This window comes from Macrosteles quadrilineatus, unplaced genomic scaffold (assembly GCF_028750875.1).
Source record: "Macrosteles quadrilineatus isolate MER2022 unplaced genomic scaffold, UCM_ALF_1.0 Scaffold_6__1_contigs__length_79288215, whole genome shotgun sequence".
Lineage (NCBI taxonomy): Eukaryota > Metazoa > Arthropoda > Insecta > Hemiptera > Cicadellidae > Macrosteles > Macrosteles quadrilineatus.
The window spans coordinates 37257739-37329827 of record NW_026542599.1 but is presented as its reverse complement, the minus strand read 5'-3'; positions in this window follow the sequence as shown (position 1 = coordinate 37329827).

The window sequence follows — 72089 nt, the reverse complement described above, 5'->3', positions numbered from 1 at the left end:
CCAACCTTGGGTTAACCGGCGGTGCGGGTAGTTGGACTTCTACCTCACCCAATTTCTGACGGGTCACGATTTTTTCCGGTCGTACCTGTTCAGGATGGGCAAAGCCGTGTCACCCGATATACTGCCCAGGCATTCCCGATGACGTGGGACATTCCTTTTTCCACTGTCAGCGTAGGGAAAGGCCCCACCTAGAGGCTCAATAGTTAGTAGGATTTCTGTTGGTAGACACGGTCATTCTGATGATGACGGAGGGTGAGGACAATTGGACCTGTGTGTCACATTACATCCAGGGTATTCTCCTTGCCAAGAAGCTTGACCTTGACCGGGATGCGGTATAGGTAATAAAGAATCTGAATGCCAGAAACGGTGAGAGCCCTGAGGGCTTAGGTCAAATGTTGGCCTGACTTGAAGTAATGTGACAAACAATTCCAGGTCTAAGTCCAACAGAGTAGAGGGGTTTTTTTAGTGAGTAGTCTGATAAATTCAGGAGTGTCACACAACAGGCTGGCTACCTGTGTGCGTAATAGTATATTAAGTTACTAGTCCTGAAAATAAGTGTTTACCGGACGAGTGTGGTCGTTCCCGTGCGAGACGAAGTCGAGTTCGGGATTACCATAGGAGTCCGGTACACACATTTTGGACGAGTTACGTACGATAGCTTACGTCATACTACTAAATCCGTACAAATCATTATATATTTCCACCAACTACAGGACTAAAAATCTTTAGTCATAACCTCTAAGAGAGGTTATGTTTTTGTATATAACCACTCATTGCCACCTAAATACAGTATAATCAGCTGATTAGTGTCCGGCAAAACTCATTGCAGTACAGTAGTAAGCTATGAAACCTCATTTGAATAAGCTGGCGGCAAACAGCTGTTTTCTGGACAAAATCCTTGCGTGGAAAGTTCGTCAAAACAATGTAGTGTGGCGTAAAAGCATTGTCCCTCCTCTCCCTAAAAAAAGTACGGCATTTAGTAAAATTGCAATGAATAATATCACAGACAATAGACCATAGAATTGCGTTTGTTCCAATAGTTGTAAAACTGTATTATTATTAGATATTTATCAGTTATCAAGAATAACTGTTGCTAATGAAAAGAACTATCGCATTTTTACCAAACTAAAGGAAAGCCCAAGAGGTTCCTAACACCAGTTTCAAATCGTGTGATATATGTTCCATCCCCTGTGTACTGGACTCCCTGGGACCTCGTAAATATAGTCCCCTCACGTTCCTAAATGTCTGGCTTTATTTCTTTCAATTGCAATGATTATAACTCAGAGTGGCAACTACTGTTGGAGATCGAATGGAATATAGACACAGCAAATACAGGGATTTTTGATTTCTAATTTTACATCATATTTGTATTTAGTTGAGTTTTCTCTACGTCCATAGAAAAAAATCAACTACACTAAACCACAGATGAGTTCAAGTAAAAGAGAGCAATTATTACACAGGTAAAATAGTAAAATATGTTAATACACATTAAGCATAATACCTCAGTAGGTAGAATACGCGACTGCCAATTAATTAGAAGTTCCTCATTAATCAGTTTGGTCGTGAAATGTGCTTAAACTTGCTGATGATTCGAAACTAGGCTGAGTTGTCCTTAATCATTACTTTTTTCACAAACGGTTCTAAAGAAATGATTTATCAGGAAGTAACTTATTGGATTATATGGGAAATAATTCGTGTAATGGTGAGCAATATATCATCAAGTAAAACCAAAACGCAGTTTCTAGCTTTAAGTTTACTTAATTGGTTGAAGCAAACCTGTCCATACTTGGTATAAAATGCATACTTACACTCCTGTAAAGTGGAATATTTAGTACCAGAGTAAACAAATCCATTTACAACCCTCCACGTGTTATATTTCAACGTGATTGTATGATGCAGTCGTGTTTCCCTTGATTCATGACTCAACTTGATAAACGAGTTGGCAGATAGGTTGTGAGAAACAGTTGTTTTGTCACTGTTTACCATCACCTAACTAAACATAATGAAGGAGATATTAAGCCTAAGGTGGATGGACTATGAAATTTAAGTAAATGGTGTGTAATATTTCGATGAATAAATTAATAGAGATAACTTTAGTTAATTTGTTAGAGGCAGAATTTAATCTCCTAACATTTGACATATTCTTCAATTAATTGCTTTTATCAACATTGTTATCAAAGCAAGGGTATGATTGTAGTCAAAATAGAACAAGGTGAGTAAAGATCTTACTACAGGGTGTTTAAAAACTCTCTCCTGAAACTCTGTGAGCATGTTCATTAGATCAAAACAAACAAACATATTACAATCGTATGCCCTATCTCGCTTGGTATTCCATCTGTCAGTGCGTATGTATTTTTACTTACCTTCCCATAACTTTGGAACCACTTGAGGTACTAACTTCACGTATTTCATGAAGTGAGATGTTTTGTTACTGCCTTAGACCAGCTGTCCCATTGGTGTTTTCAACAGTTCACAGCAGGATAGATAAGCATAATTTAACCACGCTGGCTTTTCTACAACTGTCCGTAAAAATGTTTAAAATTTATACTTTTAAATTAGTAAGCAATAATTATTATACTAGGTATAAGGTATTAAATTATATCTTATATTACGTGTGAGAGAGATATTAATACTAAAAGTATTTGGCAAAACAGTGATGTTTAGCGAGAGGAAAGAGACTTGGAGGAGGTGGCATAAAAAACGGAATTTTATTGAAAGTCTATAGTACGAAAACAGAAAGTCGGTAAATCTAAATAATTGTTCTACCCTAGCAAACGTGTTAGTACAGTTAAATTTGGGGAGAATGTTTGTAGAACAGATGTTATGGGAAGCTATGGTCTTATCACACTGCAAACACAGGCGATACTAAGCAAATGAGTCTAAATGTTCTGTGTCCATCAAAGTTATAACTATATGAGTTACTCGTGATTGACTTCAATCATATTTTTGAAACTTTGAAACTTTTTGACTTCAATCACTTCTAAAATATTGTACAATTAGTAATTATAAAACTGGAAGTTATTGGAAATAATAATGAATTTTTATAAAAGGACATTTTACACTGTAAAAACAAATTATTTGAATCCAATGGCAATTGCCATGACAAAGCTTTTAATAAAAAATAATAATAATTTGGAAATGTATTGAGAAGTGTCAACAATTGATGACAACAATACATGTAGTATTGAATGTTAAAACTACATTTTACAACCACGATTCTAAATTCAGTTGACTTTATAAGCTTGGTACAAGTAGACAACGTTATTGTCTGCTGAGTTTCCTCATATCCTATTGTATTAATTTAATCTATTTATTACCAATTAGTATTGAAATAACCCATACACCAACCTAATGAAGGATGCTTGAAGTTCAATTGTCCACTATATTATTGCGGTTTAATAGGAATTTACCATCGTAAACAAACATTTCAGGCAAGCAATAATGGCAATAAGATCTGGCGATAATAATACTACTGAAATAATAAGTGTACAATTAATCAAAGGATGCAATGCGAATTGTTTAAGTTCAATATTTGTCAACACAATAAACAGAGACAATAAACATCCAATGGATTGTTTACGATTTGTAACCAACAATATTTTACATCTTCCTCGTATTCTTAATTTACCATAATTTTATTAACATTTGAAAGAAACTATCTTTTAAGCAAAAGACTTTGGTTTGAAGCTACCTAGCGTTTCTTTCAGGTTTCTCTTTTGCCACTTTCGTGAATTCAAACTCGTTTTATAGTTAATTGTCACTTTTAAGACAGGTCAGATTAATAAATCAATCTACAATAATATCGTGTTTATAGCTGTAGTTCCACTCAAAAGTTTCATTGTCTAAAACACAATAAAAAGTATACAACTATAAAACTTTTCCTCGTACTCTACAAAGCCTCTCCCTCAATCCCTGAGGAAATTCTGTTGCAGCTTAAGAGATTGGTTGTTCCCTTGATACCAACAACGACAAAAATAGTGATTACATTCTTCCGTTGAAAAACGTAAGATATTTTTAATACAGTAAGTTACCACAGTTTCCAGCTTATTATTAAACTGCATTGCAAAATACAAAGTAGAATCCATAGATTTTATAACTTAATCCCAACTTAACTCATAATATGTATATTTAATTAACATGTGTTATACATTATAACAGGACTTTAAAATTTTCTTTTTTAGCTCTAGTTTAGTTTCTAGGTCCGCTCCAATTTGCGTTGATGCAACAAGGTGTTCCGAAACTTATTTATCTCTCAATTACATAATACGTCTCTTCGGAAAGTGCCAACGCAATTGTTATTGATATTATACTACCTTATTGTAAAATACCAAAGATATTGTACTATATTTAACACTAAGGGTTGATTAAATGCATTTTTTTCATGTCATTGTAATAATGCTTTACCTCGAAGGTGGCGAACTATTAAATATTGCATGCAGCAAGCAAGGAGCAGGTGCACCACAGACTATTTGTAACAATTTCTCATCTCTCGCAAGACATTTTACCAGTGATATTTTATCATGTCAAAATTTAGTTAGGTGTCACAGTATGTATACATTAATTGTGTCCATACAATTAAATTTGAAAAATGGTATGTATAGCATATAAATAGAATTATTGAACATTAATACAGACACATGTTATAAAGTGTATGGTATGTGCTCAGGGTCCTTATATTAGTAAAACGAGTACGATTTTGGTTGATTATAAAATTTTGAAAAACTTAATGTATTGTTTAGCAAGAACAAGAAACAAGCATTTTAACCATCCTCAAATAATTACGTTTGAAATGGCCTACACTATTTTATCTTTTAATTACAATCTGTAAAAGTCAAAAACATTATAATTAATAGAATTTTCCCTTTTAAACTAAATTAAAGATATAAATTAGATAGTTTTTTTCACATTTATAATTATTATTTTAAAGCTGATATAACTGATAATAGATCAAACTATATCCAATCTCTTTTTTTGTTCAAATACACTAAACAACAATTAATTGATTATAAACTGTAGTAGGTAATCCGATTTGTAGTGTTACTAGCTTATAAATTACGATTTGTTTACCGTAAGGTATAGTTGTTACCATTGCAATTATAGTTAACCTATAAAATAACCCACAGCAATGCAAATTGCTCAAGAGCTCTTTCGGTAACACCCAAAACAAAGTTAAATTCCATCAGAGAAATTAATCGCTCGGAGACAATAGTGACGATTACAGTTTGGCGATTCTGCTTCAATGGGAACTATCTAATGTGTCTGTATGTTGGCATTCCACTTGCATTGCTTGGTGTAGAGATATTCTATGACAAATTTGATAAATTGTCAACACCATTGGTCTACAAACACTAAAATAACAGTATGTTTATCAATAAAAAAAAATACTTAAATTGCATCAAATAATACACTGCCCTTCTGCTAACACAGGGTAGGGATTAAACTCCTAAGTTTTTACTAACACTTGTTTCGCTCTCATTATAATATGACCGATGGGCTACTTGCAGTCGATTAATACCTAGCTTACATGCAGTACACACTTACCACGCCGAGTGGGGAAAGTCAGTAAATACCTTACATGAATAGTTGGCTATAATAGTATAGGGTAAGTGGCTAAATAGTTGTTTACCTTAAGCTTCACTACACTTTTGCAATTTTGAAACATTTCAATGGCACTGAAGCTATTTACCTTTTCTTCGATCTTGTCACTCAATTCGGCAAAATGACTTAACTTTAACTATAAAACTAAAACTTCTGTCCTCAAATATCTTTCATTTGAGAACAGCCACTACAAGTTATAAGGTGATAAATGTGGATGAACACAATTGCCATTGTCGAAGTGATTACAAGTTTTAAGGTCAAAACTATTTTATAGTGGCTTGTCCTGGTTTAATAACATCATAAAACTACGTGTTAGTCATGCATACAGGGTCTTTACTTTGAAGTATCACCAAACATTAGCAATCTTGGTTCTTCAAAGATGTAAGCTCTCAAAAGTAATTTTAACTTTTTTTATTCGTAGTTTTCCGGAAGAAATAGCTTATGAATATCATTATTTTGAACCAAATTAAAAGAGTGATAGTTCTTTACAGCAACAAACGGTTTATTACTTTGTGTTTTTTAGAATATTTTCACGATTTTTTTCTAGTTATAAGAATGTTTCATCTTTCAAAAAATATTTAAATTACTATTCACCCTGCTTCAAGTTCGACTATCGTTCGTATGTATTTAATATCGTTCTTATCAAAACTTACTCTCGTACATTTTTTTACTCCTACCATAAAGTAAATCAGTGGATTGTATGTTTAACATTACTGAACAAGTTTGATTTACAATATGTGCCATTTTTAGTTACCAATAACCATCAAACTACTATAAATCAATAATCAATAATATGTATTTTTAACATAAACTTACAATACAATTTGAAATCACTTAAAATCAGTACAAATAAACTGTAAATTTCTTAGCGAAGATATTAAAATTTTTAGAAAGTTTTCAAAATGAATGTTATAACTAAGGCCGACCCTGCCAGTGACAGCTGATTATATTGGCCAATAAATTATCACCCGGCATTGCTCTTCGTTAGTGGATAAAGAGGAACTTTATCCTGATTAATCATTTATAATTGTTTCGTTATCCGTAACTTGAAACTTAGGTTTTTACCGACATGATGTTCCGTGAGGGAATTTTTTTCTGTTTTTTTTTTTTACCTAATTGCGAGAAATTTTACCTGGAGAAGAAGAGGGGAGAGTAAGGTTTCTTATTTTACTTATAGGTCTTTGAATGTATTTGTTAGCCCCTCACATGCATCATGGATTAAGTATGCATTTCTCTATTGTTTATTCATTACTGTATAGTACTTACTGATATCACTGAGTTCAACCTTCCGCGAAAAAACTTTCCGTACAACTATTAATAATAGTGTTTGTTTTTATTGTTCGAGATCATAAAGTATTTTAGTAACTGGATAAGATATAAGTAGCATTAATTTATGTTATATTACTAATATTAATCCAGTAAAATTCAATGGGTTTACGACTTAGCTTTTAAGGCCAATAATGGATGTGCTTCCGGCCAAAAGAACCTTTGACGTTGATGGATTCAATCCCCGATGTATCCGCAATAATTTGAGGGGCTTGGACTGCTTTCCCTTTAAACCTGTTTTTAATGTCTTCATACAAAATAACGCTGGCGATGTGGCAAAAATACTACTTTGGGCGGATTGGAGTAAGAATATACAGTGTGTAAATTAAGTCTTGAAAGAAATCTGTATTTTTAAAACCGCAATAGATAGGAATATTCTGTTTGTAACATTGATTCTAAACAAATGATCCGCAATTTTATACACAAAAAGTGGTTAACCCCCCTAACAGGGTAGGGGGTAGTGGGTGACTTATTTTTCTCAAACAGCAATACTTATTAGGTGACCCCTCATTTTGAAGGGCTTGTCAAAAGAAACACAATGACGCAAACCCGAGGTCAATATCTCACCACTAGCCGAAATGGCTGGTATTCCAAAATAGGTGCTCTTTCACATAAATAAAATTTTAGAATACCCGAAATTTAGGCTAGGGATGCAATATCTACCCCTGGTTTGCGTCATTGTATTTCTTTTGACAATCTCTTCAAAATGAGGGGTCACTCAATAGGGGTTGATATTTGAAAAAAATAAGTCACCCCATACCCCGTACCCTGTTAAAGGCGTAAAAAGTATTGTTGATGTAAAAAATTACGGAACATATGTTAGCAATCAATTTCACAAACAGAATATTTCTTCAGTTTTAAAAATCAGATTTGTTTTCATATTTGTAAAATTGGTGCTTTTTTACATTCAGTAAATCAAATTTTAAATTACCTGCCATTTTGGCCAGGGGTGAGGTATCCACCACGGGTTTGCGTCAATGTGTTTCTTTTGAAAACCCCTTTAAAAATGAGGGGGTCAGTGAATATGTGTTGCTATTTGAAAAAATAATTAGTCACCCCCTACCCTGTTTGGGGGGTTAAAAAACATTTGTGATTTAAAAAATTGTGGAACCTTTGTTAACAATCAACGCCACAAACAGAATATTTCTATCTATTTCGGTTAAAAAAATACGGATTTGTTTCAAGACTTAATTAACACTGTATAAAATACCTATTAAAACGTAAATTATAGTTGGATATTCAATCTTATTAGTTGTATTACATCCTTTTTAATCAGTTTCAATCTATAAATGTTAATAGTTGTATAGTTTTCATAGTTTAGTCGAATTAGTAATATTTGTGTCCAGTCCCTATTTAAAGTTTTTGATCTTTATTACACTTAGCTGGCACAATCATAATTGAATTGTTAAGGGCACTAATTAACTTTTAAAAGGTTCACGGGATCATAAAATGCAATCGTCATCCAATATAAGCAAAGTTAAATTTAACCTCTAAACACTCAAACCTTTCTCGAATGCAGTTGCTAGTAAAGTATTCACAAAGGTAGAGATGTTTTTAAGTTCGGTTTTACGGTTGTGAGCGCGCTGATTCCAACTCTCATAAATATTACAGTTTGTAACAAGGTTTTGCTTACCTGTTGCTGAGCTTAGGGAAAGAATTACGTTTGAAGGGACGATAAGGGAGTGTTATTGTGGTTTGTCCTTTTCAAATATGTATTTCCGCTTACATACATAAATTGCTTATACATAAATTACGGATCAGAAAAAGACCAGTTTTGGTAAAAACATCGGCAATAACATAATTAATGGGTAAATATGAGAATAGTTCTAACAAATCCTAACAAACTTAAAACTATAATTGTGTACCTTCCTTACGAAGAATAAAACGTTTCCGTGGTGAAAAGAAAAAAATATGTAATGGTATAGTGTAAAAGCAATAAATACATTATTAAATTGATTGGGAAAACCCTACTGAATATTGATTTATGAGCTCATTATTAAACTTTTGACTAAGATTAAATTAGCTATGCGCATGGTTGCATACTAACATTCACCTTATTTCAATTATCAACCCTGACTGCTATAGAAACACTATTGTTTCATTTTGTTCTTTTTATCTCAAATGCCAACTAAACGGCTAAATCTACGCAATAAACAATATTTGTATATTATTGAACTAGTAACAGCAATACAAAAATTAATTTATACCTTAAAAGATTACACTGGTAGTCATAATTCTGCATTAAAAAATTGACCTACCTTTAAATGTTACTTTGAAAATGTAACAACTCTTTCTGCAACATTAAAATCAGTACGTGAAGCAAAACATGTCTCGTAATTTTAATGTATTCACTTTATACCACGTGACGATATGATTACAAAGTTCAGTCATGTTTCATGTCGTCATGTATTTCAACTATAAATCTGACTGTGCATGTTTGATAAAAGTTATTTGCAGCGTAAAATATTTATGAAGTTTTTTTTACATATTGACAAATCACTTACATTGTATTTGCAGTATTATCTGAAAATAAATCCAGTAGAGTCTCTAAGGGTATGGATTCCAATTGATTGGAAATCTCAGTAAATATTTTAACGCAAATATGAGTAATGGACGGCATTATGTAGCTTTGTACTGACTACGACCAGATTTTTCCTTCAGCTAGGGAACATTCATTGAAAGAAAATTGACCAAGAACAGCTTCATAATTTTAACATAGAAGCTTCAAGCACACTAGAGAATTTTTTTCGCCACACAACTCTGTTTTAGTGAACTTTCCATGCATGGAATCCGTCCGGAAAACAGACGTTTTCCAACTGCTTCATCAAATGAAATGTTATTAGCTACTTTTGTACGGTAGTAAAATGTTCACCGACTGATTATAATTAGAAATTTTAAATATCAAAAGCATCAGGTGTTAAATATACATAACTTGATTTAAATGCACTTTATATTTTTACATAAATGTTTGTATCATAAAGTCTTGGTCTGTAGATGAGCCATCAAAAGAGAAAACGGGTAATCCCTCGGGGCTCTGCCCCAGCGGCCCTTAAAATTACCTTCCCGTGTTATTCTTATGGTAGAAAAAAAGGGCTTTTTGTCTCCACTTACTTGAGAGAACGACTGGGTGAAGAAACACGGTAGGGATGTCCAAGGAAAGATCTTGGTCTGTAGATGAGCCATTAAAAGAGAAAAAAAGTAAATTCCCTTGAGACTAAAATATCACTGTATACCAATGTTAATATTTAAATTTAATTTAAAAGGTCTAAAATGCTGTTGTAAGCATTTACAGAAATCGTCAAAATGCTGACTATATTTTGTGATTTTAAATTTTTTACAGTGTAAGGTAAGTGTTTTTTCTAGTTTCAACAAAATGATGAATTTATGATACGATTTACATTTGTTCAAAGATCTATGTTTAATACACTTTGTGCGTTTTGTATTATGAAATCAGTGGAATATATCAATATCAAAGGAACATATAATTATTCCTTATCGGGCTAGCTTGAACTGTGGGGCCACTTTCATACGGTCGTGCAGCTTCATTGGCAACAGACAATGCAAATTATAAATCAATGCAATTTTCAAAGGGTAATTTCACTTTTAACTATATTAAAAAGTGTCAACAATTTACAAAAAAATAAACAAGACCCTATTTATGATTCTTAAACTAATCTTAAAACACAAATTAAAGATTTGATTAATTACAAAATAAATAACACTTCTTAAGTTTTAATTACATATGTCACCATACATCTGAACTAAATGAGTGTACAAAACACTAAAATAATGTCATCTCCCAAGTTCCCGCCAGTTTCAAATCGTGTGATATATGTTCCATCCCCAGTGTACTGGACTCGCAGGGATCTCGTAAATATAAGTCCCTCACCTTCCTAACTATCTGGCTTTATTTCTTTCAAACCTGCAAACTTGTTACAAAAAGGCCACAAAAACTACGTTCCCAAACTTTCAACGGATTGTATTGGGGATCAAAATATAAATTTGGTCTTTTAAATCTAGTTGGTTTTGCAATGTGATATACTTATAAATCTTACCAAGTTCAGTTATTTTTCTTTGTAAATTTTTATCGGTGTTTTGTAACAGTAGTTATTTGTAACTAATTATGATAATTTGAGTCTTGTAGATCTAAGGTAATATAAAACATTAAATATTGAAGAGACAGTCAAATAGTGGTGGGTTTTCACCATATTCAACGAATTTTCATAAATTAAGTAAAAATTATACTATAGCTTACAAGTTATGTCAACACAATTGTGTATTGCACTATACTTTTTTTGCCATATTTTGCATGATGATATTTTTAGAGAATAGCTTTAGAAACTGTATTTTTTTCATCAAGAAAACTAGTTAATTTAACAAGGAGTAAATCTTTGCTTATAATAGGGTTAAAAAAACTCACTACAGGTAATTTAAAAACCACTCATTATTTGTATGGTTCTCTTCCGTTGTTATTTTGTTCAAATTTAATAATAAACAGCGAATAAGACTGTTGTAATTATTCATTATACATAAAAAATTTGGAACGTATAGTCAGGAAATTGATGTTTCACGCAATATGCTTTAACCAAATATTCTTCAAATCAAGCAAAGGTGTGTAAAATATGTTATGCGATTTTCTTCTCACTATAAACACTGAAAATAAAAAAATCCATTCAAAAGATTTTAGGTTTTCTTCATACACTATACAGCCGCAATGCTGTAAACTTTCCTTTAATTTCACGGTCTGCGAGAAACTCGCATTCTCCAATCGTAATCTCTTTTATAGCTTTTAATCCAAAACTGCGTTTTTACATTTCTGGGGAAATAAATATTTATTTCAGCATATTTTCATAATATTTCTTTTAATGTTTCCACAACACATCATTCTGCGCATTTTATACCCTGTAGTTGTTTATATGCGTGTTCGGTTGAATTCAATTAATTTTACATTGGTTTACAGGTCAGTAACTTTATGTGATATTACTCAATAATTGTAGCTTGTGAAACTTTCTCTTGACAAACATGAAGCTATTTAAGAATTTAAAAACATTGAGTTGTAAACAACTGTTTTTGTCCACGTTTTTATTGCTCATTACATCCAACAGCACCTCAATAATATATAGCCCAATTAACTTTTATAGTGGATAATTACATTCCTAGTTAAATCTAAACTTACATTAACAAATTAATGCAAGTTTAACAACTTGCAGGGCTATTTCACTTAAATACCACTCAGTGTGCAAATTAAGCTGGATTATTCATGGACAGAGGTTCAACTGTAAATATTCATAGTGCTTAAATATGATAAATTAATTTAAATTGACATTAACTGGGCCTGGAAACTAGGTTCACAGACCAATATGTTGTAAATATCAGGTTCTTTCAAACGGTGATACCTCTTATGCAATCACAATCTTTAGTCTTATAATTTTATCCACAAGCTAAAACGTTTGAGTTTATCTAATTTCTTTTTCTCACAAGTTAATTTATTTTATTTGAGATAGGTGGAGGCCTAATTATTTCTTGTATATTACCAGATGAACCTTGGATATATGTGTGGAATGTATCAAGGGGTTACTCGAGAGTACAAGAATGGATTGTAGTGATAAAAATGTAATGTTAAGTGGCAGAAACGTGTAAGCTAAACACGGCATTGCTACTTAGGACTTTAAGTCTTGGCAAATGATTGAGCTACCGAATCATCAGTGTAATCGTCGATGATAAAAAATTGTTTTTTGTGATTTGATTAAAATAATAATCTTAAGCAAAGCATCTAAACGAAAAAATATTATTGCCTATACTGAAAATCAAAGATTCCTATCTGAGCACCAATAATATCTTATCATCTCTATAACTGCATTGAGAATTTTAAAACAACCTAACAAAATGTATTCTATACTTAGTTGAAGCTACAAAAAACTAAAAGAATATTCTTCCACATTAGATTTTAGAAAATGTAATGCTTATCAGATTAGGCCCAGCAATAAAAGGTAGTAAATTTAAAGAAGATCAGTTAAAAGGTTAAAGGTTACTAGACATACAAATAAAACATATAATGGAGATTCTTTTTCGCACAAAGAGTAAACTAATAAATCCACCATGTTGTTCTACCTTAACAAACGTGTTTGTGCAGTGAAATGTGGAGGGAATGTTTGTAGACCAGATGTTGTATCACACGGTAAATACAGCTGATACTGAGCAAATGAGTAGAATTCGCTGGCTTGCGTTGGATTTTAACCCATACCAAGTCTCATGATCTTTGATTGTTTGACCAAAATTATTGCAGTTTAAACAATATAATATTAAGTTTAAGTCTCTTGCCTAGCCTAATTGTTCCAAAAACAATTTTTTTTGCAAATATAGTATTGCTTGTAGTTGTAGATAATCTTCAATAAAGTAACCGGTTTAGGTTAGTTTTCATTTATTGTACTGGAAACCTCTAAATGTTTTTAGTGAAACCCACGAAATATTTGGCCTTTGTATCACTACCAGACTTTGGCATGGCGACCACATTATTATGACCATGATTCATACTAATTCATCTAATTAATGATGATTAAGATCAAATTTAGATACTAGCTGTTATTGGGGGTTAATTTGATTGATCTAGCATAACCAATCACTTAAGGGCTAGCCTAATATAGCATGATAACACCAATATAGATAAACACGGATTCAAACCATTAGATATTTTAATGTGTGTTTAAGTTATTGAGCTACTTTCTCTTTTGTGTTTTTACCTTATTCCACGTTTCCTGTAATTTTAAACACTTGTTTGAGAGTTATTATTTTTCCCGGTGCAACCGGGATCGATTTCCAGAAATGGTTACAAATCTTTCCCATCTGTAAACAAAATCAGTTTCCAGTTTCCGGATACCAAAAAATTTCGTCAAAACTTCTGTTTTATTAATTGTCCATCAAAAATTTTAGAAATAGTCTCTTACACGACCTTAATTTGACAACAAAACCTAACAGTTATTAAATTGAAACTGAATTAAAGTTTTGGAAAAATCCGATGACGACTGTTTTATTTATTTATCCAGCCAGCCTACAAGTGAGATTTTATTTCTGTGTTTGCAGTAAAAACTACAATGCAAAGCTCTAATATTACATTATTCATTCGAACATGCTAGAATCCAAGCTGTTGCGAAGGTCCGTTTCTGTATTTATTCAGCCCAACTGTTATATTAGTGTTGACATCGTTGACCATTGCAATATATTACTACAAAGTTTAACTCATCTTTATATTTCCTACTTTCGTATCATAGTATTTTGGTAAGTCTTTCTTTTTTATGGTTCCAAGGAATAATATGGTCGTGTTTATGTCTTGAAACAATAATATTTGTTCCAAAAAATTATTAGTAATTTTAATGATTGTCCTATAATTTCATTGTTTTGTCTATTGTCGGTTAATGCTGGTAAACAAATTAATAAATTGCATTACAATTACTAAATACTTAGTACTAAATAGTTACAATTCCACCATATTATAATGACACATTTCTTTAATGTTCATGCATAAAATTAGGTGTTATAGTTAAACACATTTAACTGTAATCTCAGGCCACTGTATATTCATTAGGGCTTATTTGATCAAATCAACACATTGTGAAACAAGAATTATAATATTATTTCAAATTTGTAAACAACTATGTTAAACCTTTTTTAAGTTGAATCCAACACATCCTCATTTAATATTATTAGTATTAAAATATTCAATTACTGCTAATTTGTTTGGTAAATAAGGTGTTTCCAAAGTTCCAATCAAATGAGCCACTTTCTCCTTTACAGCTAATTAACTTTTTTCCTACCACTGCCTAGATATGAACACATTGCAATACCTGTAAACCGTACGCAAAATGCTCATTGCTGCTTTAGAGCGCGAATGGTTCATTTTCGCTCGCTAAATCAGCTGATTTCCCAGTTGTCGTCTTTAGACCAAACACAGCCGCAGATTCGGTACGTCAGTTAACAATTGGTAAAAATATCAAATAACCTTTAAAATAGCAAACATAACCTAAATGGCATATTATATGCATCTAAAAAGTGAATCTGTGTGCCTATATAAGTTAATTATGGTGTGGTAGAAAAAAGCACAACACAGTCATTGCCGCTCTCAAAATGTATGGCCACACTCAGCAAAGCTTTTCTTCGGCCATCTAGTTTTCCAGTGGCAATGACGTAGTTTGCGCCCTTAATACACAAATAGATTTTTATATTTTTCTGGTAACCTCTTAAAAAGATATCAGACCACTTGAGTAACTTGAACTTTCAACTGTTCGAGGCTTGTCTATCATCTATATTCATGCCTTAAGTTAAACAATGTATTTTTGACTTTACTAAATCATCAGACTTGTGTATATTAGTTGACCATTAAAAGGAAGCTATGCACTCAAGAGTGTATAAACAACGTTGTCGCCAATGATAAACATTCCTTAACTTTGATCTAATATTTTTCTTCAAAATTTAAAATTTAGAATCTGATAGTTTGATAATAATTTCGGAAGTACCTTCCTCCAAGGTGACAGCGTATTAAATAATGCAAGCCCCAACAAGCAAGGAGCAGGTGCACTCAAAACTGTCAGTAACCATTTCTCATTTCAAGCTTGAAAATTTCCATTGAAATTTTATATAAAGAGGTAATTTTTGAAGACAAAATACCTTATGCCTGCAAAATGTAAGATTTCCTACATACAATTTAAAAATACTACACTTCATGATTAAATCAATACATTCTTTTCTAGTCAAAATATTTCATTTCATAATTAATTGATTCTGACTTTCTCGACAACAATTATTCAATTAGAACTCGTTCCGATACTACCTTCACATAAAATTCTTGAGAAAAGCAATTTCTTAGTGGTCACTTTTAATTGAAAATAGGTTACAACTTTACATAAAACTATTTTCCCCGTGTAAATATTACTAGAACTAATATTGACATACGTTTTCTGCTTGAAAGAACACAAATAATATTTATATTATTTTATCATTCCTACTGTAAAAAAGTACTTATACTTTTACCATTGATCTTGATCCATAATGGTTTGAGATCTCTTCAATTGCACTCGGAACAAAGATAAATTCCATCAGAGAAATTAATCGCCCGGAGACAATAGTGACGATAACAGTTTGGCGATTCTGCCTCAATGGGAACTATATAATGTGTCTGTATGTTGGCGTTCCACTTGCATTGCTTGTTCGTTCCACGACGTAAATGGTATTTTTCATAGAAGCATGATTAATTGACAAATGCTATGTTAGGCGGTTAGGGCTGAAATTACTCAAAGTTATACGCATTGCTATTATTCTATTTTTATAACCTCTTAAAAAAATATCAGACCACTTAAAACTGTTCTAGGGCTGTTTAATTCAAATTCATGCCTTAGTTTAATGTATTTTCGATTTTAATGAATATCAGTTTTATAATAGTGGACCATAAGAAAGAGTTAAGTACTCTAGAATTTATTGAGGTTTTCAAAAAGCTGCTTGGTCTTCAGAGCCTCCAACAACATTTCACAAAAAATGGTATGATATACACGGGCCTATGCACAGCTAGGCAACTTATCTCGACTCCCATCTTGTGTATAGGGAGAGTTCTGGCAACTTTCATGCTAGGATTAAAAAATCCTCTCTTCAAAATTTTGTTTGAAGCTAGCCTTAAAGGTTGAGAAATTCCTCCTATCACCCGTTTCAACCGAGTTTTGGACATTACGTACAAGTCAGTGCTGTGTGAGTTCCTGACACCAGCAACAATTTTCTTTATTTTGGTTGAAGTTGCAGGAGGCTACCACGACAAAATTTGGGTATTCACTTCAGCGTCCAACAAAACCCTAATGGGACCTGAAGATTTTAGAACGGTTAGAATGCTATCCATAGAGTTGATAAGAAATCCATTAGATTTGTCAGGGCTGCGTGGTGGTTTTTAAGTCACACAAATGCTTCTTGTGGCCGTATCGTTCCCGATCAGCCTGACACAGATCTTTTGAAAAACAGTCATATTTACTTTTCCTCTTTCTTGAAATAAACTTTTTTTTTTGTAGACTTTTAAGAGGCTATGTAGGCTGCTTCGTCCTAGGTTGATATCACTAAATCTGTTCTTTAGTTCAAGCATATCCGCCTAGGGCTAAACAATTCAGGAGTATACCAGTCGAGGCAAGATTTTGACTTCGGCTCACGATTTTTTTTCTTACTTGGTGTTAAAAATTCCTTATCAAAAGACACCAAATACAAAAATATCGAATAAAAATAGCTGAAATATCACGATTTTTAGCTGTAAAATGAGGCAAACCTAGGACTAGCTTAGGCTTTTTCAACATTATTTTACAAAAAATCGTGATATTTTAGTTATTTTTATTCGATCGTTTTGGATTTGGTTTCGTTTTATAGGCAATTTTAAATGATAAATAAAAATGTTATAGACATTTTTTTGATAAGATTAGCCTTACACAACAACAACAAAATTTCACGACATACGATTGTTTTTAATCTTGAGAACTATTAACACTGAATGTTTTAATATCCAAGAAATGCCTTTCAAGATAGAACAAACTAGACAAACTGTTTGGGTTTAAGCTATTCATGAACACTCATTATCATTGTCGAAGTGATTACAAGTTTTAAAGACATAACTATTTTATGTTATCTGGTGCTAGTTTGATGAAAATATAAAACTTAGTTGTAGTCATGTATACAAATACACCGGTTCTTTACTTTAGAGCTTTGGTATATTCTTGTACTACTTAGTCCTGTAAAATATAGTGCTTAAAAAACTTGTACGATCAATTGTTTTGGAAAATTTATTTAATGGTCCTCTGGTTGGATGCTGCGAGCAGATTTTAATTTTTCCGCTTTAAAACAATAAGGCAATTTTATTACAAGATAACATGTTTTTTAAGCTGGATTTTGTTTTTGTAACATTATTAAAACCATAATAATTTTAATGTATTCCCTGGAGGGGAGGTTACATCTTTACACTAACAGGTGACATAGTAGACATTATGAGTCACACTATGAATCTATTAGAAAATTATCTAATATGAGTTATCAAATGTAACTTTATCCCTGTGCGACAAACCAAGATAGATGGCGCCCTTCTAATGAAGACTCGTATAAGACAAGTCATTGATTTTATCAGCATGAGTTTACAATGAATATTCTAATATGGAATTATTTTTTGGCACATCTTAAAATTGTTCTAAGTATTTTTTTCCATTTTGTACCAGGTTTTTCTTTCATGACAGACTTTAGTCTTTTTAGAATACCCTTGGTTTTACTAATGTCTAATTGAATAAATGCAAGGCCGATACACGATATTATTATCTGGCCATAAGCTACACCAGAAGTTGAAGAAGTGGCTAATCGCAAGACCCTTCTACACAATAAAGGAATTTTACGAAAATTATGGAAATTAACACATACAATTCACTATTGTATTGACACTATTGTAATTCTTAACGAATGAGATAAAGAATATTGTATTGTAATGTATTGTATTATTTAACACCTTTACTGTTAATTGTATTAATCTACGATTTTTGGGGGTTCATAAATTATTTTTTTTTTATTATGTCCTTCACATGTCTAAGCTAATATGTCCAAACTATAGAGCAAAGGAAAGGCACCAATTAAAATAAAATCTTAGGTGAATAGCAAGTATTAACATTTTAGGACAGTATTCCATTAAATATCATTGCAAAAGAATTTTTATTTGTCGTAAATTATTAGAATTACTTAAGTGATCTAGTTAGTAGCATGTCTCATCTTCTTCACCCAAATGAAGTTACCCCTCCTACAACTTCTAGTCAGGTCTGCTTTCTTGCAATCAGGGCAATTCAACTGAAACGTGGGTTCGTACGTGTTTACGAATACCTGTTCTTGGAAAAAATAAATCTTTTCCATAAATTTCTGGTTGTCAATTTAAATCGAATAGATACATGATTAAAATATAATTCTATACTGAATGATTTGGAAAATTTCTAACCAACTACAGTTGTACATCTTTTAAAATTACACTTTTATTTGTTATTACTGGTGTACAACTGAACAAATACATAAATTGGTTTTCATTTTCTTATATTCAAGCTTTGCACTGCTTAAAGAAGTTCTTTTTTACGAGTACTAATTTTTATTGGGGTTTTCCAGTACAAAAATAAAATAAAATGACGTTCAAGTACGTACCTAAACCATAACATTCATAACCTAACTGAAATTCTCTTGAAGTTTTTAGGAACAAAAAATATATTTTTGGTACAGTATACAAGGGTGAACCTTATTGGTAAAAGTACCATGATCTGAACCAACAACATTGCTGCTTTGGTTTCGAACCATTGCACTACTGACTGAACCATCACATCACCAAACTTTGGTAAATATTTCATGTCTTAAAGTAGCAGGTTTAAAATTTAACGAATAAACGTTCTCAACGTACTCATAACAGTTTTGTTACCAACCATAAAGCTCTTAAATTGTTGTGGTTTTACAACCATAACAATGCCTCACTGTACAGATTTATTTCAAAATTTGTATTTAAGTTGTTTTAAGGCTTTTATAAAAGTTGCAATCCAAGAGAAACGAGACTTTTTAATTTTAATAATAATCTGATCCGAAAGGAATGCAGTTACTGATCAAGTATTCACAAAGATGTTGGTGTTTTAAAGTTCGCTTTTATGGTTGTGAGTACACTGATATCAACCTCCATAAATATTACAGTTTGAAACAAGGTTTTGCTTACCTGTTGCTGAGCTTAGGGAAAGAGTTATGTTGAAAGAAATGCAAACTGAGTTTTATGTCATCGTCTCTTTTCGAATATTTAACCTTTAAATATTTAACTTCGCGCCAGCATCCAATGAATATTCCTGTTTTATACATTACACTAATACTTATCTTTAAATATTATACTTAAAATATCTGGTGAGCAGACAAATTAAATTCCATTTCTTTGCACATAACTCCTAATTCAGGTATTCAAAAAAATGACGCTAAAAGTATGTAGGAATTTAAATAAGATGAAAATAATAGACATGAAGTCGTTTCTTTACTTTAACACATAAAATAAAGTTGTTCAAAATTACGAAAGAAATATAGCATAGTACGACGAAACTGCTCAACTCTGATTAAGTCTGAGTTAGTAAAGCTGATAAATACTTCTTGCATTTATAAATTTAATAATGTAAAACACCCTTCAGCGAGCTACGAGTTTATTTGGATCAGAATAAAATTAACAGATTTGTTAGTCAAATTTAATTCGAAAAGAAATTAAAACTGGGTCTCATTACATATTTCGTCTTGTATTACAAACTTCCATTACGTTATTTTATAAGTTTGGAATCCACCATTTCTTTGGTTGGAAATCGTATATTTGAATGTATTCCTCAAATGGTGATGAAATTATAGAATAAACGAGTGTTAAATAATATTACGCAATTACGTGTTGCTATCTTGGGTCACGTGTATTCCCAGAATGTTACACTAAGTTAAACTAAAAATTAACTATAATATGTTTCAAACAGGAATCACATTATAATAAACCAGATATTTATTTTAATTTATGATACCAACTAATGTCTGAGAAAATCCCATGTGTACCAAGTATCTTACTTACATTCAATCCAAATACAGGGTGTTCATAAAGGGGGGTCACAAACTTCAGGGGGGGGAATAATTAATAGTATTTTCAATCCATACAAACAAGTTCCATAAACATAGTGGAAACAAAAATTCGTTTAGCAGCTAACAGCCATTTGTTTTTTTGCAAAACAATTTATATCTCAAGAATTGTTCAAGTTATGGTTACCAAACTTTGCACATGGATTTATCGTGTCAATAGGCAACTAATTGAAAATATTTAGGTAATTTTTTTTCTAAATTAACAAAATGGTGACCATTTAAAATTTTAAAACTTAAATTTAAAAAAAATTATGGTTTTAAAAATATAGCTAAAATAGCATGATTTAAGTTATAAAATTAGGCAAACCTAATAGCCTTATTTTACCCCATTATACAACCAAACATTGCGATAATAAACTACTTTGACTTCGATATTTTTGAACTTGGTATCGTTTGATAGATAATGAAGAATGCTAAATAGAAGTGGTCTTGTCATGCTTACATAAAACCAGCCATACTTTAGGAATTTAAGTTATTATTAGTATTCTGTACAGTGTACATACTGGACATATAGCCTATAAAATTAGCCACTAAAACATCCAACGTTTCTTTATGACTAGGCATACAAAGGAATGTTTTGGGCCTACTTTGTTACATAATATAGTTTGTAATAACGAACCTAAACATTTCCAATATTTCAGCCCTCTAGGGCAATATTCAGTTCAGGTATTCTTGTAATTCCAGCAAACAATTTGTCTTACCTTCTAAACATGACATTCCTTGGACCAAACTGAACAGTTTATTAACTTAAAGCTATGTAGGAACCATATATTGTTCCTTTTGTTTCAGTAGAAAATGTGAGTTTACACAAATAGAGGTAGATGAAACAAAATTGGTAAAAACCCCTTGAATATACGGGAATGGACTGTTTGAGGAATCGAGCATTTACAGTTCGCACCTTCACGTTGAATGTAGCTGGTTCGATCCCAAGATACCACCGGGGTCAGTTCTTGACCTTGCTACAATTGGTCTTTGGTTATTTCATAAAAGGTCGACGTTACATAGAAGAAGCTACATTATGTGAATCATTTCAGTACAAATTTGCTAAACGTTTTCAAATACAGACTCAAAATTAAAAAACGTCGATTAAAAAATTATATTTACCACCTCAACCTATATCAGGCTCTATCACCATGTGATGATGATGGTATTGTGCTGCTTTGTGATAGGCAGAAGCAGTAAACAGCAAAGGCTGGAGGATGAGAGGAATAAGATATCAGGGAGAGTCGTGACAGGACTGAGTAATGCCCCGACGTCATGTTTGTGGCATTCTGATGCTTATATGGCAGAGGATCCATTCATTATCAATATATAGCCAATATCCCTTAGTATCAATATACATACCTATTTTCCACAGTTATTTTCAAATCACACTCATTATATTCATATATAAAAGGTATATTAATGTAGGCCTATAATGTTGAAAATGGAATTCATTGATCGATTATTACTAAGCTCAATAAGTCATAAGGTACAAGTAACCAACACCATGTAATAAAAATATTTCAGCTAAGTAATACATTTCTCACATCTACATCTCCCTAAACATTATAAAAGCATATTGCTTCTATTATGTATTCTGGAGTTGAGCTCACCAACCAGACATGTTAAGAGCAGTCGCTCAGGGAATTATTTGTGGCCAAGTTTCTACCCCAAATTTGGTGGTTTCCGGGATCTGTCTTCACTGGAGTTTTAGGGGCTGCACTTTAGGTCCTACACTCTTCGAATGAAAATATCGATTATTCGATTGTTTTATTCGATATATCATTTGGTTAGTTAGGTTAGGTTAACCTTACCTAACTAACCAAAATATATATCGAATGAAACAATCGATTAATCGATATATCTATCGATATTTTCATTCGAATGAGTGTATGACCTAAAGTAAATTGCAGCCGTTTTAGGGAGTTGCACGAATATTGGCGACATTGGCGAAGTGAATATATCGGCTGTATGACAGAACTCACTCATAATTGGGAGCCCCATTCCTCCTACTTTTAACTTTTATTGAGGCCTCATTTCTGAAATATGTATGATAAGTCTTTCCCCCGGTATGAGGAGGAATCGTGTCTCTCTCAGCTGACAGTTATCACAGTTTTCTACGATGAGTGCCAGGAGTTGAACGATTGATACCAAGTGAGTGCAGGTAGCCTGATTTCTGGATAGGTAAGTTGTGGCAGACATGTTTTATTTGGTCACAAATAAAATTTACGGTGGATAATTTTAACCTTTAGAAAATATATGACATAGCCCTGTGAGCATAAAAAGATAAGTATGCATTGAAGTGCTGCTCTTATCATCACTCTAATATTATTATGCCTACAACTCATCTCAGACAGGAGTGCAGTATTTAGATATTTAAAAATGTGTGATTGTATAGAAATTATTATCTAGTGATATAATTATACATTGAAATGGGATATTTGAAATAGTATAGGTTCACAATTGTTTACCTTACCACTGGCTTAAACATCGTATTTAATAATAAACTAATAAGAGCAAATAGCTTCAAACACAGAGCAGGTTGTTTCTCTAGAAGAAGTTGAACGGTTTCATTGTGTTTCCTTGTGAAGCCTTTATTTCCAGGGGGATTGTTGTAAGAAGGTAAGAAATACAATAATACGTCTTTGGACATTTCGTGCTCAGTAAAATATATGCTATTTTCTCAAAACGAAGTATTTTCAAAACCAGATCTACTCATGGCTGAATATAAAACATATGATCAATATGAATATGTCCATAGTCAATATAATATAATTGACTATGGGAATGTGGGGTCCTTGGGCTTAGTGTAAGATTCAGTAGTGTAAAATTTCGGTTCAAAGTTGTAGTATATTATGTGACGTTCCAATAAAAATCCCATATTACAATTGAGAAATCAATACTGTATTTTGAAAAATAACTGCTCGACTTTGATTAAAATTACTATGTTACGATCAAATCAATTTTAAACATAATGGTATTGTTATATGTTATAAATAATGGAAAGAAATCTTTTTTTTTATAATTCTAAATCCATTCAAGGAAAATAAGTTATTGTAACAATAGTATATTTCATAATAAGAGTAAAAAGTGAGTCATTACATATTTGAGACCATGTTTGAAGTGCAAGATTTATCGAGCACTTATGGTCGAGAATATGTATAGACCCACTTACACTCGTGTTTTGAACGTTATTTTTCAATACACTACAAAGAATAACTGATTTCTTAATTAAAACTTACATTGTATATTTCTTCATTACAATTAGGAACATGAAAAACTCATAGCATTTTTAGGATATGCCTTCAATTTAAAGTTAATACAGTATTTACTTTGGTAGTATAATTTCGGTTTGTCGAAAATTTTAAACAGTTTACAAAACAATAGCAAATCTTTGTTTACACCGGCAAAATCCAGAAAAGATAGTAAACATTACTTTCGCATAGTAAACATTCTTTTGCCTTAGTAAACAATGTAATGATGCATTTTCGCAGGTGATAAACATGTAACAAAAACAGGTTATTTCACAGTAGTGTAGCGAAAAGGAAATTTACATGCTTTAAACATGTAAGTATGCCTCTGCAATATATGTAATTGTAATCTTACTAACCTTAATACTATTTTAAAACTGTTTCATATCGTAAAAGAGTCTAAATCTAAAAAACTTATCATGTTTTGATAATTTGGATGGATCTTAATATTTTTATTATTTCAAACATTGCTTAGGCCTTTTTATATTACGTTTTAACTACTCACATTTTATCATAGAGGTAACAGACATTTTGAGGCTAAAGTAAGTATTTTATCACACCAGTTAAAAAGTTTAAGGTCACAATAAACACTCAGTTATTGTTTAGGAAAGCAATCTTGTTCTTTCTCAGACGGATGTCATGACAATCCCCTTACAAATCCCGTGTGGTCTATTGTTTTTTCAACTGACACTTTTAATTTCAAAGACTTAGTAGGAAAACCTTCACTTAGGCAGTTAATGTTGTAAATCAATGACATGGAATCTTAAAAATTAATTATTTAACCCTAATGTCACCTGACAATGTGGCATTCCTTGCACTGATTTTAGCACAGAAAGTTGCAAATTGCTGCATCTACTTACTTTTGCCAAACATTTTTACTTTTTTTATCGCACGCCAGTATACCAACCAACCAACACAAAACAGCGTGCTTTTATTAGACACGTAATACGTGTACGCTTGAAAACAAGTTAGCAACATTTAAAGATATTACGACTACGGCTGGTGCAGGGTTTCCCATTTCGTTCAAGGTTAGGACAAAACCTAACCTAAAAACGTGTTGTACAGTGTTTAGAAATAATAATTTTTTATGTGCTTTATAGTAACCGAAGGAAAAATGTAATGTGTAACGCGAGTGCAAACTGCCATTGCAGCACTCGAGAAACTTTCCACACTCGCCTATGGTATTTCTCTCGTGTGCAGCAAAGTGACACTTTTCCCACTAGTTACACAAATAACTATTGTAAGATGAGTTGGTCAGTAAATATACTAAAAGTGTTTTAATCTAAGTATGTTTTTAATACTAAACCCACAATAGAACACGATTATAACTTCGGTGCATAAAACGTAATAAGTAGCCTACAATAATGGCATAGTGTTTTTGGCCTCTGGGGACATCAAAACGAAAAGTTAATCGTTCCCGGGCCCAGGTGTTACCATGAGATCTACGGTAACAAAAAATGGGAAATTCGATAAAAAATATTTAAATATACTATGGCTCAAGTAAAGAGACGAACCATTTACTATTAGTAAATTTTTTACGTAATGGCTTAAAATTGACATCGCTTCTAAGCTTTCAACTAATTCTTGTCTTTGTTTTATTTAAACTCCCGAACCAAAATAATTTATTTAAATCTTCAAGCGATTCTACAAAGAATTCAACCACACAATCACACAAAAGTCGTTATATATAATTATGTTTAAAAATAATTTGTAAAACCAAATAGGATAACTCAGTCGATGCTTTGTAGGCCAGTAAGCGATATAGCAAGAATCCGGCAAAATCACTGAATGGTAGTTAGGGTTTTTAAACAAACAAAAAAAATTAAAACAATAAAATAAATATTTTTTTTCACATAAAGTATTCTTAATTTTATTTCTTCCCTCTGTAAATATATGCTTACGTTTTTATCCAAGCTTCATAAAAAACAGTTATCAAGAAAAGGCTGGTTGACGTGTTGAATCCCAAATGAATGTAATTACAACGTTCTCCTTTTATTTCAAATTGCACTTCTTAGCTCTTTGAAGCTTTCCTTCTTTTGTTTGAAATGACTCCAATTATTCTAGACCTGTTAGTAGCTCTGTCACAATAAATTGTGTTTTACAAAACGGTTATTACTATTTTCAATATTAAAATGTGTTCTGGATGCTTGTTGTAATAGATAAAATACTAAATATATAATATATAGATAAAGAGGACCCTACTTACAAGTGAGTTATATATACAATGGGTTTCAACTAACTCAATAAAAAACTAACAAATCGACTAATTTAATATATTTACAAATATATATTAATTATACACTATATATTGCTTGTTCTTGCTAGAACACATCCAAGCAACGACGAAATTTACTATATTATTCATAAGACAATGATGTACTAAAAATACCCCCGCCGCAGCAAACCTGACGCCTAAGCGAATTTCCATTTGGCTGAATTGATTTTCAATTGATCTATTTAAATAACATTAGGTTTAACGAGTACCTAGGTTTGCTGCTACAAGGAAACTAATAAAGTGTGTGTTTTAAGTAAAATAATTATTGCTTAGTATAAAATGAATATATTTGCCAAGTTTGATCAAAAGATATCCATAAACAAGCAAACTACAACATTTTACAATATTCTCCATAAGAATAACATGGGAATTTTAAATTTACCATTTTTTAGTTTTCTCCGTAACCAATAACCGTACAAAAACACTTTGATATACTGAATTGTTTGTTTTTTTAAGCTCTTTAAGAAGGGCAAAATTGGGAAATTTTGTGTTTTGAGGATCAAAAGTGAGAAAAACCAATTTTTACCCCATAAAACCCCCCATAAAACCCTGTTCCCATGGTCCGATCATGCTGGATCGCGAACTCATTCAAGTGTATCCCGCCTTACACCTTCAAACCAAATTTCATCAAAATCGGATAAAAATTACTCAAGTTATCGTGTTCACGGACACACACATATATATATATATATATACATATATAAAAATTTGAACGAGTGGTGTTTTTGGCCTCTGGGGACATCAAAATGAAAAAGTAAATCGGTCCCGGGCCTAAGTCTTACCATGAGACCTACGGTAATAGCTACTTCCCTATAGGGAAATTCGCTAATTACTATATGCTATACTAAGAGGCGAATTTAAAATGGTCTGCTTATAGTGTTTATTTTATATAATTTGGTATCGTAGAATTTATTCGATACGCTGGTTATCCATGGAGCTCGATTAACGTTAATATGTTAGGACCTAAGACAACAATACCAGGAAACTACTCTTCAATAAATAGACGATGCAAAATCTGAGGGTGAACCTGAACCTAAACTTGGAGGGACCGATGAAACGCTAGTTACCGCAGCAAGTTTCTAGCTTCTATACGTGCGGAGAATTCTATCTTGCGTCTTTTGCTTCGTAATTGTTTCATTTTCCAAAGTACATTTTCATATTAGATATTGTAAGATAGTTTTTTTGGTTTAATTAATTCTATGAGTGATCAGTTCTGAATGCCTTATTTTAAAATATTTGCGTTGTTTTATTTTTCTTGATTTCACTCTTTTATGGTTAAAACTTAAAACCATATGTTTTAAAATGCATGATTTTCCGTGTATTGCAGATATAATTGTTACGATGAAGGAATAAGAAAAAAAAAACTTTAACTAATTTTGTATGTACATACTTAATTTACCTGTATGTTTAAACTCACATATCGACGTTAAACATTATATGTTAAAAAGACCACTAATTGAAACGGTTAATATTTTATACTTGTATAACTACAGTAAAGTACTTTTGTAAAAATAGGTTTAAAGTTGATTAAATAATTTCAATTTCTGAAGATTTAACTAAAAGTAGCTTTACGAAATAACTTACCGCATATAAACTTAATGCACTAAACTTAAACTTGATGCGGACTTAAATCTCTTTGATGATGAATATTTAAACTACTTTATGTTGAAAACAACTTTCTGATTAGTAATTCCGCGAATTATGTAGTTCTTGTTGAAGAGATTCTAAAAACTTAATACTTTTGAAGTCTAAATTATATATACTTAAGTAAATTAACTCTAATCCAAGGTAAATTAACTCCTAAAATTCATTGTAACTTTACAATGAATCTTAAGAGTTAACTGTTTAAGGTAATCACTAATCTAAAATCGTTTTTCGATTTAGCTCATTATCATCAAGTGGAAAATCCAGTTTAGAATTTATCGCCATCTTATTACTTAATCAAAATCAAATATGTTAAATCTACGCCTTAACCATTCTTGCAAGTATAATACTCATAAGCTAGAGATATTCATGTACCATCGCGTTCAGAAGAACGTGATTACAAAACTTTTGTGTTGATAAAACCAACAGTTACCATTATTTCAAAAGACTAGGCTTATGCTCACGGGAGCACCATTACTACTTGGACAACTAGCAGTACAGTGTGTTCTACAGCAATAAGAAAGTGAGGAATTTCGATAATGTAGATGACAAAGAGAACAGTTACTTTCCGAGAATTATTATAAACTTATAAGAGAGACTTATTATAAAACGTTTAGTATCATAAAAACTATTGATAATCTACAAATTGAGCTTTATTCATTTGTAGGTTTGTATTTTCAGGGCAATTTCATTGACTATTGGATACTGAACTAGCATCCCATCTATATAGACCAGCTGTCACCAATAAAAATATATAGTCGTGTGAGCCAATCACAGAATGTGCTAGTGTCAACTTTTTATTTGTGTTTGTATGTGTGTAACTTTATATACAAAGGTAAAACATAATTTTCTTATAAATTTAATAATGATATATTTCATAAAATTGGTTCATTTATACGACGGTGTTTAAAATTAAAAAGAATCTTTTGACGTCCATGATATGCGTGAATCCAATTCAAATATGTTACAATTAAGTACACGTTTTAAGTATGTTATTTATTAACTCAATACAGGAATACTTTTGTGTAGAGTTTTAAACAAATAGTGCACAACAGTATTAGTACTATGAACAAATATGACTTGTTCTCAAACTTTTTATCCGGCTTACATTTTACCATTTTGACTTTGAACTGAATACGTCCAATATAAACACACAACAATTTTGAATTATAAAGTACGTTGCACTCTACTTGCAATCTACCTTTTATAAATTTGTCAAAATTCTTGGATACTTACCTCATTACAATTTTGAGTGGGTGGGGCAGGTTTACCTCTTGACCCCAAAAAAGAGACTCTTTTTTAACTGTCTTAATGATGAGCACTAATTTTTATATTTATGCCATTCGATAGCACTAATTGAGCGATATTTCTCCTGGTAAGAGTATAAATGTTATTTTTATTTTTTTGTGGGTGGGGCAAAACGTGAAGTTTTACCCATTTACCTGATGAGCACAATTTTTTTTATTTGTACCGTTAGGTAGCATTAATTGAGCACTATCTTTTTTAATAGGTTTTGTAATTATTAGTGTTGTTTTGGGAGGGGCCAGCTTCACGCCGGTTGATGAAGAACTAGGGAAGAAGGGAAGAAGGGTTCCTTTAATTATGGCAAAAGTATGGCCCATCCTTCTAAGGTGGTTTGGCTTAGTTCTCTGTTCTTTCAAGATTCATCAATGTTCGCTTGTATATGATTCATTGTAAACCACTTTAATTACGTAAATAGTAGTTTACGTAACAATCGACTTAAATTAGTTTTTACGACACGAGTAGAAAATTTAAGGTACGATCCTTGGCGAGTGCCTTAAAAACGTATACGAGTGCCGTAAAGACTATTAGCACGAGTTGCGTGCACTACTATACCTACGACAGTTTTTTAATTATCAACAATTACTACTCATAACTTCGAAGAAAAATATGTTTTCGTTTATAACATCTAAGCGACTGGTAGTGATGATACGAATCATTGTTCCAAACACGAATTGCACCACTTAACAATTAAACAAATTGTTATTGTAATTGTGTTGTGTGTTTGTGTAATTGTTGTTGTTGTTGTTGTGTGTCGTGTTGTTGAATTGCAACAATTAAATTGGTCTAAACAGCTGATTAGCTGACGTTCGAAGCATACAATTTTACTTCTTCTATCTCAAACCTTGAGCCTCATTGGCCCGTTACCCGTGTTAATAAGTGAAACTATGTATGACAACAGTGCTGTAATGGGTTACCATTGACTATATACTTTTCAATTCTACGAACTGAACTGAAACGGCTACTTTAAAAAACGGTCGTAAGCAAACTTGGTTTGTAGACTTAAACATCTGACTTTTTACACATGGTTGTTCGTTCTATTGTTACTTTTAAACAGGGTTATACCTCTAAAAATGTTTAGAATTGTTTGTAAACGGTAATAATATTTACTAAATTACACGCACAAAACAATGTATTATTCTTTGTGTCATGGAATGTAAGCTATACACCTGACGCTACTTTAATTTTACGGTTTGTGACCAGGAGTTGGAACATAAATATCTTCCAAGTCATAAAAACCGGTTGGAAACATCTAGACCTGCAGTTGAAAATATCACAGTTATTACTTCATCTTTATTGATAAAATAATAAGATTACCTATATTGTTCTTGAATGTAATTCAATGTAAAATTGTACTTCACTGTTAAAACAGAAGAATCGAACAAGTATATCCATTATGATTAACAATAACATAATTCTTGTAAAACATGTATGTAATGTGTAGCTGAGCAATCTAGTACCTGATAATAAGGAGGTCTTCGGTTCAACCCGAAACAAGATGGGAGCGTTTCATAAACTCCAAATTTCACAAACTCTAAAGGCTTAAAATATTAAATGAACAGCGCGTTTCATAATGTCCAAATTTCATAAGCTCCAAAACTATAACATTCAAATAATCACTGTTTCACAATGTCCAAGTTTCACAAACTCCAACGTTTAAATATTAAATAAACAGAGCGGTTCATAACCTCCAAATTTCATAAGCTCCAAATCTATAACATTCAAATAATCACTGTTTCACAATGTCCAAATTTCACAAACTCCAACGTTAAGATACCAAATAAACACTACGGTTCATAATGTCCAAATTTCATAACCTCCAACGGTACAGTCTGGGCCAGAAGTCTCTACAGTGGTTGCCACAGTCAGATAGCAGGCACCGTTCGCCAGCGCTCGGTGATAACCAGCTAATAACTTCATTGATAGTGTAAATCAAATAAGGAAAATGGAAATTCGATTAGTCTGCAGGTTTGCTGCGGAAGGGGTATTAATACCAATACTTGACACTCTTAAGAAAGCAATTACGGAGCAACAATGATACGTGTTGCGCCGCTACAACAGTAGAACGTGTAGCGCCTACATACCGAACCACGGCAACCTCTGCAGCGACTTCTGGCAGAGACTGTACCGTTGGAGCTTATGAAACTTGGAGGTTATGAAACGCACTGTTTATTTAATATATTAACGTTGGAGTTTGTGAACTTTGGACATTGTGAAACTGTGCTTATTTGAAAGTTATAGTTTTGGAGTTTATGAAGTTTGGAGGTTATGAAACGCACTGATTATTTAATATTTTAGACGTTGGAGTTTGTGAAATTTGGACATTATGAACCTCGCCCAACAAGAGCACACGCTTTTTTATGGTTTCGCTATGGACCCAGCTATCTCTAGTAATCGTGCTCTTAATAAAAGCCCTGGCCAAAAAAACAGCTGATCTAACCCAGAAAAAAATCTATTTTTCACTCATACATTGTTCACATTTGGTTAATTTTATAGGTGTTCTATCTTTGATTTTAATATGGTAATGTAAATATTAACGTAGTTTATGCTATGACTTTTTGCATTGGTAAACTGTCAAAGCTATAACGTAAAATAGTGTGATACAAGCTGGCAATACACGTAGACGCAATGTTGGGTCACCACAGACTGGGTCGTAAAAATGAAACGACAGAACCAGGTTTACGGTGCAACCTTAATACATAGTGAGCAGTTACATGGGTAGAGATTTCTTAAGTCTATTCTACAAAAGTTTTGTACTTAAAATATCATTATTATGGTAAAACGTATCTGGGAATCACAAAACAGTTTTCAATTTTTAATCTTATATTAATTTTTTTCTGCCCACCCAAAAAACTAGCAAAATTAAATAAAATTTCAAAAATGCCTTTTATTTTTATTTATTATTCTTATGAAGTTGAGTAATCAAATAATGTTAACATAAACTTTGTTTCAAAATGTACAGTTAGTACGTGTATTGCTTTAAAATCTGTCCATGGATAATCAATATTTGTAATTGAACGCAAGTGCCCTTTTGCAAATTTGATCATATATAATTCGAAAAATGCACATGCTGCGTTCATAAGGACATTATTAGGTGTTCAATATAAAATTAGATTAAAGTCGGGACCACGAAAGTCTGCAGTTGAGGGAGGAGCCTATTTACCACGTGACTTCGAAGGAGCCAATGAGGACAGTGCGGTGTTGCCAAATCTAATAATACCAGCCTATTTGAAAATATTGTTTAGTATTTTAATTAGTGTCGTCAACAGGCGATATGGCAACGTCGCACTTGCCTTGTCTTGTGGTTGGCTACCGTCAACTGCAGATTCTCGTGGTCCCGGCTTTAGATGAGAGCCAAACAATACACAGAATGTGCATTGTAAGGTGAATAGGGGGAGAGGGTGTATGGTAGTTGAATGATCGAAATTATACCATTATTATTAGAATAGGACCAGCAGGCTATTTCGCCACGGACATTCACTTAACGCCTCATTATAACTGACTAGCAGAGTCCTGTTTCGAACTTCCTAAAAACTACTGACGTTTCTGTGCATCGATTGCGGTATAATTTCAAAAATCTACCCGGCGTCATAGCATATAAGGAATTTTATTAATAATTTTACCATAAAAATAAATGAATTGACCTTATTCAGCAACAAATGTCTTGTCTTACATTTTACACGAGGTATTAAAACATTACATATATAATGTATGTACGTATTGTATTATAAGACAATAATAATCATCCCGTTTGTGACTTTGCCTACATACAAAATCATTATAATTTAGGCCTATTCTGCAATAGTAACAACTAAGCACTGTTAATTTGTTGTCTATACACTATTATTTGAAAACAATAAAGGTTTTCTACAAGCAGTCGACACTGTTAGTACCAAGAGAGCAACGACCAATTTCTCAAGCAACTGTTCGTCCTCAGGGACGTTGAAACACTTTATGTGATGAAGGACTAAACTTGGTTTTATCCTTTTGAGTTATATTTGATTACTAGGACGCCAACACGGTCCTATGAGTATAAGGTGAAGATGAGAGCAATGACAGCTTCGTTACTATGAATAGTTACTTCTTTAGACAGAACGGCCAAAAATTAGGGACAAACTTTTCCGATTTGGAACCATTTTGACACATTTTACGGCACAATTACATACCATGGCACATATTATGGGCAAAACTAGGGTGGTAAGTCATATCTGGATATTCTGCATACAATACATGTAGGCACATCACTATTATTGATGGAACACTGGAGGTAATTTTACCCATAGCTCATTCACACAAAGCCTACATATCTCGTAACAGCCATTGATACACTGTGTTTATGTTCCATGGTTATTGTTTACCACTAACGATGCTACATTCTGATGCCATTGCGGATATTTGGTCTGATATTGTTGAATGTGGATTTGGAACCAACGTTTGCCTTTTACAAATACGATGTTACGGGCTCCCCTCGATGAACCCCTTTACGAAGAATGTTGTGCCCTATCTGGATAAGCTGAACATGAAAACGGCGGATATCTATGCATTTCCGGATGTACCTTCATCTGTACCTATTTTTTTATTTCCTTTTGTATAGAAAATCATATAAAAGTATTGAAAACGTTTTTATGGACAAAATAAAATATTGATAACTAGTGGTTGATTTTTTTTATAATGAACTATGGGTCAAACGATATGTGAATCTCACTTTCAGAAAATTTTTTTTTCGTTTTTAATTACACAAGTATGTTTTGGCTTTTTATTTTCTGGTTAAAGTTTTGCAAAGTGACTTATATTTTAGTTCAAATAAAAACAATTCATAATTAGTAGAACAAAATTTGCGACATATGATGACAAACCTGAGGATGTCGCACCGCGTAGCTATTTAGGTCCTAAACTACACGTACAGAACTGTTATACGGCAAAAGTAAGGTAAAGAAGTAATCAAACTTATCAAAGATTATATTCAGAATAACATTACTAAAAGAAGGCCTCCTAAATCTATATGGTTTGTAGGACAAGTGGTTAGCGTCTCAGACGAATGGAGGGGAGTTAGTTTCAATCCTCGGAATGTATAAGAACTTTTTAGGAGTTATACCATCGCTTGTACTTGAAAGCGTTTAGTACTCTCTCTGCCAAATTAGCGTTGAAACCAACAAAACATTACTCAAATAGTCTATTTCTATTTACTAATAATTTTCCTGCTAACCAGCCAAACTGTAGAGATGAAATTGAAATAATAATAAGCTCGGAAGTTAGAGATATTTCAGTGTTCAATTTGTTTTGATGGTAATATTGGTGGTTAGTATATTAAAATTGTTTGTTAACTTAAATTAAGTTAAACACATCCGACCCAGCCCGGAGGCATCAGAGTTTGAGTTTGAGAGCTATTCAGTATTTTTCCACATGTTATAAATCAGAAGGTGATGCGAAAAATATCTACGTTTGTAAAATGGAAGCTTTATAAAGGTATTTAGCTATTTATTGTTTGAAGATCATCTTAGCTTTCTTACTTTAAATCGTACAATGTTCAATATATTAGCATTTTTTTATGTTTACTACTAGCATACATCTTTCAATCATTTATTAATTCTCTAAAACGTTCAAAAGACTATATACACCAGACTTCAAAAACTATTCTGGGTTTGAATGATAAGTCATAATGTTTTACACAAAAATCAGAAGAAAATTATATCTGCTAATTAAAACAACATAAATTGAGAAAGCTGCTATACCCTGTATATCCCTTATAATTTTATCACCTTCAAGGCTGGAAATTGTAACGAACTATAGTTCGGCCGCTTAGAAAACGACCTGCGCGCTAATGCTAAACCAATGGTGGAGGAGGTCGCTTTCTAAGCGGCCGAACTATAGTTCGAATACTTCTAATGTTGAACACCAGCTGAAATAAATAAAAATTATATGTTGTTTACGTGTAACTTTATTTCAATTTGAAACCGTAAATTAGTAGGAAAATTATTTACCAAGCTAGTTTTACTTTCAATATCATATAGTCTGCCTAATCTCATATTTTTATTTTAGATACAGTTTTTTCATATATATATTTTATTTACAAAGGAATTTCAATTTATGCTTTTTTGTTCTCTGTGTTCAAAAAGTATGAAAATAAAAGATTCGGGCTTAACATATATTTAAATATATTAGATATATGTAACTAATTACTATAAACCATTTAAGTATTGATTTTAATGTTTCAACAATGTTAATGTTCTCACACGTGTTATAAGGGAGAAGAAGATATATTTACGAGGTCCGGTGAGTCCAGTACACTGGGAATGGAACATATATCGATTTGAAACTCACGTAACGAAACTTATAAGTTAACATTAAACTTACAAACTTTTATATTTTTTATGTTTTTTTGTTTTGTTTATTGGGTTTGTTTTAATATCATTTGCATTTCTTTGCAAAGAGAACTTGGGCCCTGGATAGTGTTAATATCTAACGTAAACTCCTTGTTATAAAGCAGCACTAACCAATTAGAATGAATCAGCAACCTTCAAATTCAAACGTGAGTGTCTCCCTGCTATCCTAACGGATAATCAAGTAAACTCTTTATATTTCATTACTAGGAGCTAAAAGGCACTCTAACAAAGCTAAAAGCAGTATAACAAAAAAGGGAAATCAGCTGTTTTCAATACAAGAGTTTCTTGGCTAGAAGTGACCCCAGGACACCCCAGGGCGAAAGATAATTAGCTGAAATCAAGAACATCAGATACCTACAACCGACTTCCAGAGAGTATACTACTTCTAGACTTAAAACCCTTAAGCTTATTTTGTGGGAAAAAGTTCCGATTTATAGAAATATTATTTCATCATTATCGAAGTGTTTTATGTTTATCATATTTTTGTTACATTGTCCTTTCACTACAACAAGATCAATCTCATCTCCTTTATTGATCTTTATAATTTAAAGAAGTTAAACTTATTGTTCTCGTGGAGAAGAGTGTTAGATTTTACACCTTAATAACCGTAACAGTTGTACGTATTATACAATATCAGAACATAACAGAAAGAATTTTAAGGAATAACAGATGGGATAATTGATGTAATAATTTGTCTTGTTGGGATTAAGTCAGCTCAAATGACAGTGCAGTTCAGCGCATTATGTGTTTCATTACATGGCAAAAAGTTTTTTTTTTTACAAGATCTCAAGTCACCGAAGCATAGCCGAGGTTTAAAATAAGCAAGTGAGCCACAACAGTTGCCAAAGATGATATACGCTATTTTTTTTTCAATTGATTTAAAAAGTTTAACCAAGCGAATGGTGCATTGACCAATAAACCAATAAAATTCCAAACTAATAAGGAAGAATAATAGAAACCAGGAAATCATCGGATTACTCAAAACAGTGGCCAATAAAATTTAAACTGTCCATGTAAACGATGTTGAATGTACAATTACATTCATGACATTATAGCAAAATGTATTGTTCTACGTAACAAAAACATGGTCTTGCATTGTTTTTAGGGCCTATAATTTTGTAATATAACTTTAAGTCCAGACATGTAAAAGTACACTAGAACATAACATGGCCTGCATATTCTTGTGGGCAGTTACAGGTGGATTACTAAACAAACCGCTGGTCATCTCTTGATGATGAATATGTGGAGGTTAGTACATGCTTCGACACATTGGCGTGATCAGCAATTATGTCAATACGAAGTTCATTCGAGCCATTTACTACCCAAAACACACTTGCGAATAAATAAATATACATAAAAATACCACCGACGCAGCAAACATGCAGACTAGGCAAATTTTCATTTGCCTGATTGGATTTACACTAAAATGCCATTTATTTCCTTTTTAAATGGAATTAGTTTAACGAGTACTTAAGGTTGCTGCAACAGGGAGGGTAAAAAAGCGTTTTTGTTGTAAAATGTTAATAGTGTAGTAAGAAATTAATGAATTTTCCAGGTCCAGGTCTTACCATGATTACTACGGCAATAGCTCATTTCCTATATGGGAAATTCGCTAAAAAACTGTTCCAAGTCACTATCATTATTTTTACAGGTCAGCAATAAAGTACAACAACTAGAATAAACTATAAACTAAGGTAGGATATAATAATACAGTGAAAAACATTCAATACACTTATAAGTCCATAACTTCGCATTGATGTAACACATGCTGGGTGGATTCATCACAAGAATTTCAATACGGCTTGGATTCTACATTATTTTGTATCTAGAATGCATTTTACTTTATAATGCAATTCTCAGCAGAAATTCTCTTGAATAATAAAGTACAATATGTTTTGTAGAGCCTGTTCTAGTTTTCAAAGAAAAATAATCCCATATCTTGCATTTGTTCTTTATTTAATATGTTTTAAAGTTGCATTACATTAAAACCTTTGTTCTTTACAATGTTATTTTTCAGTTTGTTTCGATACTCTTATTCTTCACCAACCGATCCGGCATCTGATTATTAGCAGATTATGATTTAAAGATTATTTTGAACTGGTCTATATCAATAGACTGATTTATTATAAACCTGTAATACTTATATTTGATTACATTACAGTTAATTAAGATTTATTGATTTGTTTTAACTTATTTTTCATTTTTTATTTTATTTTCATTATTATAATTTTACATTTTAAGATGAAATCACAAACCTAAATAACAAAAGGATATAATTAATTATCAACCAATTTCATACATTTCAAGTAAAAAGGTGAATTTATGACCAATTAACTCAAAATTAAAATTCGAATGAACCAAAATATAAGTTAATCATTAATAACACATTATATATATATTTTTTTTGAAGGAGTAGGTACAGACAGTTAGGAAAGGAAGGTACTTATTTACCAGGTCCCGGCAAGTCCAGTACATTGGGGATGGAGCATATATCACAGGATTTGAAACACACGTTACTAACTTATTACCGACCTTTAGGCACTTATCTTTTTACTTGCTACAGAATTATTACTCTTGAATTGTAAAAAAAAATTTTAAAACATTTCTTTAAGCTATTGTAAAACAAATACATTTTCTAAATAAGACTATCAACCTTTTGAATGACAAAAATTGTGTTACCCTACATTTACTGTAGGCGGTTGCTATAAAATAACTGTAAACCCCTGAACCTCATACTTACTTATAACTTACTTATAACTGTAATGCCATGTTACCAAGAGATGCCCTGAAATTGGTCATCTCCAACGAATTGTGTGTACACCATGTGATATGGTACAGCGCCCCACTGACGACCATTATAATGTTCATGAGTGTGTCCTTGAAAAACTCCATTCTAAAATATTAGATTGATGGATGGTATTTTATTTACGTATTTTTAATAAGATGTCTGGGAAGCCAAGTGGTAAAAGTACACAGTACCCGCCTCAAAATTCGAGGGTAACTGGTACGTCTCAATCAAAAAAACTCTACACAAAAATTCTTTAATTAGTATTTTTTTTTTTTTTATTAGAAGGGAACGTTAATCATCTGGATGGCATAGATTCAACACGGGTTATCAGCAATAACTGATGTTGTAATTAACTTAAGTACTATCGAGCCTCGACCCTACACTGATAACAGAGGCACTTCCTGTGGAAACTCAGGTTATGGAAACGACATTTCATTCATCATTAATGTAATCATTGATGTTCGATCTACATCACCTCATAAATGTATCGAGCATTGTAGAAATAGAGTGGCAAAATGCCACAAAAGTTGTTTAAGTGTTTTCATAACAACATTTAAAATTGAAAAGTAATGTGTTTAAAAAATAATATCCAATAAACTGAAGTGATATGTTGTTATATAACTCCAGTAAAATTATCATAAAACTTAATGGTTTAATAACAGACTATATGAAATATAATGTAGTTGCACTATATTTTATGTGATTCAATTCCTTCTTATCATTCATATTATGAGTGTGTATTGTGAAATTACTTTAGTAACTTAACAATTAGGAAATGTTTATTTCATATCTTTATTTAGGCCTGAAAAAAAAACTAGAACACTTATATTAGACTGTCTAGACGCTAAATCCATCCAGTCGTAACGCATCATCCCTAAGTCACCATTTTTATTTGTCTCCTAACCGTCGTAAATGTACCTTTTTTCTGTTGGGTAGTGTAAGTACAGTTGGATTTTTTTTGCTAGAAGCGGTCAAGGTGTGGTGGAATATCTTTGAAGATGAACCTTTTTAACAGTAGTGTGATCATGTGTTCATATCTGTCAAATTTTGAGGCTAAATAAAGAAAAAAAACTAGCATATATTCTTGGAATAGTTAAATATACTTTAGCCTGTAAGCCTACTTTTATAACATTATTTTGAAATTTAGAGAATATTTAAATAGAGATGTAATTCCTAATCCCAAATCAACTAATGAATAAGTTGTTATTTAATCATTGTCTCCTAATTATAAGTTATGGTTGCTTTGAAAATAGCTAATTACAGTATATGAGCAAATATCAAAATATTGAATCTTCTTGAATAACTAATTTCGATCATTATATTAATAGAATTATTTGGTTGTGACTGGATTACACATTAAGTAACTGTTGGGACATACAGTAATGATGATTTAAGTTTAGTTTTGATTTTTGAAATCTCTTAACATCTAAATATAGACTCGCCTTTTGGGTTTCAAGTAAGGGGCCAAAAATAAATACTCTTGAGATAACGAGATAAACCTTTAAAGACTAACGTTATTTTAACTTATAATTAAATTATAATTACAGCTCATTGTATTGCTGATAATTTATTAATGCAATCATGGTTTCATTGATGACTCCTTTGTCCAAGTTCCTTGTCCACAACAGAAAAACGACTTTGAGTGCGGCTTAAATGTCCTGATAAATTAAAAAATGATTCAGACTTTTTATTGTCGCATTGATATTAAGCGACTAAATAAGCGATCGTGAAAATAAGACGATTATGCTCAATGGTTATACAAATGTGGCTGCTTTCTGCCGATCATCAATGCAGAGAGGTGGAGTCGGTATTTTTGTAAGTAATTTTTTAAGGAGCACAAAAGTAGATGTGTCTGAGTTTTGTGTGGAAGGTGAGTGCGAATTAGCTGCTTCAAAACTGTATTTAGAAAATGAAATCATACTCGTCATTGCTGTATATAGACCCCCGACTAATAAACACGATTTATTTTTTGAGAACATGACTGGATGCCTTGATAAGCTTGTAAATTTCAACCAAAAAATCTTTGTTGTTGGTGATTTAAATATTGATCTGTCTAAAACTTCCTTCGTAACAGATAAACTGACACCAATTATGAGATCTTTTGGACTCAGAAACACGATAAGTTCATATACAAGGGAGTTCAAATGTTCTAGATCCTTGATAGATCATATATTTACTGACATAGATAATAAAAGAATTAAAAGTGAAGTTCTTGTGACAGCCCTCTCAGACCACCACGCCCAGTTAGCTTCCATAAACTGTTCACTGAATGACAGAGATAATCTAATAAAATATAAATTTTCCAGAGAATTTAATAATAATACAAAGCTATACTTTAAGCTATTACTTAAGCAACAGAACTGGATATCAGTGTACAACGCAACAACAATGAATGACAAATTTTCCAATTTTGAAAGCCAGTTACGCCACATATTTGAAATAGCATTTCCATTGAAAAGAAAGAAAGTAAAAGAAAGGAAAAACACAGGTCGTGTAGTTTTAGACAAAGAAATGGGCCAAAAAAGGACAGAAATGATTGACCTATACAACAGAACATAAGATCTTCCCTCCGAACATTACATGAGACAATATTATTTAAGAATAAAATCCAATTTTAGAAAACTTGTGAGGCAAAAGAAATCTGAACTGTATTTATGTAAAATAAACCAGGCAGAAAATAAAAGCAAGGCTATATGGGATACAATTAATGAAAATAAAAAATGGAACAAACAAACAATTTAAGGAACCCCACCTCCTCGATGAGAAAGGTTATTTAATCACAGATCCACAATTAGTAGCTGATCGATTTAATAATTTCTTTGTTGAGATTGGCAGCCAGTCAAATAAAAAGGGTACTAACAGCTGTACAAGGCATGTGTCAAATTCCCTCTTCCTTTGCCCAACAACTGAAAAAGAAGTTGCAACTGAGATAAGGTTGATGAAAAATAAGAGTTCAGCCGGCACAGATGAAATATCCCCAAGGCTATTAAAAGAAATAGGTGATGTAATCTTGACACCTCTAACTCATTTAATTAATTCGTCCTTTATTTCTGGTCAGTTTCCTGATACTCTAAAGCTCTCTGTTGTTAAGCCTATATATAAAAAGGGGGATGATCGTCTGTGCGATAACTACAGGCCAATATCAATTGTGTCAACGTTTTCCAAACTTTTTGAAAGATTATTCCTAAAAAGATTGCTGGAATTTCTACATAAAAATAACATACTCACCAGTAAACAGTTTGGGTTCGTAAAAAACAGGTCGACAACAGACGCAATTTATCACCTTGTATCGACTGTGGTCAGCGCACTGGATAGAGGTGAGAAAGCTTTGGGATTCTTCTTCGACCTGACCAAAGCATTCGACACAGTGGATCATGACCTTCTCAAGCAGAAGTTACACTCTTATGGAATTAGAGGGCTGTCACTACAATGGATCTCGTCTTACCTTGCCAACCGAAGTCAATATGTGGAGGTGAAAGCAGTGGATAGCACTGGGTGTCTACGCCCTCACATATCCTCTACTGGCACGATCGTCAGTGGAGTGCCTCAGGGGTCGGTTCTTGGTCCGGTACTGTTCCTCCTCTTTATTAACGACCTCCCATCAGTTGTTCAAAAGGGTGAAATATGCATTTTTGCTGACGACACCTCTCTCGCTGTCTCCATCCCAAACCGACTCGAACTAGACATGTGTGCCTTTATACAAGCCAGTTGCTTGTTGCAGTGGTTCGACGAAAATCTCCTCAAAATCAATTCAACAAAAACTCAGCTCGTTGAATTCTCAATTAGGAAAACCAAAAACAAACAAAATTTTATTTTGGACGACACTGAAACTGAAACCACTGCTCAAGTAAAATTCCTGGGTTTGTTGTTGGACGAGAACTTGTGTTTCAAACCCCACATTGATTCTGTCTGTAGAAAGATCAGAATTTTTCTTCTGCGCCAACTAGCAAAATTTGCAAACAAAGATGTACTTCTTACTGCTTACTACGGTGTACTTTATCCACACATGATATATGCAGTTGCACTATGGGGAGGTGAAAGCACAAGAACCCATTTCCTTTTTCGCCTTCAGAGGAGAGCTATCAGAATAATTCACGGCCTTCCCTACAAACAAACTTGTAGAGCTGTATTTAAATCATCCGCAATTCTAACTTTTCCCTGTATTTACATTCTAGAAGTCCTCACTTTTCTGAAGTCAAATTATTCTCATTTCCACACCACAACCACCCACTCATATCTGCTTCGCAATACTTTCAATCTGAGAATTCCAGCCCATTCAACCACATTCTTTGAAAGACATCTAAACTATAATACCATCAAACTGTTCAATGCCCTCCCACTTCAAATCAAGTCCACATCAGATCCGGGATGCTACAAAAGGCACTTGAGGTCATTTCTCGTGGGTAAAGGCTACTACAGTGTCCGCGCCTTTCTCGCTGACGGACAGTCCTAATGAATTTTAATCATTTTAAAAGTTAGTTAATAGTTATTTTTAGTAAATTTGACTTGGCTAATGCATTTGTAATGTTAATCTAGCTAAATAAATGAGTTATTGAGTTATTAATCATATAAGTTCACCACGTACAAAACAAACAGGATAACATTATACGATAGGCCAAGGAAGTAAGGTTCGAATTTGTTTTATAAACTGCAGTAACCAAAATACTGAATGTTTTCTTATAAATTAGACAATGAAATAAACTAAATTAATTCATTTTATCTTAAATGGACATTCTTTTGGAAGTAATACATCATGGCCCCTATGCCTAATTGACAACATGCCAGATTTAACCTCAAAATTTCACACATATGAACACATTATCGCACTTCAGCCAAATAGGTTCATCTTCAAAGATATTTCAACACACCTCAATCGCTTCTAGCTTAAAAAATCCAACTTTATGTTCGTGTTCATGAGCGTGTTTGTGTGTAAATGTATAGTATCTGTATCAACGACCTTCTGATGAAGTGATTTTGACATCCACTGGACGCCTGAAGATGACTTCTTTATGTAGTTGAAACTAGTTGCGAGCCCTTATTGGATTATATTGAAGCAGATATTTAAACCAATTAAAAAAGTTCATGCCAAATTCCATCAAAATTGGACCAAAATGATTTTGGTTGAGATTGATCACGTACATACTGCATATATTTATACAAACATAAATAAAGATTTGGAAGAGCAGTGTTTTGGCCTCTGGTGACGATAAGTCTATTATCTATGAAGAAAGCCGTTAAAATAAAACAATAAGTCTTAAGTTCTCGATAAAAAATAGTTCAATAATAATGCTTATGACTTAACATGGCTAGATTAATCAAACTATTTATTTCAAAATAAAATTAAACACAAACGTTGAGAACATTCGCGATGCATTGTGTGTTTTTTACTCATCATCACACCCGATCAATTGTTCTATGCCAAACCCAGCTGTTCGAGATAATGACAAACACGATATTATTACATAAATTAATCATATCGGACTGCCATTGCGATATTTTCTCATTTAATAATTGGACATGGACATCATAGGAGGAGCAGGATGCAGAATCTACAATCAGATTTATTCGCTTTCCTCCCTCAAAATATTGGATATGGTGTTTGGTGAACTACTCAACTATTAAAAAGTGATCGTAAACTATATTTATGTAGTAAAAATCTAACTTGTGATACCCGTTGAAAAGAGATTTATAATCTGCTAGAAAATATTTAATATAAATTATTTTTATGATTTCGTTTATGTTTATAGAGAACGGTATATTATTTTTTTTTGTTTTTAATGTAATATAAGCTATTTACAGCCTACATAAAATATTTTCTCTTTACTTATTAGCGAATTTCCCCTATAGGGAATAAGCTATTACCGTAGTACTCATGATAAGACCTGGACCCGGGACCGATTTACTTTTACATTTTGAGGTCCCTAGAGACCAAAAACACCATCCGTTCAAATTCATATATATATATATATATATATTTATATTATATTATATATTTATATTAAATATATATATTTATTTATATATATGTCCGTTAGCGCGATAACTCGAGCAAAAATCATCTGATTTTGATGAAATTTTGAAAAACCTACGTTTATTTTAACGACTTCGCAAACCAGCATGATCGGACTATGGGAACAGGGGTTTATGGGGGGTTTTATGGGGTAAAAATTGGGTTTTCCCATTTTTTACCCTAAAAACTTTAAATTTAGCAATTTCTTTCCAAACCATTTTGTAGAGCTTAAAAAACAACAGTTTAGTATATTAAAGCGTTAATTTACGCCTAATGGTTACGGAGAAAATTCCAAAAATCTGTAAATTTAAAATTCTATTTAAAATTCTCATGGAGAATAAGTAAGCTGTTGTAGTTTGCTTGTTTATGAACTTATTTTGATCAAATTTGGAAAATGCATTAATTTCATACTAAACTATTACATTTTACAAAAAAAAAACAACTTTTTACCCTCCCTGTTGCAGCAAACCTAAGCACTCGTCAAACTAATGTTATTTAAATAGGGAATAAATGTGATATTTTTAAGGAGACATTTTAGTGTAAATCCAATCAGGTAAATGGAAATTTGCTTAGTCTGCAGGTTTGCTGCGGCGGGGGTATTACCAAATGCTAATGGCCATTGCTATGTTGTTACTATGTGTATTTGTTAACTATCAACTTACAAATAAAGCAAATATAATTTGAACGATCTGTTTTCTATCGACTACAATTGTGCACAGTTTGGTTGATTGGTCGATGGAAACCCGTTTGTTTATATTTTTTTATGAAAGGGGTTTTATTTTAATTGATTGCTGTATTGTACAAAGATGGAGTTGTGCGTAAGATCAAAGACTAAGTTGGCCCAAAGTCTCTACGTAACGGTGGTTACCGCATAAAGTTTCTCGAGACAAAACTTTAACCGAACCTACAAGTTTGGTGATGAAGCTAAAATACTAAAGCAAAAGTAAAAGTATCATTTTATTTAGTTTACAACAATAACACTAGAAAACGATTGAAATGTCACGAAAGGGTTTTACTCGAATCTATTTCAGTTGAGTTATATTAGTTACTGACTTCAGTAACTGAAATAGGTTATTAGATACCTGAATGAATTAACTGATGTTTTTATGAGATCGATATTATAAACATATTGTTTTCTTTTTATTTTAAATTTTTTCTGACTAATGTCAAATGGATATAAATTAAAAGAGCAATAATTTGTTATAGTTGCTAATCTTGTTTAAAGTGTCTCGAACATTATGTAGATGGTCAAAGTATTTGAGCGATAGTTGGGTATGGTTGCTAACCTAGTTTAAAGAGTCTCAGACTTTAGTGAAAAAGGAACAATATCAATTCCTGGCATATCCAAAACATTGGTTTGGATAGTATTACCTTAAAATCGTCTATAATGACTTTAAAAAAGGATTTCACTAGCGTAGACAATAGAAAGAAAATTAATCATGTAAGGTTTTTCATCTTTTAATGGGAGATCAGTGAAGTTCATGAAGCTATTGACGAAGTTACTTTTTGCCTCCTACTAAGTGTTTCAATTAAGAACAATTCACAAAGAATTAATTCCTTTTTAGGCGCTTCCGCATTTTAACTGTGAGTTTGTGTGCTTGCGGGTAAGCCGTAATTAAATTAATTAAAATCCTCCCTGCAAAATTACAGCTTCCACCTGTTGGTTCAGGATACTCGACACGTTAATTAGGCTTGGTTATTTTTTTATTAGTATTTTTCATCCATAAGCCTTCCACGCAATCATACTCTTTTGTTGCAATAAAATGGTTGTTTGTTAAATGGGTTAAATGAGAAAACTTTTTGTCTATATAGAAAAAACATACCCTCGCCACAGTAAACATGTAGGCTTAGCGGATTTCCATTTACCTGCTTAGATTTCAACTAAAATATTCTCAAAAAATTTAAGATTTATTTCCTATTTTAGTGACATTATTTTAGTGGCTACATAGGTTTGCTGCCACAGGGAAGATATTGAGGTGTGTTTTATTATTGAAATGTTGATAGCTTGGTATGAAATAAACAAATTTCCAAATTTGTACAGATTCAGTGGAACAGATTGAGTTTATATATGTTATTGAATAGTTCATATTCATGTTTCCATAAACATCCAAGCCAGAACATAACTGAACAAACTATTTGTTATAGACAAATCTTCAAAAGCTCTGCTGGAAATGTAAACTCTATTGATTGAATAATATTTAGTGTCACTCCTTAATTATTAGCATAAAAAACACAAAACTAAAAAAAATGTACAACCAACCTAATTAACACGTATCGTTAAAGAAAGTCATTAACTGGACCATAATATTGTCTACATAAATCAAGTGACAACAGTAATTACATTTGTCTAGGGGTAATTGATTCCCAATTAAATGTATACCTTCTGCGAATTTAATGAGTATGTCTAAGAAACATAACTAACCTCTGATTACTTCTTTATCATATATCAGTGAATAATCAGGTAAATACTATGATTACGTAGTATTTAGATTTTCAGTACATCATATACTCAAAGATTTGATTTAATGAGATTCGCAAAGAAGCTGATATGAATCGAGGGTCTAAAACCTACATGAAACAAACAATGAAATTCATACACCCAGCCGTAACTCGTAAAAGGCCTAGAATATCGATAAACAATTTAATATCTTCTAGAATAAATACTTCACTTACCTGAAAATCTGTAATTTACAATTTATTTATAACTAATAGTCTAATCAATTAAACAGATGGAACATGTTTCTTTAGGTTGTTTAAATTGATACACAACAACACCGATCCCTATGTTGTTTAGTTATACCTTAAACAGTCAATGGTTATACTGAGTATGGTACCCTAACATATTTTTCAAAACTTTATACATCTTGTAGTATAAATAGTATGCTAGTACCTAGTTTGTTGAGGAAATTGTAAAGCCTATTTTGATTTAATTTGAATTTCCCGCCCTTAGCGCCACCTGTGGTGGCCGAGGTCCACAATACTTATCTGTCCGTTGGGTTTTAAAATCGTAAATCATTGTACTAGTGGGGGTGCTGGCTACAAGTTTGCATGGCTCCTGTGATTATTTAAGTTTTACAATTATTTAGTTAAGGATTATTATATTCATGTGTGAAATGCTTTTTCAGGTGCGATCATTTAATTGAGATACTTAATTAACCAATTTGTACAAGTCATTGTTTACTGTAAAATTTTGTTCGCCACGTGTGGTCAGTTAGCCTGTTTGAGTTCGTAATTTCTTGTAACTTGAATAGTAAAACATCAGAAGTGTTTTGAAAGCTATGTAAATTTAAAAATGAGAATTATATAACTTTAATATTAGGTTCTGGACAAATGCAATTTTTTATTCAATTTATAGTTACTCAACTCAATGAACGATTTTTTTTTTTACTGAACACTTTATAAGTTCTCCAAATCAATGTTTTATACCTTTTATACTTCTTCCAACAGGTCTCTTGTAATATTAATTTATTTTAATTTAAGCTTGTGTAATGGTTTTGCAGACGGGAGTCAAATTGTACAGCTAAATCTAGGCTAAACATGGGCCAGCCAACCCCAGCTGTATTGAGTAATGTACCAGTCAATATTATTGGGCTCTAATAACGGTTACTTCTAGCATATGTGTAAAGGCGATAGTGGTTTGTATTCATTGGTAAAGGGTTATTTGGTTTAAGAAAAGTAATAAATTGCTGAATCATAATTCGCCGAGTCATTATTAATTGGATCTCCTCGTTCACTGGTCAACTTGGCGACCCTCTTGGCTCTGATCCGCAAGCTAAAGGAAGTGGATCTAAATTCACATCATAATTATATTCAATTGGCCACCCTGGAATAATAGTTAGGTTATGAATTTGAAACTGACTCTGCAATTAAATTGGGCTATAACCAACCTAGTTAATACTACTTGACGAAACTATTACTATGACATAATATTTCTTGCAGAATTCAAGTGGAAATAATCAATTTGGTGTAAACTTGACAAGTGATATTGTCTCAAGTAACCAATTTAATTTATTCTACAGACAATGGAATCATTCCAATTGTAAACGCATAACTAAACTATCACTGATTATCTTCACACCCATTTAATTAGTAATCAGATCACTACGATTGGTAATCGTTAGACTGTCTGTGTATCACGTTTTCAATCATTTTAATGTAGCGGGATTCACAGAAACGTAGTGCGAATTTATGGTCTCATTCATTACACACGTAAAATTTACTAATATCTGTGTGGTGGTGTTTCAATCGAAAGGAAAAATATGTTATTTTCAGACAGGAGATTAATGAGAATAATTCAAATTTTAAAGAAAATAAACGCCTAGTTTTGCTATGGTTTAGTATTTACTATTAGAATGTAAAAACTGAATTTTAACAGCCACAAAACGACAAAGTTGTGTAAAAGTTGGTGGATAGCCAGTGGTGTGTCTGGAACAGGAGTTAACTTAAATTAGTAGTTACGTGGTATAAGTGTTTTCTATTGATGGGAAAATTAGGGGTTCTTTTATAAGGAGAGATAATATTGGCAGACCTGTGGTTTTGTAAGTAGGATAGCAGGTGCATTCCAGTTGCAGTTTGTAATGTTTCAATATGTACGGTTATTGGGAAAACTTCATGACCTCTATTCTGCCGGTAAATAAACTAAAGTGTAACTAATGACTATTAATAACTATTCATTACATAGCATTGGCAAGAGTTCAACGTTTCACTGTTTGCCCTAGACACGCTGTCATACACGAAGGGTAAAGTTTTATTTGTTGAGAGTTATAAAAGTGCTCTTTACTTAAAAATTTCATAACTTGTTTACTGCCTCAAGGGAACAGGGTTAGTTGTATAATAATGAGTAAGTTGTTGTGTTCGTCAATTGTATGGGTATGTGGATAGGTTTTATTGGAAGGTGTAGGTAGGTTGTATAGGTAAGTGTGAATAGGTTGTATAGGAACTAGGAAGGTGTTGGTAGGTTATATAGGAAGGTGTAGGTAGGTTGTATAGGTAAGTGTGAATAGGTTGTATAGGAAGGTGTAGTTTGGTAGTATAGGAAGGTGTAGGTAGGTTGTATAGGTAAGTGTGAATAGGTAGTATAGGAAGGTGTAGGTAGGTTATATAGGAAGGTGTAGGTTGGTAGTATAGGAAGGTGTTGGTAGGTTGTATAGGTAAGTGTGAATAGGTAGTATAGGAAGGTGTAGGTAGGTTATATAGGAAGGTGTAGGTAGGTTGTTTAGGTAAGTGTAAGTAGTTTGTATGGTTAGGCAAAAGTAGGTTGTATAGGTAAGTGTTAATAGGTTGAATAGTTAGGTGTAAGTAGGTTGTATAATAAGGTGTAAGTAGGTTGTATGGGTAAGTGTAAGTATGTTGTATAGTTAGGTGTTTGTTGTAAGTAGTATAGGAAGGTGTAAGTTGGCTGTATAGGTAGGTGTAGGTAGGTTGTATAGGTTAGTGCAAATATGTTGTATAGTTAGGTGTTAGTAGGTAGTATAGGAAGGTGTAAGTAGGTTGCATAGGTAGGTGTAGGTAGGATGTATAGGTTAGTGTGAGTATGTTGTATAGTTAAGTGTTAGTAGGTAGTATAGGAAGGTGTAAGTAGGTTGCATAGGTAGGTGTAAGCTGGTTGTATGGTTATCTGTAATTAGATTGTATAGGTAGGTGTATGTAGGTTGTATTGGCAGCTGTAAGAAGGTTGTATAGTTAGCTGTAAGTAGGTTGTATAGTTAGGTGTAGTTAGGTAGTATAGGAAGGTGTGAGTAGATGGTATATGTTGGCGTAAGTAAGTGCGGTGGGTAGGTGTTTTTTTCTTACTTTTAGTCGAATTTTAGGAAGTTCACATTAACACTCACAACATAAGTCTTTATTACCTTTTGGACCTTAATTAAAATAAAACGTGTTTTTAGTTTTTGTTAACTCTTTATCGAGGTCTTATTGAGCTAATATTTCACCAATTTAACGACGAGATCATACTTTGACTCTAGACACACATAATAAAAATGTAAATTATTGTTTGCAAAAGGCCCAGTAAAATATATTTTAGGAAAAAATTGTGTACTAAGGTATGAACAAAATGTTAGTTTAACAGTAAACACATTTTTGTTTCAGAAGCCAAAATGGACCAAACATCTTCTACAAACAGTACAGGAATAATCTTAAGAATATTCAAGTTCGTCATTCAGAGTTCAAATCTGCCAATCGTCATCATGCCTTTGACTCTCACAATAACGTTCTTTTTATACTCCACGGTAGCCTGTATGTACGATGATGGCCTGGCAAATGACAGAGAAAATAAGTTGGCAAATATCTCTTATTTACGTGATTTAGTGGTAATGTTCACGATCCTTTCGACATTTCTGTTTATCTTCATAAACAAGTCTGCATCTGAGAAAACATTTGAAGCTTTGACTGAAAACTACAACGATTGTAAAGTGAACACAGTTCGTTCAAAAATAGTCAAAGACTACAAAGAAGAGCTTGACCGGTACCTCAATTTGTTTCCAAAGTATTCCATTCTCGGGCTTTTGGTATGGAACATCATATCTTTCTTCTATTTCTATTTTACCTTCACTTATGATAAAGGAAACAATCATTGTGCTCACCTCCCATTCGGATGGGTTTGGATCGCACATATGGACCACTACAAATATTATTTATGTCTAAATCTCATGATTATAACAATTGGTGCTACAGGTTGCTTATTTTTAAATATGCTTGTGAATTGTACTGTTTATAATATAAAATGTAAAATCATCTTTTATGTGCTGATATAGCTGAACCAGATCAGTGTTTTGATATACCGGTACTTAAATCCTACACTATAAGGCGTTCCTTGAATTTTATTGAAAAACTAGATTTTGAAAAACGTCTAAAAGATACTTTATGTGATACTTCGAGCCCATTTTCTGCTAATTATTCATATGTTGACATGAATTCAAGACAAATGACTGCTGAGAATCAAGTTAGAGCTTATTTGATGATTCTAGTTGAACAACATGTCAAAATAATAGAGTGAGTATTATTTAAAGTGCAAACGATACCGTAGAGTATTCCCAAAAGTAAGAGTAATTTATCCACAAAAGTGTTGATTACAAATAATCGTCTTTGGCAAATATTTAGTATTCAGTACTTGCGACGGTAAAACATATAATTTGTATATGTCCACTTATTAAAATTGTTTGCATGCTAAATCCAAAAATACAATCAGTTTTCGTCGGAAAGACTTCTAAGTGGCCGATCAACAAAATTTAAAATTATGAGCTTAACGTCCGTTGAGCGGTATGGATGATAATATATGGTGGTTTGGATGATTTCGCATGTGGACTGTGGATAGCTACAGCTGTTTATAATCGACTGTATGAGCAATGGAGTCGATTCATTTGCAACGATTCGTTCTGAATGATCCGTTCTGACCGGTTCATTTTAGACTAATCATTTCTTATTTAGTCATGTGGGGAAGGTGCGTCGGACTTGTGACTGTATTAAGTCCTTTGAAGTTAGGTTAGAAAAGGTGAAAGTTTAGGTTATAATGAACCAACTTATCAATTTATGTTAGGCCTACCTCAAGATTTCGTCAAAATCCGTTACGTGCCCACAACTTCAAAACTTGTTAATATGAACATTAAAGTGTACAAAACGTAGTTTTTCAATGACAGAGCACTCTGTTTATTATATTGGAATCAATTCCTCTTGGTAATGAATCACTGTTGACTTCGTCAACTTTAAGTTATAGAAGTGTAATTGGAAAAAATAGAGTTGTGGGCACGTAACGGATTTTGACCAAGATTGATTTTTGCACAATTGAAATAGTGGGTAGAACATAACGAAATAACAATTTCAAAAATTCTTGCTACACAACTTGTTTTCTTGTTTGTAAATACTAAACAATCACCTTTTCTTTTTCAGACATGTGAAACTTGCAGACAAAACGTTTCGCTACTTTTCTGCTATTGTAACTCAAGTTACCATATTGGCAGTGGCAATATCAGTTGCTTTGATCAGTTCTGTAAGTATGATTTATTACTTTAAACAGTCTACTTTGTTCATGTTCATATTATTTGGGGATACTGTATCATGTAAAGGAATCAAAAGAAACATTAAAAACTAAAATTACATCTTGAGTTAAATTCAGACTTAAGATCAGTGATGGTTTATTGATAAGGGATCCAAAAAGCCATAAATGCTGTTCTCTATGGGCAGCAAAAGGATTTGCCAATTGTGTATTAGTTGATTTTAACCGTGTCCGATGACATTTCAGAGAAAAGGTCCTATGTATCCGATATTTCAGTACCTAGAAAAACGAAATCTTAAAACAATACGTTGTGGTATTATGGTGGAATAAATAAGGCCTTGAAAAGTACCTGCAAAAATAATCTGATGCTAATGTGTACATTAATATATAATAGTTAGCTGAGACATTTAAAAGTATTTAAAGCTATAAATTACATTTCAGAGTGAGAATTGGATGAACCTGGAAGTTATCAACCGAATTATCGAGATTGCTGAAGTGCTTACTATTATCGGGTTTTTAAACTATTTTGGGCAGTTGTTGCTCAATGAGGTAAGTTTTACTTATAATCAACTAAACTAAGTGATTCTTTAATTAACTGTAACAACCTGTACCGCATTTGAGGGATTACTCCTTGCATAGAGACAAAAAACTGATTTAGCTTTGAACGCCGGTGTTTACACTTCTCCGACACGCATCACGTCATACGCCGATGTTTGTTGTGAAATCTGTGCGTGCATACCTTCAATTTGAAACCTCGATCATGAAAATCGGACGGGTAAAAGAGCAAAACAAACTCGAGAGAGAAAAACCAAAGTGTTTAATATATAAGATTTAAATAAATTAATATATAACTTAAGTAAACCACCTAACTTTCCTTTCATGTAGAATGAACCAAAATTCTCCGTTTTCCACTGCCCTCCTGAAATGACTGACTTTCTTCCTCTTCATCTAGACAAACCACCATCATGGCTGAATCCCGAATTCCAAAGTTTTTGAACGTGTTTATCACCTGCTGCACGTAGTTTACACACGTAGTTTACGCAGTTTAGTGTGCACTGGCGAGTGTTGATCGACGTGGTGGAGGAAATCGGAGACGTGTCAGAAGCGTGTATGACTTGTGTGCTCACTCCATTCGATCCGGCACCGATCCCTCTGGAATCCCGCAAATCGGATCGTAGTAGGATCGGAAATGAGTATGACAAGGTCGTTTGTCACTAAGTGACAAGTCTTGTCATACACCCTTCCGATCCGACTCCGATCATACTGTGTACGATACTGTACGACTATCGGAGAGGGGAATGGTACTTAACTTTGAACCTGGTGTTTACACCTCTCTGACACGCGTCACGTCTACTCCGATCCAACTCCCCTTTTGACTTCGATCACGCACCGACACTGCAGTCTATTCGTTTGCCGGATGCAAGACGGGTTGTTTCTAGACTAGTTTCTTGTACAAATTTGTATTTTGTTATTTTTATTGTTTTGGTTATTTTTTCTCGAGTTCGAGCTCCAACTGGTTGAACGTTGACTTCGACATTCAAAAATAATGGTAAAATTTCGTCTCGTCGTCCAACAGATGAGGCGTGATCGTAGAAACTCTCCTTCTGAGGATCTTTTCTTCCATGCAGAATGGACCCAAATTCTCCGTTTTTCACTGCCCTCCAGAGATGTCCGACTTTCTTCCTCTTCATCTAGACAAACCGCCATTATGGCTAAGTCCCGAAGTTCAAAGTTTTTGAACATGTTTATAACCTTCTGCACGTAATTTACAAATCAGACTGGCGAGTGTTAATCGACCTGGTGGAGGAAATCGGAGATGGGTCGGAAGCGTGTATGACATGTGTGCTCACCCCCTCCGATCCCGCACCGATCCCTCTGGAATCCCGCAAATCGGATCATAGTAGGATCGGAACAGTGTATGACAAGTGTGTCCCCGCCTATATTGCAAAGACCATGTCTATTTTCCGCTGTTCGTATGTGTTTTAAACAAATATCCCCATAGCTTCTGAACGCTTTACTTAGAATCTTTAAATTCTGTAAATACATGAACAACTACGTTACAATGATCTTAAAAAGAAATTATTTTTGTATTTTCTTACCATTTAAAAATGGCGGGTATATAAAACATCAAATCCTTAATATCTCGAAAACGAAGAATTATATAAAATAACACACAAAAATAAAAGTTACTAAATTTAAAAATAAATCTAATGACACTTTATTTAAAAAAGTTGGTTGAAAAATAACAAAGTTATGGCGTTTTTATCTCTCAATAATTTAAAAGGTCTTATTTTGGTGGGCTTGGCCATGCTAAACAGCTGTTACTTGTCGATGTTTTGTTTTCTGGTTAAGGGTGTTGGACGACTGATCCCTGCATTTCTCAATTACTTTTCGTCCTCACCGAATCCCAGCCTTTGCGGGAAGCACAGCGCCGCGATGCGCCGCACTGTCAGGCCGATAATAACACAATGTTAACGGGAACGAAAAATAGTATATTTCGTACCTAGGACCGAAAATGAGTGTTTGCGGGATCGAGACGAAGTCGAGAACTTAAAACAGTCGAGATATGCAAAACCATTTCGGTCCGTGGTACGAACGCTATTTTTCACCACACTATCCCCCATATTACCACTATTTACTACATCAATAATGCAAACTGATAGTCAACACAACTACAACTTTAAGGTAATGTGAAGAAATAATTTGAGGGATCAACAAAAATAATAATAAATAATTTTCAGGCAGTGGTGACAATAAAAAAATCTATTGCAATACTATGGATACTGACTATGTATTTAATATGCATTCATGTTTTAAGCAAGTAAGCGGACAGCTGATTTTGCGGCCCTCGGGATGTAAAAACCTGCTTGGTCCCCAAATGACGATGACAGCTGGCATGGCCAGCAAAACGTAACTTTCAGCCACCAATTTACGTACGTAACGTTATGTGACTAAAAACATATTAGCGTGCTGAAAACACATTTTCATTGTTTTAAGATACTATTTATTGGTTCACAGTTAGAAATTCTCCGACAGGCAATGTACGATTGTGACTGGACAGATAAGCCCTACAGTTTGAGGAAAGGACTGCTCATCATGCAGATCATGGCGTCTAAACCTCTCAGACTGACAACTGCTGGTATCTACACACTTAACATGGAGACACAAGGCAATGTAAGTAAATAAATCTATATTTGCCTACACAGAGAAGCCCCACAGTTCTTGCCTGGCCCTTCTCTCACTGCTAAGAAATTGCCTTTCTGTATGACACCAAACGAGTGACGATTGACAGAGAATATCCCAGCCAACACGAGTACGGCAGGTTCATTCGTAAGGTGGATGATACACTTAATCTAGCTTGACGCTGCACTCGGGTGAGCTGCGTCCTGTCTACCTCCTTATTTAGTTCATCTCCCTACATATCTCCATATATACTTGGATTAAAAGAGCTACCTTTGTATGGTCACCATTCCAGCTAAAAGTATTAATGTACACTTCCGCACCGTGCAGGAGTACGGACTGGACCTCATACATTAACAACCTTTTGCAACCTGACCGAGGACTTTTAAAATTCCCTTCAACCCGGTCAAGGCAATAAACCATTCTGCGGATTCTTCTTCTGCAAGGAAAATTCGACCCACCTAGCTTCTATTAACCGTTCGTGCCGCCAAGTACCATGTTAATCAGCGACACGGACGGTTTGGATTTCAATGTTGTTTCCCCACAAAAGCTTGGTCAGAATCACAATGTTTGTTTCGCTTAGAGCAACTAAGAGACCGTGGTCTGCTATCTTTGCGTTGATGTCCTAGGCAACGTTCCAAAAGTCCGGCCAGAGTATGCAGCCTTTAGTGGCTGGTGTTGTGACACTCGCTGTCTTCCGTAGTGTCAAATTATGAGGCGGAATCGGAGGTCCTCTATGATATGCATGATGTTGCCGGAGTGGAAGGTGTTCCACAGAGTAGCTAACATAACGCACTAACTCAAGGAATTAAATACGTTTCGCACATTATGTGTTACGAGAAGCATGACCCGACGAAAGTAGTGACTAAAAACCCCAGCCCTCATCACGGTTCATTTGTCTTCTCAATAGCGTCAACCATCTGAAACCTTACTGAGAGTGGTCGTGGCTGCAGCGATCGCGGCTGAATTGAGTTCAATTTCTTGACGACTTTTTCATGTATGCATACAGGGAATCGGGGGATCAGGGAATCGATAAATAGAACCTCTAATAACCTCACCGCGTACCCCACTAAACACAAGGTACACAAGCCTGGTTCTTCAGGGATAATATGGCCGTCTCCAACTTCTTCAGACTTAAGAGATGGGCGTTATCCATCTTTTTACCTCTAACAATGCCACAGTGGATGAACAGGAAACAGAGACTCTTCTCGACAAGCAGCCCTCTTTCATGACAAAAGGTGGACAGCGGTTTACCGAGCTCGTAGCCGAGGCATCACGGATCGGATTCGACATCGTCACTATACCCCTACCATGTAGCCAATTAGGTAGTATACTTCAATTTAGGATGAATCTAATTCAAGGTGGTAGTAGAAGTGAGATAAATTAAAAGACAAGGTAGGCCAAATACATATATATTTTACGGTTCTCAAATTAGACCAAATACACTTTCCAAATAAAATCCATTATGGTCTTATTACTCCCAAATCTTGTACTAAATAATAAAATAGTGGAAAGATCTTACTTTAATCAGAGACACTGGTTTAATGGTCAGAACTGGCACTAGCAGATACCATGCAAAGCAACTAGAAGTGGTGCAAAAGCTACTGGACCAATCATAAGAAGGTGAACAAGAAGTCAATCTCAATATCAATGTGGTTGATTTCTGTCTGAAAACATCACACAAACCCAATAAAAACTATTCTCTACAAATTCTAATAATTAAAAGTGGATTTAAGATCCTTACAACTCCTTGTGAAAATGTGCTTCTCCTAGAACAAAACTCGACAGGTCTGTATAAACTTTACTTGTTATCTTTTCTCGTAAAATGCATTAAAAATTGATTTGAAAACTATTCTTTACTTTACATCTTTTCCCAAAAATGATTTCTACAAATGCAGTATACAATAAATCTCCTAAAATCTTATTACTAAACAATATTAAAACTACTTACAATTTCTACAGCAACCACATATTTGTAGACCATATTTCCAGTGAACTTAACTGACAAAACTTGAAATGGGTTATCAATCGCCACTACCAACCCTACAAACTAAATCTTTTAAACTGCTGGACACTCTTTCTTAATATTTCCTAGCCAATGGTTAAATAATATGATTTTGTTTTTTGTTTAATTTCAATTTAAAATTAACTACCAGCGGTATAGAATTTCCCCTCCTTAACTTGAAATTACATAAACAAAATTATACACTCTTTCTCAAAATTAATTTTACATTTCCTTTTAAAACAACAACTCTACAAAAGAACATAAACAAACCTTTCAAAACAAATCATAAAATCCTATCTCCGTTTGACATTTCAACTAGCGCTACCTATCAACAAATTCTACAAACACTAACTCCTAGTTCAAATAACCTCCACTTACTTACAGCACCTTACAGAACCTTCTACTCAAAACAACAACTTCTATTTACACAATTTTTCATTTTGAAGCATTTCATTTTCCTAAGACAATTCAAATATTATCAATCCTATTTACAAAAATTATACCTTAAAATAAAACCTTTCTTTAAAACCCCCAATTACTTAAGCGATCTTAAACAAGCCTATTTAATTCTCATTTGAACTCTTCACATCCGCTCACAGTTCACTGACCCCTCTCAACAACAACTTCAGACAAACAAACTTTCACTTCTGCAGTTTTGTTTTAGTTATGTTGTGTCGGTGTGCCGTGTTTTTCTTTAGTTTTCCCTTAATTTATTTATCCCCGTGTGTTATATTCCCTGTTTTTATGTTCCCTCGTGTGTTTCGTGTGAAGTGTTTTGTGTTCTGTGTTATTTTCCCTGTTTACAAGTGCAAAATTAATCAAAATGTTATTGTGCGTCCTTTAGTAAAAATCCCACTCATACACTACGTTCAGACTCCATTTTAGATTCATACAGATTCATACTACCTTTTGCTTCCACAATTACTCACACATTCACCAATACATACACATTTATACACCCTTTTTACTAAAAACACTTTAAAACTTTGAAAAATTCTTAAGAACCTAAAACAACTCCCACAGTACTAATTTACAAAATTTCAAATTCCCTCTTAGCTTGCTAAAATCCCTTAACTAATTAATATTTCAACTAAACAAATCTAACTTCTATTTTACGGACATTTCATAAAGACCAATTTAGCTTCAGTCTACGTAGTCTTTCATTTAATTCCATTTTTCATATTTCCTCTTCCATCAATACATTGGTTACTTTTGGTCCTCTTCACTACTTAACTCTTCTTTAAGTCAATTATATGAATTTTCTTCACGTCTTCTAACTTGCTAGGATTTTGTACTAGTACAGTTGAATCACTCAGGAAATAGCGTATTACGTAAGGTCCAACGTATCTAGGTGCTAATTTCTTGCTGAATTTATTCGCTGCATTACTTAGATAATGTGTCTTGATGTATACTTCCATATTCAACTTAAATGGATGGTTTCTCCGAGGATAGCTATATCTCTCCCTTCTTTGATTTCTGGCAGTACTCCTTCTGACGTTATTAATGGCTTTTTCCAAATTCTCCCTCCTTTGATCAGGAGTTAACTTCTCCGAAATAATGTCATTAACATTCCATAAGTTTGTCAGTGCATTGTTGCAAGGATGAGCAAACATTAAATTAAAAGCGGTTGATTTAGTCGAACTATTTACAGCAGTATTCAAACTTGTGGCAATCAGTCCCAGATTTGAATCCCATTTATCATGTTGATTACCATAAAAACTCCGTAAAGCATTATTAGTCTCCCTCAAATATCGTTCCGACAAATTTCCGTTTGCTCTATACGCAGCTAGCTTTCTGTGTTCCACATAGTTATTGAACATGAATTTCTTAAATTCCTTGGATGTAAAATAACTGGCATTATCAGACACAAGTATTCGGGGTACTGAGAAACTATCAAAAATTATCTTCAATTTTTCTATGATGAATTTTGTCTTGCAATCCTTCAGAGGGTACAACCATACAAAACGGGTAAATGCATCAACCACAATTAAAATGTACTGGTTGAGTTTATTTGATCGGGGAAATGGTCCAGCTAGGTCAATAAACACTGTGTTTAGAGCTTGAGTTACAGGAACAGATATCAGTCGACCTTCAAACTTACGTTGTTCCGACTTAGACATCAGACAGATCTTACATTCACGGACTTTACCTTTTATGAATTCATTTAATTCAGGATGGTGAAAACTTTCATTTACTTTACTTTGAGTCCTAAAAATTCCCATATGACCACCAATTAATGAGTTGTGATAGAATGCGAATATTACACTAAACAGTTTCTTGGGCAAATAAATCTTCTTTTTAAACAATAAAACTTCATTTTTCAGGGTATAATTTTCATTATTAGTCTTATTCTTGATGCTTTCAATGATTTTCTTACACTCTTCATCGCTCTCTTGATGTACTTTAATGTCCTTAAGATCCAATGGTATTTCATTTAACACATTACAAAAATAGACTTCATTGTTGATATTGCTTAACAGATTTGTCTCGTCAATTTGCGTCTCACTCTCTTTTTCTCCACTAAACATACGTGATAACGTATCAGCTATTATATTCTCCGAACCTTTTACATGTTCAACTGTGAATGGAAGACTAAACAACCTTTCAAACCATCTAGACAATCTTCCCCGGCTTTTTCGAGATTTGAGCATGAAACTAAGACCTTGACAATCAGTAACCAATTTAAAACTTCTTACTTCTAAGAATTGATGCCATTTCTCTACACACAATATTACAACACTGTAAGCTTCCTTTTCGTAAGTGCTATAACGCATCTCAGTAGGTGTGAATTTCTTCGAATAGTAAGCAATAGGCATTAAATTCCCCTCCTCATTTCTTTGCAATAAAACACCAGCAGCTGCTAGGTCGCTTGCGTCGGTATGCAATTCAAATTCTTTAGAAAAATCGGCCATTTGTAGTATAGGCGGATTTGCTATCTTACTCTTTAAGGTTTCAAATGCATTTTGACACTCCTCATTCCACTTAAATTTTACACCTTTCTTTTTCAGCGCAAACAGAGGTAAAAATATCTCAGCATACTTTGGAATATATCGAGACCAATAACCACACATTCCTATAAACTGTCGCACTTGCCTCACAGTTTTTGGAGCAGGAAATTTCATTAATGAACTAGTTCGCTCGGGATCTATATTAATGCTATCTTGTTTAATAATATGTCCTAAAAAACTTATTTCCTTACAAAAGAATTTGACTTTTTGTGGATTTACTGTAAGTCCGTGTTGTGCTAATCTCTTAATCACTTCTGTAACATGCTCAATATGGTTTCTCTTATCAGGGCTATATACAACTATATCGTCACAAAAGTTAATCATATACTACTGAAATTTGATGTCATTAAATATTTTGTCCAAATAATGTGATAGTACACTACTGCCTATTTTCAATCCAAATGGAATTCTCTTCATACGGAATTTACCAAAAATTGTACTAAATGATGTTAAATCTCTGGATTTTAAAGCGATTGGACATTGTAAAAATGCTTTGTTTAAATCTATGACGGTAAAATATCTAGCTCCTTTTAGATGCTGATACATATTCTGCATATCTCCTAGTGGGTAATCTACATTGATTAACTTCTTATTGAGTTCAGAGTAGTTAATTACAAGTCTATCATCTTGAGTTAAAAATGCAGGGGCGCTATACGGACTAGTGGAAACTTCCGCGACATCTTGTTTTATCCAGTCATCAATTATAGCTTTCATCTTCTCTACTTTGGGTGGACTTAAAAAATAAGGGTGGATACTAACAGGTTTATCGTCTGTCACTTTAAGCTCAATTTCCAAATCAAGTGCTGATCCTATCTTATCCGTAAAAACCGTAGGAAAATTCTTAATTAACTTCTCAGCTTCTTCACACATTTCAACATCTCCTACTTTAATACTATTTAAGCTTAATTCACTCAGGTTAGTACTTGGAATTAACTTAATTTCATCTTCAGGTTTAAATGTAAAATAACCCATTTGTCGATCCATATTTAGGTTTAACTTGCTTGCACACATAAAAGGGTATCCTAAAATCATGTCAAAATATTTTAACTCAACCACTAAAAATGTTTGTTTCCAGGTAAATGATTTTATCTTAATCAAAATTTCACATTGCTTATTTATGTTCAAAGGTTCATTGTTTGCAGCTACTATGGTTCCCTGCCAAGTATTTTCACTCATAATTAATTTATTTCCCAATAATCTGTTGTATAAATCCAAGCTTATAAAGTTTTGACTAGCTCCAGTGTCTAACAAAGCTCCCACACTTAATTTGTTTCCTAAATCCACAGAAATACAGGGTAAATGTGTTACAGTTTTAGCTTTTACTTTCTTTAATCCAGGTGAATTTATTTTATTAAAATCCTTAACAACTCTTCTCAGTTCAGACTTAAAATTGGGACTATGAGAACTATATACAGGTTTATTATTTCCGAATTCTTTCTTGCCGTCCGGAAAAACTGATTTGTAGTCTAGGCTACGTGTTTTTCCTGGCTTAACTAGTTTTTTGGATCTGGTCTGTAACAATTACGAGCAATATGACCTACTCTTTGACATTTAAAACAAACAGGCCTTTCATTGTTACGATTTGAGTAGTGACTAATAGGTCGTTGAACTCCTGGATTTGGTTTTTCCATCCTAGGCTTATCATCAGTTGATAGATAAGGTTTCCTAACACTACTGTTACTAACTGGAAAACCTTGATTTCTGAGGTAATCATTGTATGTTACATTATTTAAACTTATACAAAGATGATCTAAGTCTAAAAATGTTTCAGGGTTCTTCTCAAATATTAGTTTGTTGCGCAAATCAGGATGTATTCCATTCTTAATAAAACTAACAAGTTGACTCTCAGTTAAATCACACTTTAATACCTGGTGGTTTATTTTTATTTCATGCACATAATATAGACAAAGGTTCAAGGTGTTTTTGAGGTCGAAATATTAAATCTTGTTTCAGCTTTTCCCTTAAGGTGATTGGCAAAAATGTAGTGATTATATTAGCATACAACAAATCAATTGATTTTGATTCCCTTTTGAATTCTAATATTTTATTCACTAATGGTGCTGTAGAATAAATTGGTAGAATCTCATACAAATCTAGCTCAGATAAAGAAGTTTCATTTCGGACAGTAACTAGGTTTCTCAAAAACTGCAACAATGTGTTTGTTTCTAAACCATTACACATAGGAAAATTTTTTAAATAAATTTCCAATGGGTTTGACAACTTTGTAAAAAGGCTACTATTTACAACTGTACATGAGTTTGGTTGATTATTTATGACTTGACCCGGAACATTTGGTTGAAAACAATCAATTTCTACTTTTTGAGGTGTTGATGAAATGAAGTTTTCAGTTGGTGGAACTACAGATTTAGACTGATTTAATTTGTCCCCAATTATTTCATGCTCAACTATAGAGTTATTCAGCTCCTCTTTAAAATCCCCCATCTCCTGGTCTGAGAAGGTATGCATTGTTTTAAATTGCTCAAAACTATTTAAGATTTGCTGATTTAATTTGTCTAAACTAACTTTCTTATCTGGTTCCAGCTTACATTGTAATAGATTAGTAGTCCGGTTTTGTACATGCACTAGTTTTGCCTTGATTTTAGCTATTTTGAGTTTAGTCACATTTTCCCTACACTGTTCAATTAGAGAATCAATTTGTTCACACTTTTCCCCAATTATAGTTATTTCCCCAGATAAAGTGTATGAACCTTTTAAATTTGTTAAATCGGTATTCTGGTTAATACAAGATCTTAAAGTTTTTCTTAAAGAGTCTACATCACTATCACTCGTTTCTTCCCCTCTTATTCTTATCTCGTACAGAAGTTCTTCTTTGTTTAGATAATTTAAATTGTATTTTGACATGTTGAAAATTTTCAGCCTCTACTTGTTTGCTGTAATTCTTCTAACATAGGCCTACATATTTCTCACTTTTACCAGCCTTTAATTTTAAATGATTCATTAGCAGAGTTGCGCACTGTATACCCCTACCATGTAGCCAATTAGGTAGTATACTTCAATTTAGGATGAATCTAATTCAAGGTGGTAGTAGAAGTGAGATAAATTAAAAGACAAGGTAGGCCAAATACATATATATTTTACGGTTCTCAAATTAGACCAAATACACTTTCCAAATAAAATCCATTATGGTCTTATTACTCCCAAATCTTGTACTAAATAATAAAATAGTGGAAAGATCTTACTTTAATCAGAGACACTGGTTTAATGGTCAGAACTGGCACTAGCAGATACCATGCAAAGCAACTAGAAGTGGTGCAAAAGCTACTGGACCAATCATAAGAAGGTGAACAAGAAGTCAATTTCAATATCAATGTGGTTGATTTCTGTCTGAAAACATCACACAAACCCAATAAAAACTATTCTCTACAAATTCTAATAATTAAAAGTGGATTTAAGATCCTTACAACTCCTTGTGAAAATGTGCTTCTCCTAGAACAAAACTCGACAGGTCTGTATAAACTTTACTTGTTATCTTTTCTTGTAAAATGCATTAAAAATTGATTTGAAAACTATTCTTTACTTTACATCTTTTCCCAAAAATGATTTCTACAAATGCAGTATACAATAAATCTCCTAAAATCTTATTACTAAACAATATTAAAACTACTTACAATTTCTACAGCAACCACATATTTGTAGACCATATTTCCAGTGAACTTAACTGACAAAACTTGAAATGGGTTATCAATCGCCACTACCAACCCTACAAACTAAATCTTTTAAACTGCTGGACACTCTTTCTTAATCTTTCCTAGCCAATGGTTAAATAATATGATTTTGTTTTTTGTTTAATTTCAATTTAAAATTAACTACCAACGGTATATCACATAATTTCCACAGAAGCTGAATTTGCTACGGTTGATTTTTTGGCAAAGAGACTTTTTTGCTTCCTTGTAGACCTTCAACTTCCGACATCTGTCTACGGGTTTCCTTAGTCTTGCAGCAAGTCATATTTGCTTATCACATAGCATAAACTCGTCGTAATCTGAGACAATCAGCTAAATGAAAGATTTAACTAACTGACGTCTCCGTTTGAGCTACATCAGGTTCGGCAAGCACTATCGGCACAACCCGTAGGATATAATCGGTGAATATATCTCATCTCCAAATGCCGAGATGCGACTTCTCTCTGGTGAGCACTCATCAAAAATCATGTTTTATTTTTTATAGGGCTGCTATTACGTTAAGGTGTTAAATTGATAACAATTTCTGTGCAACCTATATATCTATATATTATTAGTATGGGGCACCTTGGGCCAGTTTTATATATTTGCTATTATAATTTATTAATGACCTTACTAAATGCAAAACTAATATTTTTATAGTAAATTATCATATTTCATTGATCTTAACAATTTTTTATTCTGATTTTTTCATGAAAAATAAAATTTGTAGTAATTTTTTTAAAAACTATTTTTATAATGGCCCACTCTACCCCACAATGGGGTAGGGTGGGCCATGAATAAATATTATGCCTTAATGTTGAGAAAAAACATTATTATTCAAAATACAAAGTTGAAAACCTATGAACATAATTTAACAAACATTATCAACCCTTTAGAATTGAAAATCTTTTAAAATTAGAAGTCCTTTGATATAAAAAAAAATCTTTAAAAATGAAAAGACGATTTGTTTCAAAATTTCAGGACAAACAATTTCCGTAACATTGAAGATCAATAGAAAAGCTCAATTGAGTTAAGGTCCTTCCTGTGCCTCCATGTGGTATTGGTTTTGGAAGTTTCCGTTCTATGTCCTGTTTAAGAGCTAGGCCCAATGTGCCCCGCCAAAGATGGCCCACTGTGCCCCTAATGTTGATTTTTAGGTTAGATTTAATTACCACCAAACTAAGATGAATACACAAAAGAAAGAAAGTGGAGTGGCTTGGTAAGGTATAAAACTAAATATCTATGTTAATTTTAATTTTTAATATATACAATAACTTGCCAAAATAAGATATCTTAACACTACCTGTTTCAGCAATCAAACTACCAAAAACAAACATGTGCTTCTAACTTCCCTCCAAATAGTTGTAGACTCTAGATTTTTTTCCTCAGTGTGACCAACCTAGAGACATTTCAAAAGAATATTTACCTGGTTTATTGGAAGTAGTTCAGTATAATATATTAACTATGGCCCACTGTGCCCCAGTTTCCCTTATATATTAATATCAGGATGCATGTTTGTTTTCAATTTATGATATCAATTACCTGAATTGTTTACTACTGGTTGCTGGCTCTACAACCTCCAGAAAAAATGTACTTGTTTTCTTCAAAAGCTTTAAAACTTAAAACTTTTCTATCAAACCTAAAATAATTTACACCGATTAATATCAAAATCTTTTACCAGGACAATTTATGTGTTCAACTATCCGTTTGAGTTAACTTTAACTCTCTTTTTCAGATACTTTGTGCTACCTACTCATACATCAGTTTGCTACAGTCTTTGGAGGTTGGGCACTGACGAGATAATTAAATATCAGTGGATTCGTAGACTACATTAGCTGATGGAAAAGTCAGAGTTATACATCCAAATAATTTATATCAGTCTGTCTACACCCACAAACATTAGTTGACAAATAAATGTTTCGGTTTAGCATAGTCAGTCACTTCTCTCAAAAACAAGCAAAATCCAGCCGTTGTTATATTAAAAAAATAAATTTCTAAAAGGAAGCTATTTTTTTGTGATCGTTTATTATTTTCCCAATATTTTCTACAATAGGTTTGGAACTAGACATTTTGCAGCTTTGATTAAGTTCAATATATTTTTGAACTCATTACTAATCTTAGGAATGTATTTAGAGCGATTGGTGCAAATCAATTTAAATGAGCAGATAATAAACATAATTATGTTGTGTGAGAATGTAGAATATTTACACTGATGTTATCCAAAGTAATTAATGCAGTTTACAGTTTATACTTTTACACCACTTATACTTGTTTAGTCAAGTGTAAACATTATAGTTTTGTTTATGGAGTCTTTTATAATGTGTGTGGTTGAGGAGCATCTTACGAACATGTACAAACTATGCCCATACAACTTCGACAATATTAAAATAGATCAACACTATTATGCAAACGCCAACGCCACCCAAATACGATTACATTGTGATACCAACTGAAACACAAATTTATGAAAAAACTGAGTTTTTGACTAAAAATTGATTTCCTTTTTATATATAACTATCAGATTACCCGTCCTTCGTACGGGGTTCGCGTATAAGTACAAAATACCTATTACTCATGCTCTGCATTTTCAATAGTGGAGGAAAGGTTTGAGAAAATATGGTTCTTTAAATTTACGGTATAATATAGAGTAACACATCTACCATGGATATAATGTTTTACCACTGCACCTAAACAATAGGAAGAAGTAAATTATCAAACATTCGCACAGTATTACTAATGATTTATTAAATTAAAAACATAAACGTAACTGTAAACAATCCTACTTTGACAGTTCTAGTTGCGTATCACATATTTATTGTATGCTTAGTATAAATTAGCTGTTATCATAAATGAAAAAAAATAATAGTGCTGCACCCTGTTAGTAAACCTTGAAACATTTTAATGCTATTATATAACATAGAACCAACTTGTTTAGTTGAAATAGCGGGCAAAATTATTCAACTACTATTAAACATGAATACTCATAATAACAACATGGAATATTTAATCCCAGAGGGGCATAGCCCTATAGGTATTTCACAACTTAAATATGCCTATACGATTTTCAAAACTACCAAGAACCTCCCTGCAAAATGTCAGCTAAATCGGTCCAGTAATTTTCACGTGATGGAACTTCGGATACACACAAACATACATACTTTTACATTTATTACATTTATCGTACAGTAGGATAGGATATACACTACATAATTATATATACTAGATGTCGTCCAGTGGTCGAAACTCGACCAAAAATATGTAATGCCTTTTCTATTTTCACCCCATACTGTGAATAAAACATGTGATTAAAGTTTCTTCCATTTGTTTTGATTTTCTGTTTATATTTCGTTGTTAATTTTGTCACCAGCATGGCAACCTATAAGATTCATGTTAATTTTTAATTATCTTTTTGTGTTTATTTTTGAGCCTATTTTAATTTATAAAGGGATTCTGGACATCTACAGGAAAATATCTTTCCAACAGTATGCATAGATATTCCCTGCGATGCACACGAGCTGAGAAAAAAGGTTTTAAAGAAACATGCTTGCCTATTAATATATAGATATATATAATATATATATGTTGTTGTAAACCAACTTCTTAGTTAAAGATGTATCATGTATTAACTTTAATTATTTTACCTTTAAAATATATAATATGCCACTGTACTAATCTGACAACTGCTAATAGATGGATGTTGATGGTTCTTAGTCTCAAGAGAGTATTGTTAATGGACTGAGTCAGCAATAACTGAGACAAGCAATCTCTCTCACGACCTACTGCAGTCCTAGCTCTAGTGGTGATTATTAATGAAAACATAATTTTACCTGTACTAAGGGATATTTAAAAAAAAATGTGTAAGTGTATCCTGCAAATTTTACAGATGCGAACGTTTAAATGTTTGTGGGTATGTCACGTAGACAATGACTGTAAAAACTCCTAGACTAGTTGAGCTAGTATTGTGAAAGAATAGTAGCACAATACTTATAAACATAGGCCTATTTGTAAAGTCTCCTAGGACACTGCCTAAAGTTATCATTTTTATTTTTCATAATAAACCTAGTATTACAATTACCATATACTATATACTAATAAAAATTATGTTGTTGGTTATCATTTATATTTTAAGCGTTTGTGAGATGTGTTAAGAGGTGTGCATTTCATTACGCACATTCTTGACGTTATATTTAGTATACGGTAATACGAACTACGTGTTTCGCACTGTTATCTTGATTTCGATTCTCGTCGGAAATAATTTGTATTAGCAATTAGAAATAGGCTACATGAAATTCTGCAGAGGTTTTTAAATCACCAATGTTATAAAAGAGTTTATATGAAACAGGAAATTATTACAGAGCTGGGCATGATATATCGCCCAATAATGACACCTACTGCTGGGTTCGCTAAGCTTTGTTGTTCACTGTTGCCAATAAAAACCAACCATTGTACCATTCAACAATTTTCAACCATAATTAATCACTCACTCATCATTTTCATCAAAAAAACCATCATCACTTTTGTCGTAAAATAGCACAGCATTAAAATGAGATGAAGTTGATACAGATCTATTTATAGTCAAGTCTCTAATTTGTCTCTTTAGTAAGTTTATTTAATCGTTTGTCCCAGGATAATTGATTTAAATCTAATGTTCAACTGACCTCTAATGTGTTTTATACAATACTACATGGTCATTTAGAGATCACTTTCACATGTTTGAATTCTTAAAATAAACATATTGATGCGGTGACTTTGCTGGGAAAGAGATCTCAGAGACCAGTCTCGAAAATACTTCTTTAGTATGAGCTTTGGTCCATGGGGTGGGCACCTGGAACTGTGTCAAGCAGTTCACCAAGGCCATACTTCGGGGCTAAGAAGGACGATTTTGACCCGACATAGCCTGCGGAAGAAATAAGAAGGAAAGCTAGTTAAAAGGGCATAGGCCGAAGTAATATGTTATACATTTCCAGGCTAAACAGTCCCCCCAGCCACAAAAGAGTCAAAGATACTACTAGTAAATTAAATTAAAGCAGCAAAGAAAAAAATACAACCATTTTACCAACAAACTAAGAATACATCATGAGCACAGTAGCTGTTAATTAATTTTTAACAAAATATGTAAGGGATTATCTAAATTATAACTCTCTGAGTTTCAGAATGATAAAAAATATGCAGTAGTTTGTTTTGCAGGCATGGTTTGTAAAATGTTAAATAGCTTTGAAGGCACGAGACTATTCCTTATTGTTATAAATAATAGTCTTCTAGTAGTGCATAATTCAACGTAATTTGCCTTGATCCTTGACCGGTGATTCGCCCTAGTCCTGAAGAAAAGCCTGCTGTTTTCTCATGTTGTTGACTAAGGATATTGAATCACTCAATTTTAAAGGACGTTCGAACTATTTAGGAGCAACGGATAACTAAACTACTAATTCTCAAGAACCCCATTAAATTCAACATTAACAATGCTGGTATTTCTGGCTTAGGTGGGTAAGACTATTTCTGAAAGTGGTTTTTGCCAAATGACAATGTTCCTGGGCTAATTTTACTTTAAAAATTAGTGTTTTTTACATAGGCCAAGTTTAATTTAAAAAAATTCTTTTTACACTACCGCCATAGACAAAAAGAATTAAATATATACCGTCAGCCGTGCTACGGTTACCATGGTTACCATAGGTTCTGGCGCAAACAACTTGGAGCACCGTCTAGTTAAGTAGTGCGTACGCTGTAACTACAGGGCGATCCCAGCGGCGTGCGCCAGAACCTTTGGTAACCGCAGCACAGCTATCTATACAGCCGTCTATACAGTATTTAATTCTTTTTGTCTATGATACCTCTCAATTGACTAAAATAATAGAGTATTACATCACTAGGGTGTAAAGTGACTCTTTTCGACCCGAGCTTAGAATTTCCGACAGAGGTGAAGCCAAAATCGGAAAATGAGCAAGGGTTGAAAAGACACCTTTTGCCCGTTTGATGAACTGTATTTTTCGTCATAGTGTAACATCAATTTAACACAAATACAATTAAACTGATCCATGCGAATTATTTAATATGGTTTACACCGTATACGTTTATCTTCATACTATTAATTATTTGTTGTATGTAACAATTTATTATTGGTTCACTAAACAATAGGTCTTTTGGTTCAGTAGATCAGTAAAATAAAACCCAGATTATGTAAAAAAAAAAACAGTTTTCCCTAAACTATGCTAATACCGAGTTGTATGTGAAGCAGTCCGGTCTGGTAGTCTTCCCTAAATACAATACTGCTCTGAGACAAAAGTATTGAATAATGTTTTGAAAGTATAATGCACAACACATGGATGTTTGAGATCCCTACAAACAAGAGCATATGTTGCATAAACTTATGTGGACATTGATATACTCCACAACTGGATGCTTGATCACAATGAAATCAATACAGTGTTGACGATTGGAAAAGTTAAATAAACATAAGCAATTTTGACGTATTAAATTTTAAAAAAAGTATTTGCCTTCATACCCTTCCTTTTAGAAAACGTCTTATCTCCTAAGACCGTAGGTCTCAGGATACACAAGACCCGGGACCAATTTACTTTTTTTTTGTTTTTTACTAGATCCCGACTGATGATGGACCTTCGGGCCCGAAATTAATTTCGGATCAAAAAACAGGATTGCTAAGGTAAGGCCTTATAATATCAATTAATATATAAGCAATCCAGAGGCTAAAATGATTGATTACTTTTTTTGTTTTGAGATTCCCACCGGCCAAAAAACCATTCGTATTCATTAATATGTTGTAATATAAAATTCTATAATATATTCAATTTGGTAATATGAAATATATAATTTAGATATTTTAATATGATTTGGGGTTTCTTTTGGATCTAGATTTAAAGGCCACATAATATAGAAGCTTTTAAAAGTAACAACAATACATCCATGAAATACAATTTTGCTGAATATCTATTGCCAACCAACCAAAATTATTACACAAATTTAACAAATATCATGCACATTTTAAAGTTTTGTCAACGTTAACAGAATAAATTCATCGAAAACATACTTAATTTATCCATATGTTAAAAGGCCCTTCAAGAAATCAAATTTTTACAAGTTTGTAGAATTATTATGTAAGTAATATAGCCATACAATTTTCATAGTACTGCATCTTAAAAAAAATATAAAATAATCAAAGTATATTTAGACAAAACAAATAATGTAATCAAAAGCTAAGTTATTACAATTTATTGAAGATTGAAAATAAAAGTTCACAACTGTTTTTTAATTTAACTTAATATGTTTATATTTCAGTGTATGTGTAAGTGTGTGTTTGTCCGTTAGCTAAAATGATCCAATTGTAATTAAATTGAGTACAAACTTAAACATACACGTTTATTTTAACGAGTTCACGACAATGCGATCGGGGTTTATGGAGTGGGTTTTCCAATCTTGAACATAAAAACTAAAATGTCGCTATTCGTTTAAGATTGATGATTTTATTAAGCTGTGTAGACGTTAAAAACAAATTAATTTACTATATCAAAGAGTTTTAAATAACTTTATAATTGAGGTGAAATTGAAACTTGAAAAAAACTGTCAATTTAAAACTCTTATTTGATTTGTATGGAAAATAGCTTAACTGATTTAGCTTTCTTGTTTACGAAAAAATATTTATTAAATTTTAAAAATGTAATAACTTCATACTAAACTATTAATATTTCACAAAGATATACTCTATTACCCCCTGTAGCAGTGAACCTAAGTACTCGTAGACTAATTATATTTACGTAGGTAATATATCTGACATTTTAAAGAAGTATTTTAGTAAAAATAAGACCAGGCATATAAATATTCACTTAGTGTACAGGTTTGCTGTGGTAGAGGTATTTTCATTTACCACTATTTATTGTTTTGGCCATCTCCTTTATTTTATATTAGATGGTTTTAGAAACCTAATTACGTACATATTTGTAAGTATGATATTACTCAGACGGAGTTTTCATTTGTTTAAGATACA